General features: G+C 40.9%; 1 long non-coding RNA gene across 1 annotated transcript; it reads right to left on the reverse strand.

Moving 5' to 3' along the window:
- Nucleotides 1-31,809: 31,809 nt before the first annotated feature.
- Nucleotides 31,810-55,002, reverse strand: LOC145526260 (uncharacterized). The gene is made up of 3 exons (XR_014068807.1): nucleotides 54,840-55,002; nucleotides 40,344-40,461; nucleotides 31,810-37,047 (listed from the first exon to the last, which is right to left on the reverse strand). It is a non-coding gene; the product is annotated as an uncharacterized LOC145526260 (long non-coding RNA).
- Between the last annotated feature and the right edge of the window lie 17,087 nt (nucleotides 55,003-72,089).

Below are 72,089 nucleotides of genomic sequence, written 5' to 3' on the forward strand. Positions count from 1 at the left end.
GCATGAAAGTGAAAAGTGAAAGTGAAGTTGCTCAGCCGTGTCCAACTCTTAGCGACCCCATGGACTGCAGCCCACCAGGTTCCTCCATCCATGGGGTTTTCCAGGCAAGAGTACTGGAGTGGGGTGCCACTGCCTTCCCTTATGCCAAGGAGAAGACAGAAGCCCCCTAAATGAGTCAGATTCCCTTGGGATCCTATGTATTTGGTGCTGGGTAAGCTGAGAAGGTGGTTACTAATCCTGTTAGGGAAAACTGAAAGACAAATCAGCACTTGATCTGGATCTTAAAAACTATGGAGAAAAATAGTAGGTACTGGGGAGAACATAAATTCCTAGTAGAGAGTAGAACTGAGCAAAGGTGTGGAGATGAAAGAGCATGGTGGACCTGTGCCTGGGTAGCACCTCAAGTTTAGCAGGGCAGCAGCAGGAAAAAGGATAATGAGAAAGGCTTTATCTGCCAAGCCAGAAAGTTTGAACTTGAACTTGAACAAGAGGAGCCAAAGAGGTTTTCCAGCCTGGAGGCAACATGATCAGCTCTATGTTTTAGAATGATCTTGTAGCCAGTGTGCCAGGAGGGATTTTTAAGGAGGGAGAGACCAGATGTACTTGAAACTTGTTGGGGTGGCCTTTGTAAACTCCAGGAAGCAAAATGTAGAGGACTTGTGCTATCCTGGCCCGCACCTCACAATTATAAGTTAGTTCCAATTTGGAATTCTGTTTTTCTAGAGTTAGGGAGTAACTCATCATGAAGATACCTCCAACTCTTACATTGTATGACTTCAAATAACAGAGCTGGAGGAATCTGAGAGAGAACTTCCGGGTCAACTTTTGCACAGAACTTGGGTGTCCCGAATTGGCAAGTGACACGAGCTGCAGTCCGTGGGGTCACAGAGTCAGAAAGGACTGAACAACTAAACAACAAAGCATCAATTTTTGTCTTGACTCTTGCTTCTTTTACAGGAGAGTGATAAGAAGGCTTCTATTAGTGCTCGACATTGGGTGGGCTAGAACAGAGATCGTTGGCTCATGGAAGATATCCCCTCCAGCCCTACATAAACTCAGAAAGTAAATAGAACAATTTATGTTTCTAAATCACTCTATCTCTAATTTGGGGACTCAGCACATGCTGTACCAGAATCATCTATGTATGGTGTCTATATGTTCTATCCTAGATGTATTAAATCTATGAAAAAAGGGTTCAGGAATTTTTATAAGTGCTGAGCCCTGCTTTGACATTAAGCTCAGGAAAACTTGATCTGTTTGCATGTAATGGTTCATCATGGGTCCAGCAACTCTGGGGCTGGGCAGGATGTAAGTAGAATGGCTGGGTGTGATTGCAAAGACTGAGCTTCAAGACATGCCACTTTCAGGATTCAGTGGGGAGCAGCTTCTGGTTAAGTATGGCCCTAGGGGAGTGGAATCACCCAGGGTCTGCTCTTCCTCAGAGGATTACGTTGGCCTGTACTAGAGCTGAGACAAACTAGGCATTGCTGTGTACACACCAGCAGTGCCAGTGACAGAGGAGTGGGCCAGTGCTCTACAGGGGCACCGTGTGGCAGGGAGAAGCTTTGCCAACAAGGATGGCAGCTAGAGCAGATGGAGTGTTTGCTCAAAAGTGGATGTTCTGTAGACCCTTTTAGATTATGCAAGCTCTCAAAGTCCTCAGGCAACTTGAGGGCAAAGTACTTAAGAGTGAGACACTGAATATATTATCTATCTGGCGACTAAGAAGCTCTAGTACTTGAAATTGAGTTTGGAGAAATGGAAGAGATATGAAGGGATCTGGCCCCTAGAGTTGTAGAGAAATTCAGACTGATTATACCCAGTTGGGAAAACTGAGGCCCAGACAGAAAGTTGACCTGAGCTAAAATAGTGAAAAGTAGCAGAGCTTGCTTTATCCCCAAATTGCCTTATCCCCAGTTCAGTGGAATTATGGAATTATGCTACTCACAGCAAAATCTTCAAAGTCAACAGCAACTTTGTTCGCAGAGTTCAACCTGCTCCTCATCAGACATGGAAAACCAGATACATGGAATTAGATATAGAGACTGGTGTGTGAAAATTATTTAACCTCTCTGAGCCTAATACTCACAACTGTCTCACAGGATTAAGCAAAACACTGGAACACTGTGTGTTAGTCACTCAGTCGTGTCCGACTCTTTGTGACCCCATGGGATGTACCCCACCAGGATCCTCCACCCATGGGATTTTCCAGGCAAGAATACTGGAGTGGGTTGCCATTTCCTTCTCCAGGGGATCTTCCTGACCCAGGGATTGAACTCAGGTCTCCTGCATTGCAGGCAGACTCTTTACCATCTGAACCACCAGGGAAGCCCTAACTTCTGTTGATGAGGAAAGCTGAAATGGGAAGAATCTAGGAAACAGAAACCCCAGGACTTTTGCTGTTGTACACTTGCCAGCCCACCTGGGCGCTTGGCAAATGTCTCAAGATTTGACATAGCTAATTCTGAAAGTCAGATACTATGATAATGAAACGTGGGAGGAAAAACTGTTGACCTATTTCCTGGAGAAAAAAAAAAATTCTGCCAAAACAAAGATGTTTCCAGAGAGTGGGTTGGTTTTGATAAATAATTAACTTGAGTTGGTTTCATTTGTGTCTGGAGGAGTAATTACAACAGCAAGTTCACGCCCCTGGAGTTCTGTTGTCACATTTTCCATGATAAAAATCTCCTTTGAAAAAAATGTGTTCAGAAACTTGGCTGTAAAACAGTGCTCTGGTCTGAAGAATGCCATGAAAACTTTCACAGTTTATGGGCAACATTTTTAATTGGATCAAAAGATGCTCTATCGTTTCCAACTGGCCTCAATTAAACCAAGGTAAATGAATTGTATTTCTTTGGGAGGTATTTCATGGTCACCAAAGTAGAACATTTCCTCCGTTTTCCTATTGAGAATGTTGCTCCTTTCAACAGTTATTGAGTATCTTGTCATCCTGACATATATTTTTCTCTGTGTTAGGTGCTGGGCTGGTTGAAGGTAGATATAGCAGAAGCTTTCATCTGATGTTGAGCTCACAATCTCACTGAAGAGATGATAGTTTATAATACAGTAGAAAGAGTGCCGAGCTAAAGTTGTTGATGCAAACTTAAGCACCTATATTTATAAAACCTAATTTATAAAAACCTATTTATGAACCTAATTTATAAAAAGAAGGCTGAGTGCCGAAGAATTGATGCTTTTGAACAGTGGTGTTTGAGAAGATTAACTCAGATGACCATTATATCTACTACTGTGGGCAAGAATCCCTTAGAAGAAATGGAGTAGCCATCATGGTCAACAAAAGAGTCCAAAATGCAGTACTTGGATGCAATCTCAAAAACGACAGAATGATCTCTGTTCGTTTCCAAGGCAAACCATTCAATATCACGGTAATCCAAGTCTATGCCCTCACCAGTAATGCCAAAGAAGCTGAAGTTGAACGGTTCTATGAAGACCTACAAGACCTTCTAGAACTAACACCCAAAAAAGATGTCCTTTTCATTATAGGGGACTGGAATGCAAAAGTAGGAAGTCAAGAAACACCTGGCGTAACAGGCAAGTTTGGCCTTGGAGTACAGAATGAAGCAGGGCAAAGGCTAATAGAGTTTTGCCACGAGAACACACTGGTAAGCACAAACACCCTATTCCAACAACACAAGAGAAGACTCTACACGTGGACATCACCAGATGGTCAACACCGAAATCAGATTGATTATATTCTTTGCAGCCAAAGATGGAGAAGCTCTATACAGTCAGCAAAAACAAGACCAGGAGCAGACTGTGGCTCGGATCATGAACTGCTTATTGCCAAATTCAGACTTAAATTGAAGAAAGTAGGGAAAACCACTAGTCCATTAAGGTATGACCTAGATCAAATCCCTTATGAGTATACAGTGGAAGTGACAAATAGATTTAAGGGACTAGACCTGATAGACAGAGTGCCTGATGAACTATGGACAGAGGTTCGTGACATTGTACAGGAGACAGGGATCAAGAAAATCCCCATGGAAAAGAAATGCAAAAAAGCAAAATGGCTGTCTGAGGAGGCCTTACAGATAGCTGGGAAGAGAAGAGAAGCGAAAAGCAAAGGAGAAAAGGAAAGATATTCCCATCTGAATGCAGAGTTCCGAAGAATAGCAAGGAGAGATAAGAAAGCCTTCCTCAGCGATCAGTGCAAAGAAATAGAGGAAAACAACAGATTGGGAAAGACTAGAGATCTCTTCAAGAAAATTAGAGATGCCAAAGGAACATTTCATGCAAAGATAGGCTTGATAAAGGACAGAAATGGTATGGACCTAACAGAAGCAGAAGATATTAAGAAGTGGTGGCAAGAATACACAGAAGAACTATACAAAAAAGATCTTCACAACCCAGATAATCACGATGGTGTGATCACTCACCTAGAGCCAGACATCCTGGAATGTGAAGTCAAGTGGGCCTTAGAAAGCATCACTACGAACAAAGCTAGTGGAGGTGATGGAATTCCAGTTGAGCTATTTCAAATCCTCAAAGGTGATGCTGTGAAACTGCTGCACTCGATATGCCAGCAAATTTGGAAAACTCAGCAGTGGCCACAGGACTGGAAAAGGTCAGTTTTCGTTCCAATCCCAAAGAAAGGCAAAGCCAAAGAATGCTCAAACTACCGCACAATTGCACTCATCTCACACGCTAGTAAAGTAATGCTCAAAATTCTCCAAGCCAGGCTTCAGCAATACGTGAACCGTGAACTTCCAGATGTTCAAGCTGGTTTTAGAAAAGGCAGAGGAACCAGAGATCAAATTGCCAATATCCGCTGGGTCATCGAAAAAGCAAGAGAGTTCCAGAAAAACATCTATTTCTGCTTTATTGACTATGCCAAAGCCTTTGACTGTGTGGATCACAATAAACTGTGGAAAATTCTGAAAGAGATGGGAATACCAGACCACCTGACCTGCCTCTTGAGAAACCTGTATGCAGGTCGGGAAGCAACAGTTAGAACTGGACAAGGAACAACAGACTGGTTCCAAATAGGAAAAGGAGTACGTCAAGGCTGTATATTGTCACCCTGCTTATTTAACTTCTATGCAGAGTACATCATGAGAAACGCTGGGCTGGATGAAGCACAAGCTGGAATCAAGATTGCCGGGAGAAATATCAATAACCTCAGATATGTGGATGACACCACCCTTATGGTAGAAAGTGAAGAAGAACTAAAGAGCCTCTTGATGAAGGTGAAAGAGGAGAGTGAAAAAGTTGGCTTAAAGCTCAACGTTCAGAAAACTAAGATCATGGCATCTGGTCCCATCACTTCATGGGAAATAGATGGGGAAACAGTGGAAACAGTGTCAGACTTTATTTTTTTGGGCTCCAGAATCACTGCTGATGGTGACTGCAGACATGAAATTAAAAGACGCTTACTCCTTGGAAGGAAGGTTATGGCCAACCTAGATAGCATATTTAAAAGCAGAGACATTACTTTGCCAACAAAAGTCCATCTAGTCAAGGCTATGGTTTTTCCAGTGGTCATGTATGGATGTGAGAGTTGGACGATGAAGAAAGCTGAGCGCCGCAGAATTGATGCTTTTGAACTGTGGTGTTGGAGAAGACTCTTGAGAGTCCCTTGGACTGCAAGGAGATCCAATCAATCCATCCTAAAAGAGATCAATCCTGGGTGTTCATTGGAAGGACTGATGTTGAAGCTGAAACTCCAATACTTTGGCCACCTCATGCGAAGGGTTGACTCATTGGAAAAGACCCTAATGCTGGGTAGGATTGGGGGTGAGAGGAGAAGGGGATGACAGAGGATGAGATGGTTGGATGGCATCACCAATTCGATGGACATGGGTTTGGGTAGACTCCGGGAGTTGGTGATGGACAGAGAGGCCTGGCATGCTGCAATTCATGGGGTTGCAAAGAGTCAGACACGACTGAGCGACTGAACTGAACTGAGAGTCCCTTGGACTGCAAGGAGATCAAACAAATCAATCCTAAAGGAAATCAACCCTGACTATTCATTAGAAGGACTGATGCTGAAGCTGAAGCTCCAATACTTTGGCCATCTGATGCAAAGGGTGGACTCATTGGAAAAGACCCTGATGCTGGGAAAGACTGAAGGTAGGAGGAGAAGGGGACAACAGAGGATGAGATGGTTGGATGGCATCACTGACTCAATGGACATGAGTTTGAGCAAGCTCCAGCAGATGGTGAAGGACAAGGAAGCATGCCGTGCTACAGTCCATTAGGTCACATAGAGTCAGGCACAACTGAGCAACAACAATAAAGGATCTAAGTCCCTTTTCTGTGAAATGGGATAATTGGATTACATGGTAATTGAATTCTTAGGCCAGCTCTGATGGTAGTGCCTGCTGTATGGAGTAGATTCCTGCGGTCATGTGCATGCTTGGTGAGAAAGGACATCACAAAAGAATAAAAAAATGCTTAAACTGTTCTGTATGAGATAATGAGGGGAAGGGAGGGAAGGGGGAGGGGAAGGGAGAAATATGAGGGAGGAACCAAAAAGATGGTATGGCAAGAAAACTACTGCATTTCCACCAACTTTTTGTTCTTCCTCTGGGATCACTTATTACTATATTTCTTAGCTTCCTCTACAGTAGCAGGGGCCAGGTGACCTAGTTCTGGTCAATGGAATATTGGCTGAAAGAGTGTATGCCATTTCCTGGCTTGACCTCTGAGACATTCTGCAAGGTTCTCTATATGCAATTCTTCATCCTCACTTCCTTGTCTCCCAGTTGGATGAACAAGATCCAGAGGAAAGTTTTGAGATGAAAGTACTAGAGAAAAATTATTTGATTCTTGGATCACACTGCAGCTTCCCTCTAAATACCCATCAGGGCTGTGACATACATAAGAAACACATTTTTTAAAAGCCACTGAGATATTGGGGTTGCTTGTTACAGCATTTAGCCTTGCCTGACTAATACAGATTGTGGGAAGCAGGAAACTATATGGGGAAAGGCCAGGGGATGCTCCTAAAGGTAGGGTTGTAGGAGAGATTTTTGGTAAGGGCATGCCCAAGATCTGATTTGAAGTCCTTAACCTAGATGGGATGGAAACCCTCCTTCCTCTCAGCCCCACCCTTAAATCACAAGTGTTTTGTTAAGAATCAGTTTTCAGTGAAAGTTCATAAAAAGGATGAATGGCATACCTGAGCTGCTACAAAAGAGACCACACCCACAAACACAAGAACCTCAAGACAAATATGACCAAAGTATGTAAGTCCCCTGGGAATTTGCAATAGACTCACACAAAACATGAAACAAGATTTTGACTCATTTTTGTCTAGACGGTAATGGTACAGGGACACTGTAGTTGACCTTAGTGTTTTACCAGGATTTACGGCTCAAAACAAATTAGCAATGTAGCCAGCCTTGAAGCACAGGTCCCTTCAGGTCCTGCTGGACTCTCAGCCTGGCTCTTGTTTTGCCACCTTCCTCTCTGCTTTTTCATAACCACTCAGACAATGAGAATGCCAAACTTGAGAGAATCTTGTCGTCAAGAAATCCAAAGACCCGACATCCTTTAGTGACAGGGTTAGTGTCTGGCTCCAAACTTTGGATAAGTGAACTAAGATGAGATCTCTGTGGAGCAGGACCGCCTATTCCTCATCCTTGGAGGTGGAACTGCTTCCAAAACAAGATTGGGTTCTAGGAAATTTCCTAGGATAGATGTTTGTCTATTTTCTTAAACTATATTTAGATAAGGTTGGATTGGCTGTGATTAGCTCTCCATGAACCAGTGCCAATGGACAGTGGAATGATTTTCATTGGATCAAGTTTCTCCACAACTCTCAAATAATACATATTTTTAGATGTGAATTTCAGATTCAGAGTCTTCTCCTTTTGCTACTATTTTAGAAGTCTTGCCAAGTGAATGTGTTAGCTTTCTGGGCCAATGGCTGAAATCGGAGCCATTGTTGCCCTTTGGGATTGTCTGTCAGGCTCCTGCCGTCTCATGGCTGGGGATTCAAAATGTATCCCCTCATACTGTTCACAGTTTGTGTGCTCTCAAATACAGAATGACTCTGATACAGATTAGAACCTAACACCTTCCTGCCTTTCCAGCCCCTCCCTGGGCAGCCCAGAAACCAAGGACGAGAGCAATGCTCAGAAATCCAGGTTCAGTGTTTTTGATTTCATGGACTTCTAGCATTGCCAATGTGCTGAGAGACCACCTAACGCAAGCTGGTTACTTAGTAGCTGAGCAAAATAATGCCCAGAGGGGTGAACTGTATAAAGAAGATTATACAGTGAGTCTGAGTCATGAACAGAAAGCAAAAAATGATAGTATGTTTTTCAGTGCACTGTAATTTTATTAAAGTACACTGTAAAATGGTACAGGTTGAACTGGAAAATAGCAAAAGAAGAAAAAAAATGAACAGTTTGGAATTAGAGTATGGAAAAGAAATCAATGATAGACATCCCAAAAAGAAGATTCATAAAACTTTTTACCCAAATAAAAAGAATTAAGACACTGGAGCAAAGCTAAACCATTAATGCAAAACGAAGGAAGTATCCCAATCTCATACTCGGAGTATTACGAAAAGGGTTTTTAGATTTAGGACAATTTGGACTGAATTGAAGGAAGATGCTTGGCTGCATGGATGCATAACCCCCCTTAGAAACAACAGTGCAAAGGAACAGGAAGTAAGGAGAGTAAAGCTAAATTTTGTTGATATTCAGATTTGGAGAGATTAGGATTAAGGTATCAGTTGTTATGGGGGTAAAATGGGGACTATCTTCTGTTGAAGAAGCCTTTTCTCACTGTTGATTTTCAAAAGCACTATAAGCATGAGCTTGGATTGCTGCAGCTTTTCCTTTGTCCTTTGGCAGGGCAGATGGTATGAGAGACATGGAAGAATCATTTCTTAGGATTCCTTGTTTCAGCTGACCCAATAGCAGCAAACATGGTCTCAGTCGAGTGTAGAAATCAATGTATGTTGAACCCAAATCAAAAGCATGTGAGGAGCAAAGACAGAAATAAGGACAGCATCTCCTAGTCAGTCACCCAGAGAAGGGTGCAAACCCAAGTCCAATGTTCACCTCCCATTCTTCCATGAGACAGGGGAACTGAATCACCAATATAGTGGTATGATTCTCAGTTATTTCCAACAAGTACCGAGAAAGAAAGCAAAGACAGAATTCTCTAATTGTGGTTACACAAAACTCAAGCTCCTTGCCCACACCCTTTGGGCACTTGTGTGACTGGAGAGAAAAAAAAAAAAATCCAGTGCTTCAGCTCATATTCCAAAGAAAAGATTTACACAGAGCTCAGGGCAATAGTAAATCCACAACTTGGAAAAAGAACAGCTTGAGATACAATGGCTCTGTTCAAAGATGAGTGAAAAGAAATCCCTGCAATAGGAAACCACAATAAGAATTAGCAAAAATAAATACACGAGTAAATGGAACATAACATGAAAAAATACAAATAAGTTTTGAAAAATGTATTCAAGGAAATAGAAAAACATTTCAGTTGCTACTACTTTCTGCTCTCAAGGCAAACATAGACTTTATGGAATGAAAGACATGTTGATAACTATGCAACTAACTAAAATAAAAAGGAAGCTGATAAATGTAAGAAAATGAGTTAGAGTGAAAAAATATACTGGCAACATTAAAATATACTTTCAAAGACCAAAATAAATATTTGAAATTATTAAGTCAATGGTGTGTGGGCACAGCACTGCGGAAAAAAAAATAGGATATAGAACAAATAGGAAAAGATTAAAATATTTACCAATACAATAACATGATAGGGAGAACAGACTGGAGAGCAACACAGGACATTTAAGGAAAGGAAACACTGTAAATAAAATAGAACACCTGAGAGAAGGAAACTCATCAGATTTGAAGGAATGACTGATTTTCTAATTGGAAGTGTTTACTCTGTTCCAGGAAACTTAACAGATAGCAAAAATTCCTCAAATATAGTCTAGTGAAGCAACTAGATTTAGAAGAAAATGAGAAAAAAAAAGTAGCTTTTAAACTTCAAGTCATGTTACCTAAAGGGGAAAAATTAGGTTGAGCTCAGAATGCTGGAAAGCAATTGCACAAGAATTCTATATAGGAATTCTATAACTAGTTAAACGTGTGAGTAAAACCAACAGAAAGTTGTTCTCAAATACAAAAGGTCTTGGGAAATATTTTATCCATGAGAAATGGATTTCTCCTCCTGAGAAATGAACCAAAAATACAACTTAGCCAAGAAATTTTTAGGAATAGTAAAAGAGTTGAAGAATGGGAAAATCTGAGTATGAAAGGGAATTGAGAATTAAATATGATAGACACATAATTATACCTAAAGAACTGTGTAATTATAGTTAAAATGGTTTATAAATGTTATAATTTAAAAATAGAGCAATTAAAAACAAAGTGACAATAACAAGATCTTGAAAATGGCATTATAACAGATGTGGGGGGGTATCCCAGAGTAATTATGTATCATATTTTATTTTATCATGAGGGTAGGGGTAGAACTAACGACTGTCAATAGATTTGGCTTGCAAGAGCATATAGTTTGATCTCATTTATAAATATTGATATAAAAAGCCAAAACAAATGGAATACTAACAAGATCTCTTCAAGAAAATTGGAGATACAAACGGAACATTTCATGCAAAGGTGGGTACAATAAAGAACAGAAATGACAGGACCTAACAGAAGCAGAAGAGTTTAAAAAGAGGTGGCAAGAATACACAGAAGAACTGTATAGAAAAGGTCTTGATGACCCAGATAACCACGATGGTGTTATCACTCACCTAGAGCCAGACATCCTGGAGTGTGAAGTCAAGTGGGCCTTAGGGAGCATTACTACAAACAAAACTAGTTAAGGTTGTAGAATTCCAGCTGAGCTATTTCAAATCCTAAAAGATGATGCTGTTAAAGTATTGAAGTCAATATGCCAGCAAATTTGGAAAACTCAGCAGTGACCACAGGACTGGAAAAGGTCAGTTTTCATTCCAATCCCAAAGAAAGGCAATGCAAAGAATGTTAAACTACCATACTACTGCACTCATTTCACATGCTAGAAAGAGTGCACTCAAAATCCTTCAAATTAGGCTTCAGTAGTACATGAACCAAGAATTTTCATATGTACAAGCTGGGTTTAGAAAAGGCAGAGGAGCCAGAGATCTAATTGCCCATATCTGTTGGATCATAGAAAAAGCAAGGGAATTCCAGAAAAAACACCTAATCCTGCTTCACTGACTCTGTGAAAGCCTTTGACTGTGTGGATCACAACAAACTGGAAAATTCTTAGAGATGGGAATATCAGACCACCTTACCTGTCTCCTGAGAAACCTGTATGCAGATCAGGAAGCAACAGTTAGAACCAGACATGGAAAAACAGACGGGTTCCAAATTGGGAAAGGGGGACTGGATAGTTGGATGGCATCATTGACACAATGGACATGAGTTTGAGCACACTCTGGGAGACAGTGAAGGACAAGAAAGCCTGGTGTGCTGCAGTCCATGGGGTCACAAAGAGTCGGACACGACTTAGGGACTGAATAACAACAAACTCAATTAGTTTAATCTACAAAATATTTATTGAGCTTCCATTGTAATTTTGTTCCAGAGATTTAACAATGATTAGAAGATAAAAGGGCTTCCCAGGTGGCGCTAGTGGTAAATAACCTGCCTGGTAATGCAGGAAAACTAAGAGAAGCAGGTGTATCTCTGGGTCAGGAAGATCCCCTGGAGGAGAGCATGGAAACCCACATCAGTATTCTTGCCTGGAGAATCCCATGGATAGAGGAGCCTGGCGGGCTGTGGTCCATACCGTAGTGGGTCACAAAAAGTCAGATATGAAAGAAGCGACTTAGCACACACGCATGCCTGAAAGCATAAGATAAAATTCCTGTCTCTCTTGGAAGTTACATTCTACACAATGATTAATAACAATTGATCCCAGGAAAGCAAATATGAGTTAGCACTACAGTATCTATTAATACAATTCAGAATCTTGGAAAGGTTTCTAATTCCACATGCAAGAATTTCCAAAGTCATCAACCTGCCCTAAGTATAAGGAAAAAACTGAAAAGACTGAAAAATTAAAATATCCCCTAGAGTTTAAGAGAGGTAGGGACATAGGGCAAGATTGGATAGACAGACCGGCAAATATAATACAAGAAATAATAGCTTACTGGAGCACAGACTCACAAGAGTAAGCCTCAGTGGGAACCAGGGTCAGGAACCAGTGCCAGGGAGGAAGACTTGAGTTGTAACTGATGAATTGCTAGAGCTCAGTGTGGACAACTCTTGAGAGTTAAAAGCTAGGGGAATCAATCACATGGGGCTCCCACAATTTCATGAGTTTTACCTCTAGTAGCTCAACCAGGTTCCCACAGTAAATATCATAGAAAAATCCCTTCGGCTGGGGAATAGGAAAAGGAAACAGAGCATTCGGTCCTGAACAGGGCCTGCCCTCAGAAGAAACTGGTTAATCAGAGCCTAATCTGCTGAGATATTATCTGAGTCTAACTGACCAATGGGAGGGAAGATATCCACTCCAGGACACTCTAGCAATCATATCCCATCTCATGAAGGAGGGGGAAAAATACCAGAAACTCCTGTGAAATCCACAGTTTGGAGACTCACTATTCAGTTGCCAAGTCATGTCCAATTCTTCTCGACCCCTTGGACTGCAGCACATCAGGCCTCCCTCTACCTCACCATCTCCCGGACTTTGCCCAAGTTCATGTCCATTACATCAGTGATGCCATCCAAACTCTCATCCTTTAGACTCACTAAAAGACTAGCCAAAATCATAGGACTGTAGAACATTTTCCCCCTCCCACACCTCACCATCACATTACTAAAGGCCTACTTATATATAGCAGGTATTTTTATCTGGTATATCAAGTCTGCCTCCCAAGAAAAACTTACAAGATATACTAAAAGGCAAAAAAATACAACATAAGTTATCAGAGCAAGCATCAGAAGCATACATGGCAGGGATACTGGAGTTATCAGACTGGGAGTTGAAAACAACTATGGTACATATGCTAAGGGCTCTAATGGTTAAAGTGGATAGCATACAAGAACAGGTGGACAATGTAAGCAGAGAGGTAGAAATCCTAAGAAAGAATCAAGAAAATCTGCTAGAGGTCAAAAACACTAACAAATAAAAAATGCCTTTGTTGCACCAACACCTTGAGTTTTTTCCCAGGAATACCACCTTTGGATGTCTTACCTACAGATCTGTAAGGCAGCAAATTTGTATAGTTTAAGTCACCGATGGTTATGGCAACCATAGAATACTAACACACCTACCATCTCCACAGTGATTGTTGAGTACTGACAACATGAAAGGAAACAGCAATTATTGGTTTCAGATCATATGGTTGTATAGCTGGAAAACTTGAAATAATCAACAAACTATTGGAAAACACCAAGTGTTCAGTCAAGAAGATCATTTAAAGATTAATGTAAAAAAAAGACAATAGCTTTCTTATATTTCAGCAACAAATAGTACATGTAATCAGACAAAGATTCCATTTATTGTAGTAAAAGTCTATGAAATACATAGCAAATTCATCAAGAAGTGTGTTTGAAGAAAATCGATACACAATAATAAACAATATTTAAAAAATGAAAAAATGAAGTTAATTCCTTGTTCTGGTATTAGAAGTCTTAATATTGTAGTCTCTTAAATTTAACAAAATCCAAAATGATTTATACACTGTCTTGGTAATGGAAATGTTAAAATTACTCTAAAATTATTGGGAATAAAATATGCAAGATTAGGAAGAAGAAAATCACACAAAATATTTTTTAAAATTATAAGCTCTATTATTAAAACAATGTAATATTACTTTAGGCTAGAAATATAATTCAGCTGACTATAATTGATCAATTCTAAAGTAGATTTAAATAAATATGGGATTGTATTATATGACAGGATGCTACTGCAGATTTGTGATAAGAAATATAGATGTTTAATAAATAGTGTTAAGAATGGAAATAATAAATAGTGAAAACAATGAAGATCAATTAATACTTTGTTTTATACAAAAATAAATTTCAAATAGCTATTACATTGAAATGTAAAAAGTAGAGGCATGATTACTAAAAAATGGTGATGAATATTTTATATTCTTAAGGCTATGGAGGCCATAACTCATAAACCATAAAGGAAGAGACTAAAACATTTCTATATAAAGAAAAATATACAAAGTAAACATTTTGAAATCAAAATGTGAAACAGTCTCAAGTAAGAAATAATATAATCCAATGACAATTTGGATAAAATTATAGGCAGCCATTGAGGAAATAATAAATACGAACAGCCCATAAACATCAGAAGATATATTCAACTTAGCCTCCAATAGAATAAATGCATGTATACCTGATGACTTGTTTCTGTTGTACCATATCAGATTGGTACAGAAGGAAAAGAGAGATAATATCCAGGGTTGTAAGGTTGTAGGGAAACAAATATTAAATACAAGTTGATAGATGTGAAAGTACAGTCTTCCTGGATGACAGGATGCAGAGAGATTTAAAGTGTATGTCCTAAGACCCTTTTAATATAACTTCAAGAGGATGGAGATAATTGAAAATGGATTTGATCACACAGGCATGTTCATTAAAGTGTTGTGTATAACAGTGAAATAGTAGAAATAGTCATAGAAAATGGAATTGTTGTTTAGTAGCTAAGTTGTGTTCAACTCTTTGCTACCCCATGAACTGCAGCCATGCCAGGCTTCCCTGTCCTCCACGATCTCCCGGAGTTTGCTCAAATTCATGTCCATTGAGTCGGTGATGCCATCCAACCACTCATCCTCTGTCACCCCCTTCTTCTCTTGCCCTAAATCTTTCCCAGCATCCGGGTCTTTTCCAATGAGTCAGCTCTTCGCATCAGGTGGCCAAAGTATTGGAGCTTCAGCTTTAGCCTCCGTCTTCCCAACGGATGTTCAGGGTTGATTTCCTGGAGGACTGGAGGGTTTGATCTCCTTGCTGCCCAAGGGACTCTCACGTGTGTTCCCCAACACCACAGTTTGAAAGCATCAATTTTTCAGCACTCAGCCTTCTGGTCTAACTCTCACATCCCTACATGACTACTGGAAAAACCATAGCTTCGACTGTACGGACCTTTGTCCACAAAGTGATGTCACTGTTTTTTAATATGCTCTCTAGATTTGTCATAGCTTTTCTTCCAAGGAGCAAACTGTCTGTTAATCCCTGCAGTCACTGTCCACAGGGATTTTGGAGCCCAAGAAAAGAAAATCTGTCACTGTTTCCACTTTTTTCCCATCTATCTGTCATGAAGTGATGGGACCAGATTCCATGATCTTAGTTTTTTGAATGTTGAGTTTAAGCCAGCTGTTTCACTCTTCTCTTTCACCTTCGTCAAGAGGCTCTTTAGTTCCTTTTCACTTTCTGCCATTAAAGTGGTATCATCTGCATATTTCAGGTTGTTGATATTTCTCCCAGCAATCTTGATTCCAGCTTGTGGTTCATCCAGCCCAGCATTTTTCATGATGTACTCTGCATATAAGTTAAATAAGCAAAGTGACAATATTCAGCCTTGACATACTCCTTTCCCAATTTTGATCCAGTCTGCTGTTTCATGTCTGGTTCTAACTGTTGCTTCTTGTCCTGCATACAGGCTTCTGAGGAGACAGGTAAACTCACCTGGTATTCCTATTTCTTTAAGAATTTCCCACAGTTTGTTGTGATCCACACAGTCAAAGGCTTTCGCTGAGTCGAAGAAGCAGTAGATGTTTTTCTCAGATTCCCTTGCTTTCTCTATGATCCAATGGATTTTGGTGATTTGATCTCTGGCTCCTTCGCCTTTTCTAAATCCAGCTAGTACATCTGGAAGTTCTCAGTTCACATACTGTTGAAGCCTAGCTTGAAGGATTTTGAGCGTAATCTTGTTAGCATGTGAAATGAGTGCAATTGTGAGGTAGTTTGTATATTCTTGGCTTTGCCATTCTTTGGGATTGGAATGAAAACTGACATTTTCCAGTCCTGTGGCCACTGCTGAGTTTTCCAAATTTGCTGGCATATTGACTGCAGCACTTTAACAGCATCATCTTCTAGGATTTGAAATAGCTCAGCTGGAATTCCATCACCTCCACTAGCTTTGTTCATAGTAATGCTTCCTAAGGTCCACTTAGGAAATTGGAGTGCATAAGCAAAATTTTGTATATCTGTACTATGGAATATAGATGAAAGATCCTGATACAGATTTATATCTATTGAATTCTCAAATTCCATTAACACCTATATTACCCTTAAAACATATAAATGTCCATATGTTATTGTTGAATTAAAAATAGAGATTAGATATTGAGGGGTCTAATAAAATACTTATCAAAAGCTTGATGGTGATTTTGCTGGATAATGATGAATTTTGTTTATTTGTCATATTTTTGTTGTCTTTTTATATTTTTATGTAATGATGGATTTTCCACAATGAAGGTGCACTTCTCTGTGTAGACACACAAAACAAGAACAACAAACTTATACCACGTTTAATAAAGTTGGTGAACATACAAAAATAAAATCTTCAGATGCTTTACTGCAAATAATGATTCTGTTCAAATTATTTTGGAACAAAACATTTCACTTGTAATTCTCTTAACAGGAAAAATGCTTAATTTTCTCCTAACAGATCCTGTTATGCAAAGATTTTAAAGTAGAAACAATTGCTTCAAGTTGAGTTGTATAAGAATTCTTCCTTGGGCTGGTAAGATTGCTATGTAATTTAGAATCATCTGTTCTTTTTTTTTCCTTCTCAAATATTCTCATTGATATTATGGTAGAGAGATCATTGTGGTGGTCCCAGGTAATCACAAAATGGGTTAGTAGATGTAGTGATATAAGGAGGCATAGTGTTGTTGAGATGAAACAAGATGTATTTCTATTAACTTCATTTTATACTTCAGAAAAAATCATGCTCAGAAGTATACATATAGCTCATGCAACTCAATACACAACAAACAAACAACCCAATCACAAAATGGGCAGCAGATCTAAATAGACATTTCTTCAGAGAAGACATACAGATGACCAAAAAGCACATGAAAATATGCTCCACATCACTTATTATTAGAGAAATGCAAATCAAAACTACAATGAGATATCATCTTACTCTGTTCAGAATGGCCATCATCAAGAAGTCTACAAACAGTAAATGCTGGATAGAGTGTGGAGAAAAGGAAACTCTCCTGCACTGTTGGTGGGAATGTTAATTGGTACAGCCACTGTAAAGAACAGTATGGAGGTTCCTTAAAAAAACAGCTAAGAATAGAGCTACCATATGATCCGGCAATCCTATTCATGGGCACATATCCAGAGAAAACATACTTTGAAAAGATACGTACATCCCAATGTTATTGCAGCACTATTGGAAGCAACCTAAATGTCCATTAATAGAGGAATATGGATAAAGAAGAGGTGATATATGTATACAATGAAATACTACTCAGCAATTAAAAAAAGAAAAAGAAGTAATGCCATTTTCAGCAACATGGATGGACCTATCTATGGATTAACATACTGTGTGTGTGTGTGTGTGTGCTTAGTCACTCACTCATGTCCCACTCTGCGACCACATGGACTGTAGTCTGCCAGGCTCCTTTGTCCATCGGGATTCTCCAGGCAAGAATACTGGAGTGGGTTGCCTTGCCCCTCTCCAGGGGATCTTCCCAACCCAGAGATCAAACTCAGGTCTCTGGCATTGCGGGTGGATTCTTTTTACCATCTGAGCCACAAGGGAAGCCCATGAATACTGGAGTGGGTAGCCTATCTCTTCTCCAGGGGAGGATTAACACACTACTACGTGTAAAACAGATAATCAGCAATAATCTACTATATAGCACAGGGAACTCTACTCAAAATTCTGTAGTAAGCTAAATGGGAAAAGAATCTGAAAAAGATAAAACTTTTCTTTTTTTTCAGTGAAACTGAATCACTTTGTTGTACACTTGAAACTAACACAACATTGCAAATCAACTATAATACAAATAAAAATTGTTTAAAAAGTAATGTGACTTGAGCAGAGGCAGACAATGAGTCAATAGCAACCCTGAGACTTGTCTGGCAGCCATGATTTGCAAGCTGCTCTTTGATATGTTTCTCCTAGAGTGTCTCTGATTTGGTTAAGGTGCCTCATGGGTAGGGAGGGGTCCATGTAGATGGAATTCAATCAGAGCAGCTCTGCCTTAGTCTATTTTATATATCAGGCTCCCAGCCAAGTTTGAAAAATCAATCTACTAGGTCACAGTATTTTTCCACAGCAATTTGTTGTATGAATATAAACTAATCCCACTAGTGATCCAGCCCAGAGCACTTTCAGACTGAGACTTATTGCTATCATTTGTCTATGGCCTGATTTCCTCGGAATCTAGCCTAAGGTCTTAGGCTGGTTGGCCAGCGTCAAATGATTAAATCTCCTTTTTTCTCTTAGTCTCTTTGAGTTGTCTGGGGAGATGCTGCTTCTGGGTATGGTATAATTCACAGATCTTTAGGAAGCATGCCCTGTGTATGTACATGAGTTTCATACCTGGGTGAATGATTATACCCAAAGTGGCAGGTGGAGAGTGAAGGCAGGCAACAGACTCTGTCGATGGTTACTATTCAGGTTCATATTTTTGTTGAGGTCATTGATAAAGTCACAGATGTCATGCTACTCAATTTGTGGATAATTAGAGCTGGAAGTAATAGTAAATAGCTTGGTTTAACAAGAATCAGGGACTTTAACAGCACAGGCAATGGAAATGAACTACATAATTATCAACACTGTTCAAAACTGCTGATTTTTAAGGTAGTAAAGAAAAGCTATGACAAGCCTAGACAGCATATTTAAAAGCAAAGACATCACTTTGCTCACAAAGGTCCACATAGTCAAAGCTATGGCTTTTCTAGTAGTCATGTACGGATGTGAAAGTTGGACTACAAAGAAAGCTGAACGCTGAAGAATTGATACTTTCAAATTGTGGTGCTAGAAAAGACTCTTGAGAGTCCCTTGGACTGCAAAGAGATCAAAGCAGTCATTCCTAAAGGAAATCAGGCCTGAATATTCATTGGAAGGACTGATGCTGAAGCTGAAGCTCCAATATTTTGGCCGCCTGATGCGAAGAGCTGACTCACTGGAAAAGACCCTGATGCTGGGAAAGATTGAGGACAGGAAGGGAAGCTTGGTGTGCTGTAGTCCATGGGGTCCCAAAGAGTTGGACACTACTTAGCAACTGAACAACAAGAACAAAGTGGTAAAGTTCCCACTGCTACAAATGTTAAATCAGTGCCTATTTGTCATTTTCAGAGTAATTCTTGGACCTCTACCTCTAGTATTCTCCCCAACTATTGTATTCTAGTCCAGTATGTACAGTGAATTCTTCCTCAACATAAAATAGATGCTCTTCCATATTGTTCCTAACAAAGAACCAATAGGAAATTTGTTGGTAAGATATTGTGACCAAGGGCACTGGATTGATCTAAAGAAAACTTTTAAGGACCTTGCAAGCTAATACCTGGTGGGTAGACTCATAACAAAGCCCCTGGTTTGATAATGAGACCCCAGGCTTGTGGTGCAGTTATGGAGCCAGGTATGAAGAAAAGGAAGTCAGATCTTCTAAGAAGCCAGGGGGAGAGTCAGAGAGAAGTGACAGACCTGTGACAGTCAGGGTGGCTGCAGGTCAGTTTCTCATCTTCCCACTTCTTACAACAAGCATCTTCAGGCTTCTTGAAAATTGCCCAGAAGTAAAGCAGCCACCATTTCCAGTTCACTGATCAGTCAAAATGGAGATATGGGAGGCAGATTTTACACTTTTTGAACTTTGATTATATGTCTGGTATGTTAGATTCCCATCTTAAATAGATGGGAATACCAGACCACCTGACCTGCCTCCTGAGAAATCTGTATGAAGGTCAAGAAGCAATAGTTAGAACTGGACATGGAACAACAGACTGGTTCCAAATTGGAAACAGAGTATGTCAAGGCTATATAGTTAACTTATATGCAGAGTACATCATGAGAAATGCTGGACTGAATGAACCACATTGCTGGGAGAACTATCAATAACCTCATATATACAGATGACACCACACTTATGGTTGAAAGCAAAGAACTAAAGAGCCTCTTGATGAAAGTGAAAGAGGAGAATGAAAAATTTGGCTTAAAACTCAACATTCAGAAAACTAAGATCATGGCATCTGGTCCCATCACTTCATGGCAAATAGTTCGGGAAACAATGGAAACTGTGACAGACTTGAATTTTTTGGGCTCCAAAATCACTGCAGATGGTGACTGCAGCCATAAAATTAAAAGACGCTTGCTTCTTAGAAGAAAAGTTATGACCAACCTAGACAGCATATTAAAAATCAGAGACATTACTTTGCCAACAAAGGTCCATCTAGTCAAAGCTACGGATAAAGAAATGGCAACCCACTCCAGTACTCTTGCCTAGAAAATCCCATGGATGGAGGAGCCTGGTAGGCTACAGTCCATGGGGTCGCACAGAGTCAGACATGGGTGAGCGACTTCGCTTTCACTTTTCACTTTCATGCATTGAAGAAAGAAATGGCAACCCACTCCAGTGTTCTTGCCTGGAGAATCCCAGGAACAGAGGAGCCTGGTGGGCTGCCATCTATGGGATCGCACAGAATCGGATACGACTGAAGTGACTTAGCAGCAGCAGCAGCAGCAGTCAAAGCTATGGTTTTTCCAGTAGTCATGTATGGATGTGAGAGCTGGACTATAAAGAAAGCTGAGCACCGAAGAATTGATACTTTTGAACTGTGGTGTTGGAGAAGACCCTTGAGAGTCCCTCGGACAGCAAGGAGATCCAACCAGTTCATCTTAAAGGAAATCAGTCCTGAATATTCATTGGAAGGACTGATGCTGAGGCTGAAACTCCAACATTTTGGCCACCGATGCGAAGAACTGACTCATTGGAAAAGACCTTGATGCTGGGAAAGATTGAAGGCAGGAGGAGAAGGGGACAACAGAGGATGAGATGGTTGGATGGCATCACCGACTCAATGGACATGAGTTTGAGTAAGCTCTGGGATTTGGTGATGGACAGGGAAGCCTGGCATGCTGCAGTCCATGAGGTTGCAAAGAGTTAGACATGACTGACCGACTGAACTGACTGATATGCTAGATGTATTATTTCATTTAACTTCTGATATTTTTATCCTTATTTGACACAAAAAGAAATTGAGACTCACCAAAATGAAGTAAAAATCCCCAGGACCCACAAACAATTAAGGGGCAGAACTTGAACCCTGATTTGTTTGATTTATTTTTATCTGAAATCAAAGACTATCAGAGGAGCATATAAATACATAAAGTAAATATTAACAGACTTGAAGTGTGAAATAGACAGTAATGCAATAATATTAAGGGATTTTAATACTGCACTTTTGACAATAAATAGATTATCCAGACAGAAAACCAACAAGTAAATATTAAACTATGTTAGATCAGATAAACTTAACAGACTTTGACAGAATAAATCTTTCCAACAGCAGCAGAATATATACTTTTTCTCAAGCATAACTGGAGCATTCTCCAAAATAGATTGTATGTCAGGCCACAAAATATGTCTTAATAAACTTAAGAAGACTAAAATAATATCATATTTTTGACTACCATGGTATGAAACTAGAAATCAGCTATAAGAAGAAAACTGGAAAATTCACAAGCACATGGAGATTAAATAACATGCTACTGAACAACCGGTGGGTCTAAGAAGAAATAAAAAATGTTTTGAAGCACGTGAAAATAGAAATACTACATACCAAAACTTATGGGATGCAGCAAAAAGCAGTTCTAAGAGGGAAATTCATAGTGATAAATGCCTATATTAAGAAACAAGAAAGAGCACAAATAAACAACCAAAATTTATGCCTCAAGGAACTAGAAAAAAGAACAAATTAGGCCCAAAATTATTAGAAGGAAGGAAATGACAGAGATTAGAATGGAAATGAATGAAATAGAGACCAGAAAAACAATAGGGAAAAAAAATCTATAAAACTAAGAGCTGTTTTTTAAAAGACAAAAATTAACAAATCTTTGCAGAGAAAAGAGAGAGAGGATTCAAATAAATAAAATTAGAAATGAAAGAGGAGACATTACAGCTGAAAGTACACTAATATAAATGATCATTAAGAGACTATACGAGCAATTATACACCAAAAAAAAAGGACTACCTAGAAGAAATGGATAACTTTCTAGAAACATACAGCCTATAAGACTGAATCATGAAGCAACAGAAAATCTGAGATCAATACTGGTAAGGATATTGAGTCAGTAATCCAAAACTTCCCAACAAAGAAAAGCCCAGGATCAGACGGCATCATAGGTAAATTCTACCAAACATTTAAAGAAGAATAAATACAAATTCTTCTCAAAATCTTCCAAAAAAAGAGGAGAGGACACTTACAAACTCATTTTATGAGGCCAGCATTATTCTGACATCTAAACCAGACACGGACACTAAAAGAAAAGAAACTTGCAAGCCAATGTCTCTGATGAATATAGATGCAAACATCAATAACACATTAGCAAACCAAGTTCAACAACACTTTAAAATGATCATACACCATGAGCAAGTGAGATTTATTCCAGAGATTCCCTATAAAAATTCCAGTAACATTTTTTCACAGAAATTGAAAAACAATACTAAAATTTATATGGAACTACAAAAGAATTTGAACAGCCAAAGCAATCTTGAAAAAGAAGGGCAAAGTTGGAGACATCACACTTCCTGATTTTGAACTATATTACCAAGAAAATTGCCATAATCAAAACAGTATGGTATTGGCATAAAAACAGACACATAGATAAATGGAACAGAATAGAGAGCTCAGAAATAAATCTATACATGTATGGTTAATTCATGACAAAAGAATTAAGAATGCACAATGGGGAAAGGATAGTCTCTTCAATAGAAGATATTGGGAAAACTAGACAGTCACATGCAAAAAAATAAAGCTGGACTCCAATATTATACTGTACACAAAACCAACTCAAAATAGATTGAAGATGTGAATGTAAGAAGACATGAAAGTATAAAACTCCTAGAAGAAAATGGGATAAATCCTTGATATTGGTATCGGCAAAGTATTTTTGAATTTGACACAGAAGCACAGGTAAACAAAAGCAAAAATGAACAAACTACATCAAACTAAAAGGCTTCTGCAAAACAAAAGAAACCGTCAATGAAATGAAAATGCAATCTACAGATTGGGAGAAAATATTTGCAAATTATATATTAATAAGGGGTTAATACCCAAGATATATAAAGAATTCATACAACTCAATATAAAAATAAAAATTCAAGCCTGCATATTAAAAATAGTCAGAGAAACTGAATACACATTTTTCCAAAGAAGATATAGGCTGACATGTACTTGAAAAGACACTCAACATCATAACCATCAGGGAAATGCAAATCAAATCCACAATAAAATATCATCTCATAGCCTGTTAGAATGGCTGTCATTAAAGAGATAAGGGATAACAAGTGTTGGAGAGGATATAGAGAAAAAGGAACCCTTGTGCACTGCTGGTGGGAATGTAAATTGGTGCAGCTACCATGGACAACAACATGGAGGCTTCCCCTCAAATTAAAATAGATCTACCATATGATCCAGCAATTCCACTTCTAGTATATATCCAAAGGAAGTAAGAACAGGACCTCAAAGAAATATCTATACTCCAGGTTTGTTGCAGCATTATTCATAATAGCGAAGATATGGAAACAACCTAAGTATCTGTCAACAGATAAATGGCCAAAGAAGATGTGGTAAATATATATGATAGGATACTATTCAGTCATGAGAAAGAAGGAAATTCTGCCATTTGTGACAACATGGATGAAACTTGAGGGCATTATGCTTAGTGAAATAAGCCAGACAGTGAAAGACAGATACTGCATGGTAATGCTTATGTGTGAAATCTAAAATCAAAAGCAAAATAAAAAATGTCAAAAACAGAGAATAGAAAAGTGGCTGTCATGGGCTGGGGGCTGAGGTGTGGGAAATAGAGTTTGGTTAAAAAGGTACAAACTTTTATTTATAAGCTGCATAAGATTTTGGGATTTAGTGTAAAACATGGTGGCTATAGTTAATAACACTGTATTGTATTAGAGAATGTTTTTAATTAAAAAAATTGAGTGACGTGCCCAAGATCTCATGCAGGGCTGATAACCTGATGAAGATGATCATGTTCTCCCTCCCCCAAGTGCAATCAGCATTTTTGAAAAGATCTGTGAGAGATCAATAGATAAAGCACCTACTGTGTATCAGGCAGTGTGTCATCAGTGTGTTCAAAAAATTATGTATGTTTCATAATTCTCCATTTATGTGCAGCAAAACAAACATCAGATCTAGCGCCTTTGGAAGAAGCTTGAAAAGAAGTAAAACTATGCATACTCTGGTTGCATGTGCCAGAAACTCGAAGAGTCTAAGAAACAGTAAACAGAGTCTTTAATGCATGGCAGCTTGTAAAGTTGTTTTTTTATGGTCATTGTTCAAAGGTATAGCATGTCATTTCTGCTTCCATTTATAGCAGGGGTCCCCCAACCACGGTCTGTGGGCCAAATGCAACCCTTGACCTGTTTTTGTAAATAAAAATGTTATTGGAATGTAGCCACATCCACTCATTTGCATATTATCTATGTCTGCTTTTGCATCACAATCAGTTTAGTATTTGTGATGGAAAAGTATGGTTTGCAAAGCCTAAAATATTTACTATCTACAAGACTTTATAGAAAATGTTTGCTGACCCTGGTTTATTGTATTTTTCAGCTCACTTCAGCACTTTTTATTGAAATTTCTCACTTTCCCAAAGCCCAGGAATGAATATTAATTCTATTGCTGGTTTTTTAAACTTTTGGCAAGTTGGTTATTTGTAGACGTAAATATTCTGGCATGGTTTCTAGCACATGTGAACCCCTATGTATATACACCACAGTGATGGAATGATTTCTTAAGTTTCACACCCTTTTTATAAGATTTGCCTGTGGCTCTAGGGGAGGGGTGGTATTCCTGCTCCCCCACTACAAATTCTAATGCAGGGGAGAAAACAGGAGAGCTGTGTGGTCCATGGGTCTGTTTTCTTTGCTTTAACTACTGGTAGACTCATTAAGGACTTGTTAGGTTGGGGAGCAGGTGCCCAGACAAGAATGAATCTTTGACTTTATTGTGTAGAAGCCCTGAGGTCTGAAAATATTAGGTTAAAGCAAAAGTCTTAGGCCTATATTCAGTGTTGCAAAAAGTCCCACATGAGTCTCCTTTTTGAATAGTGAAAACCAAAGACTTAGCTTTGTTTTCATTTTTGCCCTGAGTTGCAGGACAGTCTTGGTGAAATAAGGTGCCCTTTCATGGCACTCATGTTGATCCTAATGATTGCATGTGTGTGTGTGCTCAGTTGTGTACAAATCTTTGTGATCTATGGAGTGCAACCCACCAGGCTCCTCTGTCCATGGGATTTTCTCAGCAAGAATACTGAAGTGGGGTGCCATTTCCTTCTCTAGTTGTTGTGTATTTTCAGTCTTTTTTTCTTGGTCTTGATTTTCCATGTATACTTGGATTTCCCAACTTTTTCATTTCATTTTATTTTTATTTCAATGTTTGTATTTTTGCTATACAGTCACTTCAGACACTTAGTGGGTAGAAATGGGGCATCAATATATACAAATATTCAGATAAATAAGGCTAATGGAAAATGCACATTTGCCCCCAGTAAAGTCAAAGAGCCTATAAATATGTGAAGTTTCTGTGCTTTGGAATGCAATTTCTTTGACTGTGTCTGGTAATCCTGGATATCTCATGTGGATCAGAAGTTCTGATTGTCTGCTGCTGCCATTGTAGGACTTTCTGAAGTCCTTGGGGGGAAACATGAAAGTGGTCGTTGGCAATGAAAAGCTTGAGAACCATGGTGTTAAAACACGTCTTCCAGACCCTGACGGTGACCACATTGTGGGTGTATTTTCCTTGGCATCATCCATGAGCAATAATAACTTTGTATATGCATGCAGGTGAATGATACAGATCCTTGGAGGAGTGAGCCAAGGCTCATGGAGAATATTGGTGAGCTGAAAGGTCCTATTTAAGATTTGGGGCAGAAGAACATAGATCTAAAAATTACACATAGAACTGGCTTTGGGAAACAGGTGTGATGTTAACAAAGATGGTCCACAGTGCTCTCTGTTTCCTCATTAGCACTTCGTCCCACTTCATTCTCTGGGTGTCTTGCTGTCATATCTCAGTCTAAATTGACTTCTTGTACCTTTGACTTGTCCCTCCTTCTGTTCCCCTAATGAAAGCTTATCAGTCCTTAGAATTGTGCTTTTTGCTTAGGCTAATCTGATAAATGAATTTAAGTCAGAAAGAAATGGGTCCCAAGGCTTGTAAAACCAAGCCTTTTTACAGGGATCTACTCAGAGGTAACCTTTGGGATGTTTGGTCATTCTGAGAACCAAAATAAACTTGAGTGGAGTAAAAGTAAGAGGACAAAATCAATCATCACAAGACCTGGGTTTTGTGCCAGCTCAGTCATTGATTATGTGGCTTTGAGCAAGTCCTCAGAACTCTTCAGATATTAGGTCTCTAATGTGTAATGTCGGAGAAGGCAATGGCACCCCACTCCAGTACTCTTGCCTGGAAAATCCCATGGATGGAGGAGCCTGGTAGGCTACAGTCCACGGGGTCGCTAAGAGTCAGACATGACTGAGAGATTTCACTTTCACCTTTCCCTTTCATGCACTGGAGAAGCAAACGGCAACCCACTCCAGTATTCTTGCCTGGAGAATCCCAGGGACGGTGGAGCCTGGTGGGCTGCCATCTATGGGGTCGCACAGAGTCGGAAATGACTGAAGCGACTTAGCAGCAGCAGCAATCTGTAATGTATGGTTAGGAATCCTAACGGACTGAGTTGCTGTGAGTAACAGAAGACTTGATTACACATGCAAAAGGACAAGAACTCCCCAAATCTGCATAAATATAAGATGCCAGTATTATTACAAATAGTTACATTTGAAACTCCACACCTATGGAGTTTACACAGTTGACACAGGGCCATTGTGAAAAAGTAAAGGACAGTTCAAAGTGGTGTTTCAAGTATGTCTCTGAAGGGCATCCTATTACTCAGTATTTTGGGAGACTCTGAGCAGGGCTACCACAGGCAGCACAGAGGTGCTTTCCTGCAAGACTTTTAGCCAAGTGTGGGTTACATTATTATACTGTTACATTGGTTCCCAACTATTTAAACAATTCTACCAATGTGGAAAGTGAAGCTAATAATAAAGTGCACCTCTGTGTGACAGATGTCTTTCAAGGCATCGTCTTACACTTAATACTCACAACAATCCTGAAAAGAAGAAATTAAGAATCACAAAATGAGAAGGCAGAGACTTTGATATGCTAATTGGCATCTTCTCTTGGTGTTTTTTCCAGCATGGTCAGAATCACCTGTTGGCTTACAGGCCAGTCCCTCCAAGTGGTGAGTCTCCCTACCCATCTTAGGCTCATCAGTTCGTGAGCACCACATTCACAGGTGACATAAAGCATAGAATGATCACTGAGGCTTATATAGTAGGACCAGGAATCAGAATAACATTAAAGGGTTAAAATAATGAGCCCAAAGTATAATGGATAGCATGACAAGATGGATGCAATGTCTTTTATTTAGCTTTGAAAAATCAACTGTCCAGTTTAAAGATAAAATAATTGGTTCATGAGTGTGTGTTGGGAATGCCCTAAGCATTTTAAATGAATAAAAAGTCAATAGAAACCAAAAGTGTGTTGCGATTGAAACTAAAAAGGCTGTATTTATAGAAGTAGATTGCTCAGATTAAAGGAGGTGATACTACACTGATTTCTGCATTGAGTAAAAGCACACTAGCTGTATTTTATTCAGATCTAAACCACTATTAAGCACTGCTGGTAGGCTGGAGATAATTCAGTATTTGACCAGGTTGGAGATGGAATCAGAAACTATATGAAATGGGGAGCAGACCAAATGGTTACATTTAGAAAGAAGAGAATCAAGAATGTACTTGATACTTTAAGGTATATAAACAGTTGTCACAGGAAGAGGACTTAGGCTCATTGATCAGATGTCAGAACAAAACCTATGAGGGAAAATGTTAGGGATGCAGAATTTGGCTCATATAGGAAATAACTTTCTTTTTCCTATTTTTAAAACGATTTAGCTTACTTCTCAAATTAAATTAAAATAAATGAAATTTTCTCATTGCAGAATTTTTATAACATACAAAAATTAAAGTATTAAGACAATGTAAAAATCAGCCATGACTCTACCATCTAGAGATGATTACTGTTAACACCAGGACTGATTTTGTAAGAAGCAGAACTATGCAAAGCAGATGAGTTTTCCTTGGGGATTATGGTTATTTGAGCAGACAGAGCAAGCAACTCTGAGAGCCTGTTCTAAATGCTGAGATTCCATTCTTTACAATTCTATGTAAAACAAATTCAAGCTAATGCAGAAAGCCTACCTGCATCATTTTCACAAAGACCTTCCACAGGGTGACCCAAGGTCAGAACCGTGTTGAGGGTTCCAGACTCTAGGACATGATCAGTATTAGGGGGGAAGAGAGAAGAGAGGGCTATTTTCTGTCTTTCAAACCACACATGGTGATTGATGTCATCTGTCAACTTGTTTATACTATTTAACACCCAAGCTAAGCATCCTATGGCATTCTGGCTTAAGCAAAAATTGTGTACTTCTCTCTTAACATCAAAAGACTGAGAACTCCTGGTGTTCCACCCTGACTAGAGCTGAGCATGGCTTCATAGGAAAAGTGGATTCTGAAGTCACAGCAGATGAATGGCATGGCCACTCAGGAGGGGCTGGGGAAGCAGCAGGAGAAGATACATCTGATGAACAACTTAAGGATCTGGACAGTGCAGACCAGAGCTAGTGTTTGCATGAGAGCTGAGGCTGAAAACTAGCAGGAACTTAATAAAGCAGTAGCAAAAGACAGGGACTGGAGGAGAATATCAGGGCAGACCAGTTAGATTCCTACAGAATATGTTTTGTTAACACGAGACTGTTTTTTTTCTCCCTTCTCTCCCAATAACAGGATTTTCCATTAGGATCCCAAATTCTAGTACTAATCTATAAATAGTAGATATGAAATGGGGAAATGTGACTTGGAAGAAGGATGGAAGACAGAAGTCTTTGTAAGTTGAACTGGTTTCACATGACATTCTAATAACACAGAAACGTATGTGCTCGCCCCATCTGCTTGGGTGCCAAGCAAGAGTCTGATCTTTGATTAACTGAAGTTAATCCAGGTGCTGGGAGATGGTGGACACTATATCCCACTTCCTTCCTCCAAGACATACCATCATCAGTGTCCAAACAGCCAGACAATCATGCTCATCCCAATTCAGTTTTCAAGCAGTAGTGAAGCTAATTCAAACTCTAAAAGAAAAACAAATGAAAAGACATTGGGAGAAGGGAAAGATCACCAAGGTTCTTTCTAGAGTTTAGAGTTTAAACCTTGACATGGCTTTGTTTTTATTGTTGCTGTTTACTTATAAGCAATTTGGGGCCAGAAGTCCTAATAAGTGCTTCTCATTATACCTTTGATTTCCCCAGGAGTTGGCAGGATCACAGTCAATATTTGGATACCTGCTTAGAAGGGGAGGTGACATTCACCCTGGTTCTCTGCTTCATCATGACCTGTTGGCAAGGAGTGCACCCCAGTGACCTGCCATGGTGTCTGAGAGACAGGTAGGCAGAGAATTAGAGGAGTTAGGTTTGCTGATGCAGAGTAGTTTCAGAATTAAGAAGTCCTGAAATCATAGATTGGGAAGGGCATTGAAGGTCATGCAGTAACCACCTCCAGCCCCTTGCCTGAAAGGATTATAGTAGAAAAGAAAGGGACAGGGAGTCTAGCCAAATTGCAGTAGCTCTACTGAGAGAGATTTAATCCATTTCACTTAAATTTAATTTATGACTGCTTTAGATTGGTAACATTGTTGGTACAGAAAGCCTAAAATACGACTTAGTCTTTGATTCCAAATAATATCAGATTTCTTCATCCTGCAGAGGCTTGGGTTTATTTTTGTTGTTGTTGAACTTTGTTCTAATGGTTAAAACAAAACATAGACAAAAAAAGAGTAACATAGCTTTTTTTTCGTTTTTAAACATCAACTGAAGGTTCAAGACACTTACGATAGATTTTAATAATGAAGAGAAAACTTCAGTACGGTAGACTACTTAGCAACTCACTGGGAGCCACATGCCATTATAAAGAAGCACGTCTGGTTTGGCCGAAATCCTGCCTTTGTCTCCAGAGCTATTTTGCTGTAAATTTAGAACAGAAATACCCTTTCTGGAATAAAAATGTAGCTTTGTTGGCTACAAGTGCATGTTTGCTGCCTCACAATTTTAGAATTAGACGATGGACTTATTTAGTAGACATCGGAGGGTAAAAAGCAAAAGCCCATAATTTAAAACATTCCACTCCACCACAGTCCAAGAAAAACATGGACCGGTGAACAAAACCAGCAGTATTGTAATAAGAAAACAACTAGGTGCATTTTTTCCAAAACCTAAAAACCAGGAATCTAAATGTATGAGTTACTGGCTAAAAATTCCATTTTCATGTCTCAGTTTTGAGCTGGAAAAACAACGTAGACCCGATAAACATCGTTTTAAAAAATGCACAAGTTCTCCTGCAGCCCGAGGTGTGGACAGCAGCCTCACATCCATCTTTATGTACTCAAGGGCACTTTCTGTGGCCTGGAGGGAGCCTGGGCTAAAAGGATTTTACTTTGCAAAGATTCATAGGCTTCCAGTCAGGCCCGTGGTGACTTCTGAGGCTCCCTCCCCACAAGTTATTTGGCAATGCTGTTAAGGTATTTTATTTTCCCCCTAAACACTTTGAATATCTGTTCAAGGTCCGTGGAGTTTTCCAGGGCAAATGATGTGGTAACTGTTAGTAATGCAGGTGGACTTACCCAGGCTGAAAGGCAGGAGGGATTGGCATTTCTTTAAGAAGACAGCTGAGGTGGACATGCAGGCCTCTGTTTTAAGATAATTATAAGATGCCAGTCAACCAATCAGTGGCATGAATGGCATTTGTATTTGAGTGTGTGTGTGTGTGTGTGTGTGTGTGTGTGTGAGAGAGAGAGAGAGAGACAGAGAGAGAGAAAGAGAGAGAGGAGAGAGCGCACAATTTCTGAAGACGGCCGAAACTTACTTGGAAACCACCAATAACGAATACAAAAGTCTACTGGCAAAAAAGCACCTACTTGAGAGTTAAAACTTCAATTCAGTTAAAACTGGTCTTAGAGTTTTAGATGAGGCTGCAGTCAGTGAAGACAGAGGAGGTCTGGTTTTGCTAGAATGTGAGACATGGTAACGTTAAATGCTGAGGATGATAAAACTTTTGTGAGAGAAGAGGAACTTTCCAGAAGGAGCAAAACTTTCCCTCAGCAGTGGTTGGTCACCCACCTGTGGGTACCTCAGGTCTCATTATGCAAGTAACAGGTGTGACACCTGAGTGGACACATCTATCATTTGAGTGTATGTGATGTCAGAATAAATGTGCATGGTCGCTGAAGGTGTACACATATGGAGTTCAAGTCTATAAATTTTAACAGCAGGATCACTTAGCAACCATAATTTTTGTCACCTTCCCCTAAAGGAAATCTCCCGTTTAAAAGTTTTGACAGGAGGAATGTGTAGGGACAATGAAAGTGAGGGGACCTGTTTGGGGACCTATCGATGGACTCTGTGTAAACATAGGCCGTCTCTTCTAATTCTTGCCTTACTGCTCAGGGAACAAGTCGCGGTTATTTTTCTTCCTTTTGAATCTTTTTCTTTTACACTTTTGTTGAAAGCAAAAATGAACAGTCCTAGTCACTTGCCATTTAAACACGAGGGGGTTTATTACCTTTAACCAGTTGTTATGGCAAGAATGCTGTACATGTCAGTGGTGGCTAAGTGCCCAGGTGCCCGGTTGGCTTTTCTGGCCTCCAGAGAATTCCTTTTCTGTCTGCGCTGCCTACATGTCTGGAGTCTGGCCCTCTGGAGCACGGCCAACCGAGAACCACAGGCTGACACGCTGCTGCCCAGAGATGTTTGCCGAGTCACGTGCTTCCTGACTCTGGGGTCCCCTACCGTTTTCTTCATCATTCAGTTATGGCTTCTTCAGGACTGAGTGTTGCATGCAGAGTAAGTCCTGTTCCTCTGCTATCCACAAGCTGGTTTAGGTAGGGCTACACTCACTCCTTTGACTATTGGTGTGCAGGAAAAAGGGAGGAAGATCACCATTGAATGAATTTAGGCAACTGGTACAGTCTTGGGCTACCTGATGATGTCATAAGCATGAGGGAGATGTAGGGATGTTGATGTATTATGTTCCCTCAAGATCTCCACCTTATCTCTTTTATTTGAAGACCAATCATAGCAATTTCTCTGCTTTAAGGACCAACCTACCGGGACATCATGTGGGGAACGTGCCATTCTGGGCATTCAGAAAGGTGTACAGCAATTAATTTGGAATGTGTTTGTGTGTAGTAAGGGCTTGAAAGTATCCTGCTAGACACTGCCTTCATACTCTTTAGAAAAGTTATAAAGAGACTTGGCCACTTCCACAGTTTTATTAAAACTGGTGATGAGAAAAGGGAATGCATTCAGAGAATAAACTGGAAAATAACGTTCTGGTATCTGGAACGTATCTGGCTGACGAAAGTTTGCTCAGAGACCTGCACCATCCTACTTCCAGACCTGCCTCCTTGTGACAAAAGCCATTTCTCCATCTAACTCCTTTGGTGAAACATCCAGCAATCATTCTTCACATCTATATCTCCTAAAGAAAGTGGGGAGCCTTCTCCCACCTGCAAAAGAGTTCTTGTTTACTGCCTGAGGACCTGGCTTTTTGTAGGAACCCTGATGACTGCTAGGCCATACCCACTGCCTGGTTTTTCAAACTTGAAGACCATACCTTTGAGCACTTTCACACTAGAGATGCATACAAACAGTAGCAGAGACAGGAGAGTTCTTTATTTGAAGTGAGTTACTTCTTTCAGAGTCTGATTGAATTGGACTTAGGACCGTGTAAGCACCTGTATTCTAGGGAGCTCATAAACTATTCTGCAAAGATTGTTTATCTGGATGTCTTAATAAACTGAGTTTATTTTTGCATTTTACTCACTTACCTTTACTGTAAGGAATAAAACTGTAGGAAAGCTCAGTAAAAGAATTTTATATGCACATCCCATTCACTCTTTTTTCTTATGAAGAGAGGCTATTAATTATCCCTACATAGATTATGGAACTGAAGCTTGAAGCAATGGAGTGACTTGTTACTCCATGCTAACTTACACAGCTAGCATTCAATATGTATATAAACCTGGGACTGATTTTAATAGACAGGCATGATCTGCTACCTCACACAAAATTGGTTGAAAGAATGGCAAGTGGACTACTTGCTATGACTATGACGTGTGTGTGTGTGTGTGTATGTGTGTGTGTGTCTGTTGCTCAGCCTTGTCTGACTCTGCTACCCCATGAACTGTAGCCCATCAGGCTCCTCTGTCCATGGAATTCTCCAGGCAAGAATACTGGAGTGGGTAGCCCTTCCCTTCTCCAGGAAGCCATGATTATTATTGTGTTAATATACTGCTTCTTAGACTATAAGTTTCATGAGGCAAGGGTTAGAGTTGATTCATCACTGTATCCTCAGTGCCCAGAACAGTACCTAACACAGAATGAGCAGATAAACTATCTACTGAGTTGGTGAGTAAACAAATATTTGGCCTGGTATATCAATACATAAATTATATTTTATAGTGTTGTTCACAATTATGGACTTTCATGTTTCTATAGCACTTTAACTTTGTAAAGGCTTTCCTTTTTCTTAATAAAGTTTGCCTTAGGAGGACAAAGTGAAAGTTAAGGACTCAGATACTGGGGATACATATTGGATTTCTAACCCATGAATAAGAAGATTAATCGTGAAGGAGACAAGCCTCACAAAATTGCTGCTGCAGCCTGTCTTTCTGGACCATATGTTCCAGGTTCTCTGGAACGGATCTGGTTGCTATATCTATTCCATTGTCCCCTTAAGGATATTCTTACTTGTCAACCATGTGTCCTGATTTTTCGTTTAGAAAATATGGTCACCATATGCATGTTATAAAACTTGAGTCCCTAGACTAACTTCACCCTTCTGTGCAAGTATTACCAAATCCCATATTCGGCTAAATTTTCTACATGTACTTCACATGAGTGCTGATTCCAGCTCTTTGCATTGATCATAAATAGATTCATTAATAAGCCTATTTAAATTAAATAACTTAGTTTTCCATAGAAGATGCTTTCAATGACTAGAAAAATGCATTTTTCAAAACATATTGAAAAATTTATCTAATGCAATCAACTTATTCTTTTCATTCAACTTGAGCATTTTCTAATTTTCCTAAAATAAAAGATTCTCATAGGGATCCAACAAAATTTATCAAATATGTTGATTCTCATAGGGATCCAATGAAATTTAATAAAATATGGTTTGACATTATATTGCATTTGTTATTTTACATATTGCTGAAATAAGATGGATCAAGTCAAATGGATATGTTTGAACAACTTCACTATCTGATTCCATGGATATCCTGGATAAATTCTGAGAGAGAGAGTATAGAAACCTCCATGTATAAAGTCCGAGCAGACATTGTTTCTGGTTTAGCCTCTACACCCATTTATTCTGTGACTCTGGGCAAAATCCTTCCACTCTGAGGATTCAATGTGCCCTTTTGTAAATTAAGTAACTTAGTCTAGGTTAATGGCTCTCCTCCTTTGCTCTGATAGCCCTGGAGTCTCTTGGAGACCTAAGAATTTGCCTTGGAAGACCCCTTCCCCTGCCTTTCCTTCATTTGGAGCAGCTCAGCACATATCCGTTAAGTACATATGCCATTCCACTGTGGAAATATGGTTTGGGAAAAAAAAATTTACAACTCAAATAGTTTTATGGTCCTTTGGTGTCTGTTTAGTCTGTACTTCTACCTCACTTTGTTAAAATATCACTGTGAGGGATATGGGGTTTACCTGGGTGGAAAAAGGTCTAGGCATGTATATAAGCAGTGAATAGAATAAGAAATCATTTTGTGTAACTTGCTAGGGTAGAGTAATGAGGGAATCACTGACTGACTTGGACCCTCAAGGGGAGGATCAATGTAGTGAAGGAAAAGTTTCAATCTGGGAAGGGGTCTTTGGTTCAAGCATTGGCAGCAGAGAGATGTTGCGTCATTAGCCACAGCACTGAAGTGGAATTTAAAGTGCATTAAATACAGAGATGTATAAGTACAGAGAGCTGGTCACCATGGGTATGAGCCAAGCTTTGATATGGTTATACGTATGCAGAGATTAAATGGGTCTAATAGGGAAATTTCCAGAAAACTGGAGGAAAATAAGAGCACTCCATCACTGACATGATCAGTCCTTGACTTCCCAAGTTGTAGGCACTGGTATTTTCCATCAGGCCCATGCTCCTGGTGAAATTCTGACCAAGACTTGGCAGAGCATTTGTAGGGTCAGCCCCTCTATTGAGTGGAGCCTAGAATTAGACTTGTTGCATTTAGCCCATTAGTCAGTGGGCCTGGAAGTCCTTCATGGCCCCATGTGCCTTCTGCATTGCTGATTTACTATTATTTCTGATACATGGATCCATTCCAACCGGGTTTCCTGTTGTTATACTGACCCACTTTCTTTGATAGAAATTCCAGCCTAAGTCAAGGCTGGACTCACCATACTGATTTGGGTACCCTTTGAAGTTCCTCTTGGAGCAATTAGGGTTTTTCTTTCATAGCCCATCAGTCTGCACTGCTGAGGTCCCAGAATGTCTTAAGATATGTCTGTCCAACTTATAACCATGAGCACCACATGCTGAAAGGCTTAGAAAGCAGCCAGGTTTTGGCTACAACTTTAAAGCTCTGCTTTCTTAGAATCCTGTGTGTCTAGAGAAGGGCTGTTTCATAGAGCAGAATCAACCACGTGGGGGTGGTGGTGGTGGGGAATCACAAAGAATGCAGGCCAGGTTCAGCCCTGGCAGGTGTCCAGGACCCAGTTTAGTGGTTCCGACAGCTTGTGGATCTGCCCTAACCCCTGAGGGCTGCTGTGGCCACTGTAACTGAGAGTGAATTTAACTTTAGCTTATTTCCTTTTTAGTTCCTGGCCCCACACATGTTGAATCCATGGTGCTGTCTCCCTGTTAGTATGTCTCTCATCTTGCCCCTGTTGTGGCTCTTTTCCAGGAATTTTTGATCTCTCTCCAAGGACTAGAAGGCATTTCCAAGAGCTGCAGTCTAATTCAGAGAGCAATTGGCTTCCAAAAGTTCCCTATGTTTCCCAGAGAAGGGTCAACCACAATTCTAACACCTTGTGGGACAGGGCTCATCTCGTTTCTTTCTCTCCTCTAAGGTCCTATGTCAAAATGAAGTTTCACCAGAGGAGGCCATGACAAGTTACTGGATTTCCCCAGAATGTGCCATAACAAATCTGCCTCTCCAAGGAGAGGTGGTATGACTGCTTCATTATGTGTTCTGACCTTCAGAGGCACATATACTTCTGCCCTGTCACCCACCCAATCATCTTTGCTTTCCTCCCATCCCCGTGGCTCTGACACGAGCTGAGAAGAATGCCTGAGCACACAGTGTCATCTTTGCCCACAAGTTTGTTTTGTTGTCTCCAGTGGAGGGTTCTCCAGGATAGGCTTGAAATCCCCTTCCCTATGCCACCCACCATAGTCTGGCTGAATTCAACGCTCTATGTACACTTATGGTTGATTGAATGTGTGATAACACAAACCTGTGTGCTCACATGGAGATTAGACAGCACCTTCCCAACCATTATTTCATCTGACCTTTCACCATGGCTGTGGAAATCAGGAAAGGTTGACTAGAAGGCTGAACTTAATTGGGATGCTGAGATGGCTGAGTCTTTCTTTCTGTCTTCATGTAATCTGGGACCTTCTCTTCTCTGAGTGGCCTCTCCATTTGGTTTCTGCAAGTGTACCTTCCAACAGGTAGCGTGCTTTTTTGCAGCTCAGGGCTCCTAAAAGTGCAAAAGTAGTCGTCAGGCATTCTTAAAGCCTATGTCAGAATTAGCACATCGTAATAATGTATTCTAGGCGTCCCTGGTGGCTCAGCGGTAAGGAATCCACCTGCCAATGCAGGAGACATGGGTTCAATCCTTGGGTTGGGAAGATCTCCTGGAGGAGGGCATGGTTACCCACTTCAGTATTCTTGCCTGGAGAATCCCACTGACAGATGAGCCTGGTGGGCTACAGTACATGGGGTTGCAAAGAGTTGGACATGACTGAGTGACCAAGCAACAACAAAAATACTACATTCTACCCATAAAAGTAAGTGATAGACCAAGCCAGATCTAATGTGGGAGGAGGCTACATCAGGGCATGAATACTGGGATTACTGGGGGGGGGGGAGGCCTTCTTATCTTTGAAGACTAGTTACTATGATTTTGTAATCATTTTCTTAGATATGATGCTCTCAGTGTTGTGTTTCTGTCATAATTTCCCAGCTAGTGAGAAGAATGACCAGGTAATTAAAGCAGCAACATAAAGCTCTCTCTCCTAGGTAATCCTAGAGTTTAGAGGGAGGTACTAATACTTCACGAAAAGATTCCCTTAAATAAAAGAGGTTCTCTGAAGTCTTTTGGATAATGATAAATGTGACCCTGGACATGTATTGCCTTTTAGCCTTAATGAATAAATAAGCCATGTTGCCTCTTGTAGACAGCATGTTTGAATGCTGAGATAAGACAATGGCAAATGAGGATCTGCCTATGCCTGTTTTTATGAACCTCCAGTTAGTCCCAAAGCAATGACTGTTGGAGGCAAAATTATAAGAGCAAGGGCATTTCAGTGAGACAGGCCTGGGTTTGGCTCCTTGTATTATCACTTACCAGCTATGGGAGTGATAGGCCCTACTTCAGAGCAGGAGCTTAATAAACATTAGATTTTCTTTTAATCAGATAATTTTGTACATTAACATCATCTAGATGTTGTTAATGTTGTTAATCTAGATTCCAAACAACAACATCTAGAGATACTATACAATAAGTCAGGCGATGTTTTAGTTGCCAAGAATACTTGGAGGATGCAGGGGGTGAAGGAGAGGGAAAAGTAGATTACTCATTTATCTATTTGTAGCTTCAGGAAGCCAGATAGATGGTGAAGTCATTCACTGTATTAAGGAATACAGCAGGAAGAGGCAGTTTTCCCCCTCTTGCAGAACTTCTTATTACACCATCTCTGAAGCTTTGGAGCTTTTCCTTTGAGCTCACATTTCTAGTATAGAAGTATAGAAGTCAATCTTCACTGGGTGTGAGGCTCACATTACACATGAACAAAAATAAACCACTGTTTTTGGAAGTCACTGAGATTTTGGGCTGTTACCATGGTCTTACCCAGTGAAAGCTGACTAATACAGAAATTGGTACCAGAAGTGGGGTGTTACCATAACAAAGCAAAATGAAACAAAAACAACCAAATTATGTGGCACTGGCTTCAGAGTCAAGCAGTGGGTAGGGAGGGAACTATTATTGAAGTTGACAACAAAGTGACTCATGTTAGGCAGTGGCTAAACACTTTGGTAAAACTATTTCCTGAGATAACTTGGAAGATAATTTACCTAACAAAGGTGCGGCTCTAGGTGAAGCTCTCAAACAGAATGAGGCTTGTGTGCTTGCTTGTTCTTGGTTGCATGTGACAAGGTATTATAAGAAATACCTTATCAAGAAAGAGATGCGTTCAGAAGTAACTGTCCAGTTTTCAAGCATGAATAAAGGAAAAGAGAGAATTCAGCACTTTAAGGCATTGTAGGATGCAAGTGATTCTCACATACAAGCTATAAAAGTTAAACTGAAAAATATGTTGAACAACAAAAGCTAATTATGTTATGGCCCCAAGCAAAGTCCAAATCAAGGGTGTAGCCTCCATACCCTTTGTTAAAACCTGTAAATGAATTAAGGTAATCCTGAGTAAATAATTTAAATTAGACAAAATGGTTCAAGGGAAGGAAGTGTTTGCTCTCTCATAAAAGCATGATAAGTTTGAAGCCCCTCTAATTAATTCTAGAACAAGAAGCACATCTTGAAAGGAATTCTGGGTGTGGCTATTGGCACATAATGTTGGTAGGTGAAGAGCCAATGAGGGTTTGAGAAATTTTTACTTCCAAAACAGCCACCAGCATGAATTAAGAGATTGTAATTGTTAAAGACATAACTAAATTTAAGGCCCTTAAATTACTGCCACTCAGTTCTCAAAGATAGAATATTCCCTAATGTTCTCTATAGATATATCCAAAGAGGACAATGGCAAAGGGAGAAATTATCAAAGTATGAAGGCAAGAGCCATGGAGAGCAATGACTGCACCCAGGGAGAAGACCTGGTATCTAATTAAAGAACATTTCTTACACTAGGGTATGAGTTTAATAGAATTTGCCCATCTATCTTTCAGAATTGCTATGGACCAGTGACCACTTGTTGCTTCTCCTTTACAAATGGAGAGTTTATTACGTTACTCTGGCCTTGTTCCACCAATGCATGTTGAATTGGAGAAAAGATAACTGTCTCTTGGTTTGATTTGGTTTTGGTTCATGGATCTCTGGATCAAGAGGAGCCACATTTTGACCACCTTTAATGTAGAGACTATTATGAGAATTTGGACTTTCCACTTATTATCATATCCGATTGGACTTTTGGCCTTTTCCTTTGGGGAATGGTATATATTGTGTGCAGAAGGGAGGGAGCAAATGTTTATGATCAAGATACTTATCACGGAATATTGTATCATTGTTCCCAACATTTGCTTCCTCCTTTCCAAGAAGACTATATATCCCTGCCTCTTGTGGTGTGATTTGAAGAGCTTCCCTATGGGATGAGTACAGTTCCCTGCCCCATTTTCCACATGGTCATGCAATTTCTTGGATTAATGAATTATGAGCAAAATTGTCACATGCCATGAGTGAAAAGAAGTTTTAAGAACCACTGTGCTTTTACATTAGCTCTCTTGACCTTTTTTCTTTGCCATGATAACAGCATAGAGAATGCTTTTTCCAGTCTGATCTCCAGGATAGGAAGACCATATGCAGAATGAAGCCAGTCAACACAGGTAACATGAGTAAAGAATAAGTTCAATAAGATATTGTGTTTCTGTTGTAAGGAATCTTGGAAATTTGAGGATTTTTGTATTTGTAGGCTTATTGAAGTCACAGAGCTGACTGATACATCTGGTATCGGGGCCCAGAGCAATCATGTCCCAGGCCTCTGGGTTACATCCTCAGAATTTCACTAAACAGTTTTTATCTGATTATTAATCATAACTTACCTTCACTGTTCAGAAGCTCAAGAAAGTGATGCTCTTTTTCTGAAGGAAACAGTTATAATTTGTAGTAGATTGGATATGTATTGCAGTTCAGTGCATTAATGTACAATAATGTATAGCACTACAAGAGAATACAAAGTAAAATGAGAGTAGTATTAATGGAATAATATAAAAATCTTATTTCACATACATATGAATGCACGTATGTATCTATCTATCTCACATATTAACTATAGAACATATGAGAATTACATGTGTGTGTGCTAAATTGCTAAGTCGTGTCTAACTCTTTGTGACCATATGGACTGCAGCCCTCTAGGCTCCTCTGTCCATGAAATTTCCCAGGCAAGAATACTGGAATGGGTTGCCTTTTCCTTCTCCAGGGGATCCCCAAGGATCAAACCTGCATATTCTGCATTGACAAGTGGATTCTCTACTGCTGAGCCACTAGGCAAGCCCACTGTCTAATATATAATCTTAATCAAATATCTCCAATTGTCTCAAAAATGCCTTTTGTGGCAAAAGCAAAAAAATCTGCTCCAAGATCTAATCTACGATCATGCATTGTATTTAGTTTTCATGCCTCTTTAGTGTCTCAAACTGGAACAGTTATCTTCGTCAGTCTTTATTTTTCTCCTTTTATAATCTGACATTCTTGAAGAGTACAGGTCAGTTTGGTACACCATTCCTCAATTTGGTGTGACTTTTTTCACAATCAGTTTCAAATTATGCATTTTTGTTATGAACATCAGAGAAATAAAATATAGTGTTCTTATAATTACATTATATTGCCATAGGATGTAGATTTGTCCCATTACTATGGATGTTAAGGTCTTCCCTGGTGGCTCAGTCGGTAAAGAGCCTGCCTGCAATGCGGGAGACCCAGGTTCAATCCCTGGGTTGGGAAGATCCCCTGGAGAAGGAAATGGCAACCCACCCCAGAATTCTTGCCTGGAGAATTCCATGGTCAGAGGAGCCTGGTGGGCTGCAATCCATGGGGTCACAAAGAGTCTGACATGACTGAGCGACCACCCTTTCACTTTATGGATGTTAACTTAGTTCACTTGGCTAAGGTGGTATCTGCAGGATGCTTCATATATAGTTACTCTTTTTTGCTTTGAAACTAGGGGATGATTTGTGAACAGATGGTTTGAGACAAAGTAGATACCATGTTTCTTATCAAAATTCTGTTAGTTTTAGCATATATTGATAACTCTTGCTTGAGTAACTTATTACTTTGGTTAACAAACAGTTATTTCTAATTTTATGATTTTTTATTCATTGATCAACGACAAAATTATTGTTGAAATTCTACCTAAGGAAGAACTTTCCATTCTTTTAAATTTTGTATTTAATAAAATTGATTAGTTAACATATTTCCCCTATACATTATTTTTATAAACTTAAAACTGTACCATGCTGAGATTAATTAATTTAAGTATGAATGTATGGATTCTTATTTTATTTCATGGGTGATAATCCATTGTTACTGTTGTTCAGTTGCTAAGTCATGTCCAACTCTTTTCAACCCCATGGACTGCAGCACGTGAGTTCCTCTGTCCTCCACTATCTCCCAGAGTTTGCTCAAATTCATGTCCATTGAGTCAGTGATGTTATCTAACCATTTTCACCCTCTGCTGCCCCCTTCTTCTCTTGCTTTCAGTCTTTCCTGGCATCAGGGTCTTTTCCAAGGAGTAGGCTCTTTGCATCAAGTGGCCAAAGTATTGGAGCTTTAGCTTCAGCATCAGTTCTTTCAATGAGTATTCAGGGTTGATTTCCTTTAGAACTGACTGGTTTGACCTCCTTGCAATCCAAGGGACTCTCAAGAGTCTTCTCCAGAACCACAATTTGAAAGTATCAGTTCTTCAGTGCTCAGCCTTCTTTATGGACCAACTCTCACATCAGTACATGACTATTGGAAAAACCATAGCTTTGACTATATGGACCTTTGTCAGCAAAGTGATGTCTCTGCTTTTTAATATGCTGTCTGGGTTTCTGATAACTTTTCTTCTAAGCAAGCATCTTTTAATTTCATGGCTGGAGTTACCATCTGCAATGTTTTTGGAGTCCAAGGAGATAAAATCTGTCACTGTTTCCTCTTATCCCCCTTCTATTTGCCATGAAGTGATGCGACCAGATGACACGATCTTAATTTTTTGAATGTTGAGTTTCAAGCCAACTTTTCCACTCTCCTCTTTCACTTTCATCAAGAGGCTCTTTAGTCTCTCTTCACTTTCTGCCATCAGAGTGGTATCATCTGCATATCTGAGGTTGTTGATATTTCTCCCAGCAATCTTGATTTCAGCTTGTGATTCATCCAGCCTGGCATTTCTCATGATGTACTCTGCATATAAGTTAAATAAGCAGGGTGACAATATACAGCCTTGTTGTACTCCTTTCCCATTTTTGAACCAGTTAGTTGTTTCATGTCCAGTTCTAACTGTTGCTCTAACTGTTGCTTCTTGACCCACATATAGGTTCTCAGGAGGCAGGGGAGGTGGTCTGTATTCTCATCTCTTTAGGAGTTTTTCCAGTTTGTTGTGATTCATACAAAAGCTTTAGCATAGTCAATGAAGCAGAAGAATAATCTATTATTATCATTTATTCAGATTCTCAAACTATCCTCGATTTGGCCAGTGGGAGTCACTTCAAGTTTGGTTCTTTGTCCCTTTGAAACTCTCCTATCATTCTTTGAGCACTTCATATTGTTTGAGATGAGGCAATATTCCAAGCACATCTTATGCTTTCCCAGTTTCAACCCTGAAACCAGCCATTTTTCTAAGGATTCCCGGTTCCTTCTAGTGGGGAATTGTATTCAGAAACCAAGATCTGGATGCTAGGCTGTCTTTTTGCTACCAAGGAAGATGTCATTTTAACATTTAACATTTTGGTGTTTCTCTTTGCATTTTCCCCTATATATTAGTTTTACAAATTTGAAATTAATCCACGCTGAAATTTTTATTCCTGATTTTTCATAACAGCATAACATGAATATTTTCTGGTTATTCCAAACATCTTTGTAGATGCTTAAACAGTTTTTTTCATGAATAGTTAATGCCAAAAGTTACTTTTGCATTTGGTATCACTGGAAAATTAAATTACTTCCAATCTACTTTTGTAAATCACAGTAAGTGATAGTAATAATGGATACATTTGTTTTTAAGATGCTTTCCCAAGCAATCTCTAATTCTCACAATAGTCCTATGATGCCCTTTTACAGGGTAAGATCATGGCTCAAAGATATCCCATGATGCTAAGCTCGGTGGAGTTGGAATGAAGCCTAGATCCTCTAGTTTGCTCGCATTGTTGGTCACCTGGTTATGTGTATGCACTCATCTTCCAGACTTAAGTCTAAGCTACTAGATGGCAGAGGCTGTGTTTTAATGAGCATTGTGTCCCCACAATTCCGTATACCATGGAGGCTCTATAGAAGTTTAACACTTGCTTCAGGAAAGTCCGAAAAGTCTTTGACCCAAGCAAATTCTTGGGAAGCTATTCCACTGGGAGTTAGCTATTAAAGCACATCTCCCTCCTTTTTGGACACTGGTGACCAGATGTCTTAATTATTGCAGTTCTTTGCTGGGAATGCCATCAGTGAGGGAGGAAGACACGAGCAATCTGTTTGGATAGGGAGGGGTAAATCCAATAAATTTGCCAGCTGCATTTGCTATCCTAGCAGTAAAACACACCATCCCACACTGCCTTCAACTACAACAGGAGACAGAGGACATGGTAATAAACTACCCTGTGGTAGGGATCCTTATCTGCAGCAGATTAAGAAGCCCGGAGACCACATGGGGACAAATGTGTAGTTAATGATATTGTTCCAATTAGGAACTGGTTCAGCCGAGAACTAAAAGCGCAAAATCAAAATCCCTCCATCCTTAGTCACTTCCTTTCAGACTTCCGGACCAAGAGGCTTTTTGATGTTGATTGTCTCCTTGTAGCTTTCGGTTGAGGATGAGCCAAATTGCACCACTTGTGCTAATTATCCCTCTCCTGAGATTGCAAATTCCTGGTTAATAGGGGAATCAGTCCAAACTACTTACTGAGTTTTCAAGGTGGCAGCTCTGTGCTGGGGACCTGGGCCAGTACAGACCTCAGGGGCCAAGAGGCCACTGGCATGAATATTTCCACCTGAAGCCATTTAACCAGGGGAGTGAAGAACCTCAAGGCTTTGAAGAAAGAGTAGGAATAATAGGTGCTCCTGTAAGCAAAGAGAAACCATTTCCTCCTTTGGAACCCCTAGCTCATCCATGGCTTTGCCATCTTCCTGGCTTCTTCCAACTTCTCTTCCATACAGACCCCCAACCTGTATCCATCAAAACCTGTTGCTTGTGCTGTTTAAGTGTTTCTTCTCTCTTACTTCACCTGTCCTCATTGCACTTAGTTCATTCAGCTGTTAGCGTCATTCAGGCGATAAGAAGTAGAACTGATACTTGAACTCAGAATTTAGGTGCCAAGTCTTTTATCTTTTGCAGTCTGGTGTGTGTCTAATTGCAACAAAACTCTAGTAGGATTTAATATTTTATAGAAAATACTGAATTGAAAAGTTTTTCATAAGCCACATTCTGGCTGAGAAGGCTTAAGGAGCAACACTTATTCCCCTAATTATGGTTAGATTTGTTTTGCTATCATTGGTACATTTTCTGAAGGATATCACAGCAGAGTGAGAAAGGATCTGGTGCTGGATCTTCTTTGCTCCTCCAGACTTTCCAGCAGTGTCCATCCAACTCTGAGCCTTAGGAGGCTAACCCTCTGCACTGCTTTGCTCAGACTCTCTTGCTCTCTGGCTGTGGCTGGGTTTGGTCATTGAAAGTACCAGCAGGAGAAAAGAGCATGAGGCTTGGCTCTTTCTCTGCCAGGGAACTGTGGATGGGTATATCTCTTTCTGAAAGCTGCAGCTCGTATCAGGTGACCCACCAACAGTTCTTGCTCCCCGCTCTGGCTCCCCCGACCACTCCTCCTTCACTTGTCTTTTCAGACCTTCCCACACCTCTACAAATAGTCCTTCCATTAAATTCTCCTTTGTTACCTGTTTGAGTAGGCCATCTCTCTCTCTCTCTTTTTTTGCCTGGACCCTAATTGATTTAGGGGTTTGGATTATCCAAATCTAGTCATGAGGACTAGAAACATGTAGACAAGGATTATTTGTGGCATGCTTGACTCTGATCAAGTTCTGAGCCCTTAATATAGAGGTTAAGAACTTCTGCCATGCAAATAATAATCTTGCTTATGATAATAATAGTAGTAAGCTTTGATTCTCCGTTTAGCACATGCCAGGCACTGTTCTAACCATTTAATATGTATTAGCTCTTTTTATCCTCACAACAAGCTTATAAGATAGGTACTATTTTTATCACTATTTTCTAGATGAGGAAACAGAAGTACAGAAAAGTGAAGAATCCTGCTTAAGGCCCTGCACCTTAGTGTGTCAATCAAAATCAGGCAATCAGTTTCCAGAGTCCTTAATTTCTACACTAGACTTCTCCAAATGGCCAGGAAGTCAGTGTCAATGGACACATAATGAGATTGCATTTAATTGCTAAAATTATAGAATCATATGAACATAACTTTTGAAGGAAATATCCATCATGTTGGAAAACTATTTTTAACATTGGGATTTCTAACATGAATGCTAACACCCAGTAGTGCCATTTTTAGAAACTTGTCATTTACTTAGGCAGATGGAAATGGATATTGTTCTTAAGTTTAAATGTTCGATATTATCCAGGCAGCACAAGGCTGTGAAAAGGACTCAGAAGATGTGGGTCCCCCCATTCATTAGCTGGATGACCCTGAGCCAGTCACTTATGCTCTTGGAAGCTGGCTTCCCTTTCTCGGGTTGAAGAAGTCTCGAGCCCAAACCCTCCTCTGATGGACATGTTCCCTACGTTGTTGTCCATAATGTGACCACCATCAACCCTAACATCAACAATTGATATCTGCTTCCTGTTTTGGCTTATAATGCCCAGATGTGTGTTATTTATAATATTTCAAACAAGGAGACATTCCCCTTTGGCTTAAATATTTATGGGAATTAGAGACTTGTTTCCGTCTCAGGGACTCAGTCTCAGAGACTGGCCTGACCACTTGCAGTGCAGTTAAAGCCCCTGTAGGGAGTCCAAGTGGAGATGGTATTATAGTCATTACAGTTGAGGAGGAGGATGAAGAAAGTTTAGGAGGTGGGAAGTGACAGTTTGAAAGATACGAAGGATGCTTTAGGATGAAGTCTCCAGGAGACGCCCTTGAAACAAGCACCTGTTACCTGTGACAGGCTTCATGATGGCTTGGCTCACTGCTCTTTGAACTTTCTCCTCTTTAACCCTTCCATACCTTTGTTCATGCCATGAAGTCTGTCTAAAAGGACCTCACCTGTCTAGTGAAACCCTTAAGGACAGGTGAAACCTTTGAGACCTCATGAATTCAACCAGAGGTAATGTTTCTCCCTCCTGCCAGAATTCTGTTTGCAGTTTGGACTGCACTCATGGCACTCCTGTTAGGCTGTGTGCCATCATTATTTGTATAGCTACTGAGTCTCCCTGACTAGGTGTGAACTCTTTGTGTATTATTTACGTCTGTATGTCTGAGTGCATGGAACTGGCTGTATAATCTTTGCCAGGTAGATGGCGGGGGGTGGGTGGTGGTGGTGTCTACAAAGCCCATATCTAATGCTAACTGTGTTTACCCCACACACATAACACATACACATGCTCAAACACACCATCGGCACATTCATACACACAAGTCTGGCATTTAAAATACCTGGGATGGTATGCCCATCAGTGGGCCTTTGTAATCCAGAGCTTAATCTTAGTTCTCAGCCCTAAGAGATACTGGGAGATGTCTTGGCAAACAGTAGAGAATAGGGTACACTTTTACTCATAACACTGTGTGTGACACTTTCATCTTCAATCCATATTAGCTTTCAGGCCCACTGGTAATGCCATCCACTGTCAAAGGTAGCAGCCAATCCCAAATGATCCTGTCTCCTTGAATCATAATAATTACTGGATTTGCATAACACTCTTGCTTGCCAGCTACCATTAAGGGTGCCTGCCCCCTTGGTTGGACTGACCATGTCCAGAGTAGAAATGGTCAGACACTTTTAAAAATGGTGATTCTTCCTGCTCTGTAGAAATAGAAAAATTAACATAAGCAAAAGAAACTTTGGAATTGTTGGGAGCATAGAATTGGGGATTGTTTTTCGCCTCATCAGCAGAAATGAGCCTCGAGTTATCTTTTCTGGCTCCACTCTGGGGAACAGGAGCCAGCACCTGACAACCTTATAACTGTGAGAGAAAAAAAGGGTGGAGTGTTTGTGTGAGTCTTGGTGGTACACTCAGCCTACACCTGGCAACTCATCTGTGCTTGATAAGCACAGAATTTTTGGTTAAAAGCAATCAATCTCCTCGTTTAAGTAATTTTACCTTTTCTGTTTTGGAAAAAATTCATAAAGAGGAAAACAGTTTGCACATCTTGGAGGGAAAGATTAATTTGGAGACTAAGGCTGGGCCCTAGCCCTGATATCCTTATGAGGGGAGACCCTTCTCTGGACCCAGGACGGACAGGCGCAGTGGAGGGAGTCACATGTCAGGTCGCTGGAGATCAGGGCTGGACTTTGTGGGCTAACTGCAGAGTCTAGGGAGGTTCTGGAATCCAGCAGGAAGCCCAGGGTAGGGGTGGGGCACTGGCAAAACTGGAGTGGCTTGAGCAAGCTGAGCTGACTCTGTAACTGGGCCCTTATTGGTGCAATGATAGGATAGACTCAGGTTCCCCATCAGACCATCAGCTCCAGGAGGGTGGGACTATCTAATTCAACTTGTATTTCTATCTCAGAACCTAGCACAGATAGGGACTGCAGCCCATCCACCATGACGACTAGTGTGCTAAATGAATCTGCCTTCGAATCAGGTCCGTACCTCAACCTTGGCTCAGTCCTCAACATGTCCCAGTGCCCTCCCCGCCTCAGCTTGAGCCTAGTATCCTCCCTCTGCTGATCCACAGGAGCTGGAACCCATGGGGACCCAACTCGACCTTGTCCAGCCTGGTGTTGGAGCGTGGAAGGGCACAGTACAGGGACTTGCAGATTGAGGGCTGAGAGTCACTGTGGGGCCTCTCTGAGAGCAACTCACAGAGGGCTGCAGCCCCTCCTCTTGACACCTCTTCATCTGCACCAGGAGGTTTTTTTTCCCTGGAGCCCTCAAATGCTTGAAGAGGGACGAGTGTGGTGCAGGACTGCGCTTGCCAAGCCAGCTCCTCGGGTCCTGTAAAAGGTGCTGCAGAGGGCCTCTCCCTTCCCTCTGGCCCTCAGGTGCAAGATCAGAGGATCTGACAGTCATTTGTTTATCAGGCAGCTTTCTGCCTTTAAAGGGGGAGCTGGGTGGCACGTACATGGATCTCTGAAAGGCAGGAATCTGCAAGCCACGGACAGCTCTGGCCAAGCTGTTCCTCTGGCCCCTTCCTCTCGTGAGCTGTGACTGGGGGCTGCCTTCCCACCGCCATCAAGGCCGCTGACTTGAAATGGGAACGCTCCACCCTGAAGACTCAGCTGGCCAAAGGTGGTTCTTCCTGAGTTTTATAAACAGCTTCCGCCTTCCCATTTAAGTCTTTGTGATCAAGAAAGAGAATTCTGGCCATTTGTGACTTCAAATTCAAATAATAATACTAATAATAGTGATTATGCTAACATTTATTGAGAGCTCACGCTCTGTGCCAAGCATGGAGTTAATGATTGTTAACTCATTCCTTTCAACTCGGGAGGAACACATTATTAAGCTTGTTTTCAGATGAGGAAAAGAGGCTCAGATCACAGCTTGCCCTCAGTCACCCAGCTACTCATGAGCAGAGCCAGAACTGAAAGCCCAGGAGTCAGGGCCCACACAGTTAAGCTGCTCTCTTCTGCCCCTTGCATGAAGCTTTTTGACCTGGGGACTTTGTCTTTCCTTGTTTCTAGAGATGTCAGTTTGTGCAGTGCACTGATGTCTCTGTGTGTGGCTGGTCCTACCTACAAATCAGGTCTCAGCATAACTGTGACCTCTTAGATTCATGGGCTGACACCTGTTTATTCTGTCAGAGTTCTGGAGGCCACACTCTGTGCAGAGACGCTAGGGGAGGAATCTGCTCCACGCCTCTCTCCTCACTTCTGGCAGCTGGGGCCATCCTGGCTTATGGACCCAGCTCTCCATTCTCTGAATCCATCTTCACATGACTGTCACCTCTGGGTGTCTGTGTCTCCTCCGCTGACTCAAATATCCTTCTGCCATTATCTTATAAAGACACTTCATTGAATTCAAGGTTTACCTGGATCGTGCAGGGTGATCTTTTCATGTCAAGATCCTTAACTTAGTACATCTGCAAAGACCCTTTTCCCAAATAAGGTTGCATTCACAGGTTCTGGGCATTAGGGCATGGAAATAGCATTCAACCTATATATCATCTAAAGCAGAGTAGATCCCACTGGGCCCTCCATCTCATTACCCCATTTCTTGCCCATATAGTATTTTTCACTGTCTTAGAGTCTTCTTTTCCTTTATGTGTTTCCAACCAGAGTGCTCTCTCTCAACCAGGGTGCTTCTAGCATCTGGAGAAGGGCATATCTTCACCATGCAGAAACAAGTCTTTCATTACAGCACACTTGCCATTGCCCATTCCTGGCCCAACCTGAATGCCAGAGTGAGGATGAGGTGGGGAGGGAGAGTCTTTATGACAGCCAACCATCCCCCCTCTGCCCTTCCCCCCTATATCCCGCAGACATGAGATGTCCACCTGGCCAGCAATATCAACCCAAGGTCAGAACCACCAATCCATGTATTTATCATCTGTCTCCTTTCACAGGAACGAGAGCCTCTATGGTAGGAACCTTGTCTGTCTTGCTTACTGGTGTGTCTCCTGGGTCAAACAACGCCTGGCCCAGAGCACACCCTTGATACATATTCTCTGAATGCATGTGGAAGATGGGGATGCTCTTTCTGGTGCTACAGAAAAGTCAGGCAATAGGTTGAATCATAGTGAAAACTAACCAGGGAGGTTCACAGCCTCAGCCTACCTGTCCTCACTCCCCAGTCCCTTGCCCTATCCCTCCTTTCCTTGACAAGTCTGTGTGGGAACTCGGGGCTAGCCTTCCCACTTGCTCTGTTTTCTGCCATGTTGTTCTTTTCCTGTCCAATTGAAGTCCTGCTCCTGCAGTCACCTTGGGTCTAGGGTCATCCTCGCAAGCCTCCTCCCAAGTCACTGCTACAGAATTAAAGGGTGAGCATCAGGCCAGTGTTTTGTGATACTTCCATCTAGCTGAGATGCTGTTTCTCTATCCCTGCTGGCCACCAAAGCAGGTAAGTCATTCTACCTCTGTGATCCTCAGAAACCTCATCTATAAATCAGGGATGATGCTTGGTGGATGTCTCAGCAACTGGGGCCTTTGGCAGATAGTAGTTATGCCATCAAAGCTTATTTTCTTCCCCTTGCCTTTGATAAGGAAAAGAGAGACTGTCTTCCATCTCTATCTGGACCTCAAAGACATCCCCAGTTCATTTGGAGGGAGTGGTGGCAGGGTGGGATGGAAGCATGTAAGCCAGGCCTGTAGGCACAGATACATGTATGAAAAGAGGTTAGACTGGCGCAGAAAGGAGAAAGGAACTATCACCCAGTGGCTAGACTGAAGAGTTTGAGAGTCAGGAATCCCAAATGTGACCTTGGGCGAGGTTTCTGTAAAACAGAGAAAATAAATAACTTGCCCAAGGTCATACAGCTGGACATGACAGAGCTGGGAATTGACACAGCACAAGTTTATGCTTTTCCTATCACACCATTCTGCTCCCTGACAGAGTCTCTCAGGAACAATTGCTGCTATAGGCCCCAAGGCTGGAAAAACAGCCAAGAATGGTTTTGCTCTGCCCAGTGTATGACTTATTTGAAGGAATGCTTTTTTTTTTTTTTTTGATACGTTAGGAAGCAGAGGCACAGATGATAGAAATCAGTATGCACTCCCCAGGCTGTATATGAATTGGCTATGATAATCAGCTGGGAACACAGGACTGCGCCCCGCCCCCCACCACACACACACACGGCCCACCATGATCACTGTCGTACAGACACCATCTCAGCTTGGGCCAGCTTGGGAAGTCAGCATGGGACTGGACAACCACAGAAAAATCAACGCAGCTGAGCACAAGTTGTGGGCAGGTAATCGAGAGGTGATTGTGCAGGGATCATCGCCTCCATTTAGGTGTCAATTGTGTAATTTCCAGCTGTTCCTCAGCTCAACAGCTGGAGTTCAATATGCTCAGGGCTTATCTGGAGGCCCCCAGCCAGGGAACTCAATATTAAGCTTGCTTCCAGGATCTAGGAAAAGTAGCTACTATTGCAGCAAACCACAGAGGAGAGGCCTCTTCTTTCCATCCACTTAAGCAATGGCAGCTCTTTGGGAGCAATATTGGTGCTGCTTATAAATGGCTGGCCTGAAACAAAATGGAGCTAGAGAGCAGACGATATCCTGACACAAAGATACAAAGTGTGTTAATCCCTTTACAGGGATAATTTCATTTTGTCCTGGCCTGTGGTGCAGTGGTAGTATTATTTTTTTCCATATTACACAAAGAAGACACACAGTTTGTCCTATGTCAAGCAAGGGGTAATTTGCAGAACTGGTCACTGAAGCCAGATCTGTTGATTTTGGATCCTAAGCTAGGTATCTCCCTTAATCAGAGCCCGTCTCCAGGTAGGGCTCCATTGTCATTTGGAAATGTCACTACCATGAGATCAGATTCTGCCACTTAGAGATCAGAGATACCAGAGGGCTGATGGGAGTGCTCAGCTAGGCCTCAAGCAAAAGCCAAATGTGAGCAGAAGGGAAATCTCACTTAGAACACAAGGATAATGTCTTCTCTTATGGTGTCGAAAAGCATCATCATTGGAGTCAGTTGGAGGTGGAAGACAGTGGCTTTTAGTCTTCATCTCATATTTGCTTCTTCTTTTCATTCTCTGTCTCCTTCTGTGAAACCACAATGCACCCTTCCCTTATTCTCTCTTCTTCCCACCACTTAATTATCTTGCCTGGTGACAGAAAATACTGAAGCCACAGCATGTGTCCCTGAGCCCAGGCCAGGCCTTACTAATTAATCACAACAGTCTTTCCCAGAAAGCCCAGGAATTGCCCTAGAATTCTTCTTAAACAGAACTCGAGGAATTTATTTCTAATAGTTGTTGGCCCATGAGCTGAAACCTACTTGAATGCCTGGGTTATTCATTCACTTGCTCATTGATATTTATAAATCTTTGTGAAGAATGTACTATGTAATTGTACTGGGGATTCAGAAACAAACAGAAGTCTTTGGTCTTGGAACATATATTCAAGTGGTGTAGCCCAATTGCTTCGAGTTACAGATGGTAAAAAATCACACAAGGAGAGCAAAGGGACTTGACCTTGGATTCCTGTTGAGGCACATGTTGCAGGGCTTGGGATGATGGAGAGTATTGTGGGTGACGGAAGGGATGAATCTGGCCTTCCAGCATGTCATTCCTGACCACAAGGCCTCCTGAGTTCATGGCTCTGGGAAGGTAAGTCTGGTGACCACAACCAGGAATAAGGGCATCTGGGCTGGGGTATCTGGGTTCCATTGAGGACTCTGCCATTGATTTGATGAGCCCTTGGAGCTCTCTGGGCCTTGCCTCACTTTAGTTCATTGAACTGTCACTGAGCTTCCACTCTGGGCCTACCACTGGGCTACAGACACCATCTCAGCTTGGGCCAGCTTGGGAAGTCAGCATGGGACTGGACAACCACAGAAAGACACAAAGACAAAAGGCTGTGCACAGTGAGAAGATGTGTTCGATTAGGAAACAGATACTTTTCAGTCTCATGTTTCTCTTCTGTAAAAGAGGATTGGACTATCTATCCCTGAGGCTACTTTCATCTCTGATATTTTATACCATGTAGGGCAGTCATCTCAGGAACATGAATCCTGAGTCTGGCCAGGGAACCAGGTCATTTTATTCTGTATCTTGGCCTTTCATTGATGCTGCTGACTGGGAAGGCTTGGTGGTCAGGATGGCTTGCCTGAGGGTGAATCTCATTCTCACACACCATCCCGCATGACATCGCTCAGTGTCTCAAGCACTGAGATGTCTGCTCACTTTTTCTCCTACAGACCATCCAACTGATTAAATGAGAGAGAACAGAAATCGTGTATGTGCCTTCCTTGTCCTTTCCCTGATTCCAGGCCCCCTGTAGGTGAGCTACTAAGTGAACCATTCCTCCCACAATCAAGAAGGAGTAGATTTCATTGGTAGAATAGGGTGGCAGATATAGAATCAGAGTTTAAGTAATCCTTCAATGAAATAAAAAGCTACTTGCTGTGCCTACGACCAAGTTATAAAGGAAGAAAATTAAGGAAAACACGGTGCATACATGTGTGTATTTAGAAGGTGTGTTTAAAATACAACGCAGAACAGCCATAAAGGCATGAGACTATTAATAAGAAAGTTCAGACCAGAATAGAAAAACAGTAAGAACAGAGAATGGAGAGCCTATATTAGACTGTATTTCCCCAGAGGGTGGAAAAATGATATTGAAGGTTTTCTGCTGACAAAGTTCAATAGATTGGATTTGCAAGGTTCTCTTGGAGCTAGGTTATACCTCCTAAGCCATCATGCTTGCAATTTGATGAGCAATGTGCCTGCTAAAATAGTTTGGAAACTCAAACTATGAAGAGGCCCATCTAGACCTATGGGCTAGTTGGTGATTTTGTGCTAAAATATATCTTTATATATGTGTGATATATGTGATGAATTTATATGTGATAGGGCATATAAAAATATATATATATGTTTGTGTTCATGTATATATATGTGTGTATATATATTATATATACATATATATAATGTGTATAAACAATATAACTAGAATCATGATCACATTATTATAGAATCTATATCTTTATCAGCCCTGTCCCACATAATAACCCAGAACAATTTCTGGCACTTAGTTGGGCCTCATTACTCACTAAATTTTTCTTAAATAAATGGAGTTGGAAACAATGCTTCTTTTCTATAGTGCAATGATTCCTCCTGTCCTCAGGGGGCAGCCTACTTAAAGGTTGTACCAATGATGTGTTTATGCTCTTCTGTCTCTATTACAGATGTTTTTATTTCACTTGTGACTCCCTTATCTAAAACCCCTTTAATACAGAATTCCAGAATCCACCTCTATTTTTGTGTTGATCTATTATAGACAATAGCTGACCATCACAAAAAATAAAAAAATGATTTCAACTTGTGACTTCAGGGGGCAAAAGTTGTTTTCTGTATAACAAGATTCATCATGGAATAATATGCTTGTTACATCCTTAGAGGCTACCACCAGGTAGGAACTAGACATGTTTCCTATATGAAAAGTGGTACTCTTATTGTTAAAAGTATTGAGATAAGACACTGAGCTTAATACTTTACTTGTTTTATCTCATTTAACTGTCATATCACTATGAAATAATTGTTATTATTTACCTTATGCAAATATTGAAATTGTGGCTCCAAGAGGATTGAGTAACTCACTCTAAGTTGCCCAGACAGTGAGAAGCAGAGCCAAAATTCATACCCAAGGAGGGCTGTCTCCGAAGTCAGCGCACTTACTTGTATGGGACACTTATCAGGGAAGTGGTAGAAATCATGGAGAAATCATAATAGTCACAGAATCTGGTGAGGAGATCACCGTAGTGATCACCTCCCAGGGTGGCCTTGCAGAGTGGAAGAGATCATGTGAGCCAAGCACCCAGATGCTGGCCAACGAGAAAGACTCAAGAACAATGGCCTCCTTCCCTCTCCCTGTGAAGCAGAAAATGTGACTAATACAATGTGTGAAATGTTTAGATTTTCCTTTTGAGTGAGGTGCTGATATTCCTCCCAGTTTTGATGGGGATTCATCTTCAGTGGCTATAGAAATACTCGTAGAAATGCTCCCATTAGACTTATGCCTCTGTTCATCTCACATGTTGATCCTCACGGCAGAGGTTACTATGATAGACCAACAAACAATAAAGCTGATAATAGTCAAGTGCCAAACCTCCAAACTTTGTAATACTATACGCTTTCTGCCTGAAAGATGTCATTTCTTTCAACAGCTTTAAGTTTCTTCAAGGCAGAAAACCATTGAAGCTGCAGTGTAGCTGAACATCTGTCTTATCATGTGGGCAGATATTGGGATTAAATTAACTAGAAATGAATAGAATGATGTATGACAGGGTGCAGATGTCCCAGGCACAGTGTGATAATTTCATTGCAAAACTATGTAATGAATTCCATACATTATGGAAGTACAAATGTACCACTTTAGGTAATTGTGATGAAAAGGTATAATGTGCGATGCATAAACAGAGTGTGTGCCCAGGGGCGTTTCTCCTCTGCTATTTCTCTCTAGTCATTTCAAAATGACTTTATTTGGTTTAATGTAAGCCTATTATTATTATTAGAGCCTTATTTTTTTGGTTGGCCCCTTCAGCATTTCTTGTCTGTTTGGTGTAAGAAATATTTGGAATAGAGGAATAGAATTTGGGCAGGTCAGAGCTTTGGCCTCTTGGAGACTGATGGCTGGAGACAGCATTTAAAGAAATATTCTGTTGTGAGAACTTCAAAGCAGAAACTGACTCTCTTTTCTCCCCTCCCTCCCACTCTCTCTCACTCTATTTTTCCCTCTCTCTTTCCTTTCTTCCTGATGGCTGGGGAGAGTGTTTCAGCATCTCCTGCTACTCTGTGCAAGGGAATTCAGGATGATATAATGGGAAAATATGTGGATTTAAAGCCAGAAGACCAATTTTCTTCTCTTGACTCTGCTCTGGAATGCTGTGTGTCCTTGGGCAAGTCACTCCACCTCTCTGAGATTCCATTGTCTCATTTGTAAAATGCAGCTAATATACTATATCATGGTATTGTCAGGTACAAAGAGGGGAGCTTGAACATAAACTCTGAAAGGAGAGGGAGGCATCTATCTTGCTTACTGCTTTATCCCTATTGCTTAGCTAAATGATCAAACCACATGGGCCACTCATAATTTTTTAAAAATAAGTATATCAGTGATTAATGTGAAGGTACCTAGCACAATGCCTGGCACAAAGAAGACCTTTAATTAATATTTCTTGAATTGCAGTTGATTTGAAGGAGTTCCCTGAACAGCTCATCACACAAAGTCAAAGGTCAAGCACCTGGTTACAGCTGAAGCCAGAGATGGCCCAGGATCTCCCAGGATTGCACAGGGCAGTAGAGGCAGGGCCAGAACCCCCTTTGAGATCAGCAGCCTCTTGTGTCCTGGCTGCACCAGTGGAAGCAGGGACTGGGACAGTGGGGGCCATGGTCAGGACTCGCAGGAAGTCTGCACTCCTGAGACAAGCAATCTTCGCTAGCATGTTTTTGATCAAGGAACAAGAGGAAGGTTTCATTCCACAGCAAATGGCTGGCCCACAGTCCTGCTTCCCAAGTGAGGGGGAGATCCCCATGGTCACAGCTGGGGCCAGTCCCAGCCCTGTTTTCTCTCCATCTCGCTGCTCTGTTCACACAGTCCCTCTCTTTCCCTTTAAGCCTCCTCTCCACCAATTATTTGCCTGGGGTGACATCAGTGGAAAATGTGAGGAGATGGCAGCAGAGCCGAAACCCTAGCCTTCCCTGGGAGGCCAGAAAAGCCTGTTTTTAATGCTCCGATTGGTCCCTGATTTCCCCAGCTCGTTTGTGCCATGTAATGCTTTCGGCACAGTGAAGTAGGATGCCTGGGGTGACTGGAGGCCACCGGGGGCCTGGGTCTGTCTGCCCACTGGACAGATGCTCTGCTGTCTGGCCTCCTCTCCTAGCTGGGAACACCCTGAAACCAGCCCAAAAAGTGCTCCCATGGTGGAAAATCCAGGTGGTAGAGCTTCTTGCATCCCCCAAGCAAATGTTGCTCCATTAGAAGCTGTGGGTTTGGGGTTTGTCACCATATATCTTCTCTCCCCTGCTCCATTCCTCCCACCCCTCTCCTCTCCCCACAAGCTTCAGGGCTGTCTGCAGGGTCTGGATTTTCTGCCAAATTTGGATGCCTTGAAAGGAACATTGTTCGAAATAGAGACTTGAGGAAGGTGCTAATCTTCTGCTGCTTATCAAATTTGAGCAAAAAATGTTGACATCCCACTTTCCCTAGTGCTAGCTCAGCTCTTTTGTGTTCAACGGCGAGAGGGACCAGCTGTGTATCTAGTTAGGGATTAAAAACTCGACTCTGATTCCCAGCGCTTCTCACCTGGCCCTGCCAGACCCAGAGGCGAGCAGGGGTGGTGGGTGGTTTGGGAGTCTCTTCCTCCCTGAGAGCCCAGCCCCATCACAATCTAGGAGAGGCCACCCATGGATCACTTCTGCCACTGCTCTGCTTAAACTCTCAAGGGGAAAAAAAAAATGCTACTGAGAAGTCACTGCTCTAAACGTGGAGAGAGCGCTTCATTTTCTCACGATGAAAGACATATTTGGGATCATCTGGTTTTCCAAGCAGATGCCCAGTTTATCTCACTTTAAATCAACTCTTTCTGACTGGACCCTTTTCTGGATGAATTAATTGAGCGTGGCTAAAACCAAAATGCTCTCTCGATTAAGGAGCTAGGCAAAGGGGCGCTGTGTCAAGGATGTCAGCTTGCGAGGAGGGTGGCGAGTTGTTTACTTCTATTCTCATAACAGAAGGAACAGGCAGGCTCAGCCCACTGGAAATAATTTTGAATAATCTCACTCTATTACTAGAAGCGAAATTGAGTCTGTTCAAGCTACCCCAGTGATCCGACATTTCAGCGAAACAGGGAAACTAATATCCAATTCATGCAGCATAAAATAAGTGACATAAGGAAAAGCAGGATGAAATCTGGAAGTTTTTAGTTTTCAATTTGTATGGCTTGTCTTCTATTACTGGATCAACTCACTAATGCTCACACAGAAGAGGGGGCTTCATTAAGCTGCTGGTCATTAGTGGTGGTGGGCGTGTGTGTGTGTGTGTGTGTGTGTGTGTGTGTGTGTGTGAGTGAGCTATTGATGCCTGACATGGATATTGGATATATATTACCCTGCATCAATCAAAGCTACAAAGAGAATTTGTCTAAGCCATGGAAGTGGAGCCCTGACTTATCAATTGGATCTCTCCTGGCTGAAGGGGCAGATGGCCTGGAATTTAGATTTGACCCTTTAGAAGATGCTCTCAGTGTGAGGGGATCGACTCATTAGCTTCGCTCACCCACCAGCCATGACCCGGTCTGCACTCCCATGTACATGCTTTCTGCTAAGGGAACTGTCATCCATGAGTTCAGAGAAAAACCTTAACATTTCTCTTAACTCCTTCCTCCATCATGGCCCTCACAATTTACCCAGAGCTAAGTAATAGTTTCTGGCTTCAAATCATTGATGACTTCCATTCTCTCTTCTCCCTACCTGGTTAAGAGCCTGAGCCCCCCCCCCCCTTTTTTTTTAGTAATCCTAATTGTTCTTTATCTTGCCCCATCTCCCTGCCTTCAGCTATACTCTTTCTGATTGCTAAGTCATCCTAAGCACAGATCTAATACATCACTCCTTGCTCAAAAGTATTCAATGGCTCCCTATTGCCTAGTAATTCCATCCAAGCCTCCAGGCTTATCATTCAAAACTCTCTGCAATCTGGCTCCCATCCCTGTCTTCCTTCCTGACTGAACCTCAGGCATTCCTCTTCATTCATTCTGAGTTGCAGCCAAGTGAAAAGAACTCTGATGTTTCTCGCACGTGCAGCAGTGTTCTGCCGGTGTGTTTGCTCACACTGTTTCCTCTGCATGTAACCCCCGCCCTGCAGAGGCAGATCTAGGCCACACGCTGCCTCCTCCAGAAGGACTTCCTTGATCCTGTGGTTGAAAGGCATACCTTCCTCCTTAGAGGCATATTTATTGTCCTGCCTCCTTCCCCTATGGCCTATTCTAGCCCAGAGCAGTACATCGGATCATAATTAAGTGCAATAATTAATTAATTGGGGCTTCCCTGGTGGTTCAGATGGTAAAGAATCTGCCTGCAATGTAGGAGACCAAGGTTCAGTCCCTGAGTCAGGAAGATCCCCTGCAGAAGGGAATGGCTACCCATTACAGTATTCTTGCTTGGAGAATTCCACTTACAGAGGAGCCTGATGGGCTACAGTCCATGGGGTCGCAAAGAGGTGGACATGACTGAGCATGCACACACACACACAATTAAGTGCATGGGCAATGTCAAATGTCTAAATGAGAATCCTAGCTGTGGGGTCTTGTGTATGCCACTCATATGCTCTGTGCCTCAGTTTCTCTTCTGCAAAACTGGGCTAATAAGAGTATTTACTTCTCACAGAATACTAGGGAATTAAGGGGGAAAATAAATGTAATGTTCTTGGCAAGATGCTCTTTAATGGCAAGAGTTCAACAAATATTCTTTCTTCCTAGTTACCTTTCTCCTCTGCAGTAATACAAGCTTTATAAGGTTTGCTTAAACTCATTTTTCAACTCAGCAATGATGAGTTGAACGATGAACACCTACTAGAGTCATATTTTTTAAGACATAGTGTTGGCCTTCAAGGAACTCATGATCAAGGGCAGAGGAGATAATGGCAGCACACTGGTTTTAGGGCTCTGATAGAAGTAAGAACAGGTGAGGCAGTGTGGTGAGATGGTTTAGCTCTCAGTGCTGGAGCCAGACTCTTTGGGTTCGAATCCCAGTGTGGTCACTTCCTGGCTGTGTGACCTCAGGATGTGTAATCTATGTTAGTCTATCTGTGCTTTGGCCTCCGTATTTGTAAAATGAGGATAGTAAATGGTACTTACCACAGAGGGTGGTTGTATGGATTCCATGGCTTAAGAACCAAATCATACCTGGAATGGAGCCTGGCATGTTGTAAGAGCTCAGTAAAGGCTAGTTATGATCTCAGAGCTCTTTGAGTTCTAATTGATGGTTTGACTTTGGGCAATTTCTTTCTCCATCTGAGTGCTGAGCTTTTATGAGGATGAAGACATCATGGTTCACAGGAGCCATCAGGGAGGGTGGGGCAGAAGGCTTTAGGTGGTGCACTTTGAAGCAGGGTTGGACATCCCCTCTGCCTTTTAGAACCACACACACCCCAGCCTGTGTCTTGGACACAGAGACTCCCTTCCTCCTGCTGACTGTGGTTAGAGCATGTCATTGCCCAGAGTCTTTCACTTAATCACTTGAAGTTTCCTAGTGCCAAGAAGCCCACTTCTGCCCTCCTGGGCTTCTGTCCAAAAAATTTCCACTCAAAGACTCCTACCCCCACCCTGCATTATGCACAGATATTGAGATCTTAGAAGGCAGGGAAGGGGTGTAACTTTATCAGGCAGGTTTAGCTGGCCTTAACTCTGATATTGCTTTTGTGGCTTTGCTAATTGGTTCTTCTGAAAAATAGAAACTCCTTCACAGTCCACAGATTCATTTTCCCAAAACCTCATCTCCCTATGCTCAGTGGGTAGGTACCTGTATTTCACCCATTTCCCTCATAACCCCAGCAGAGACCCACGTGACTCACTGGCACTCCTTGGTGGGCATTTGGGTTCTGCAGCTCCTGTCTTGGATACTGAGCTCCTGTTTGGGTCTCTCTTGCTCTCATGAAGCAGGGCCAATCCATCATTACTGCTGCATGTAGTCTGTGCTGCCCAGATCCTGCCCCCGCTGAGATGGAAAGGATTTCCTCCCACTAGTGTCCCTATTCATTTTTTAGGCTTCCCAGTGGAGGACTAAGACCCTTCTCACACATACTTTTTTGAATCAAAGATCTTGGGGCTGAGTGATAGATTAGAAGACCATTGGAAGGATTCTACCCAAAGCAATCTATAAATTTAATGCAATCCCTATCAAATTACCCATGACATTTTTCACAGAAGTAGAACAAATGATCCTAAAGTTTACATGGAACCATAAAAGACCCAGAATTGCCAAAGAAATCCTGAGAGAAAAGAACAAAGCAGGAGGCATAATCTTCCTAGACTTCAGACAATACTACAAAGCTACAGTAATCAAAACAGTGTGGAAATGGCACAAAAACAGATATATAGATCAATGGAACAGAATAGAGAGCCCAGAAATAAACCCACATATCTATGGTCAATTAATCTTTGATAAAGGAGACAAGAATATAAAATGGGAAAAAGTCAGTCTCTTCAGCAAATGGTGTCGAGAAAGTTGGACAGTTGCATGTAAATCAATGAAATTAGAACACCACCCTCACACCATGCACAAAAATAAATTAAAAATGGCTTAAAGACTTATATATAGGACATGACATCATAAAACTCTTAGAAGAGAACATAGACAAAATGTTCTCCTACATAAATTGTACCAATGTTTTCTTAGGTCAGTCTCCCAAGGCAATAGAAATAAAAGCAAAACCAAACAAATGTGAATTAATCAAACTTAAAAGCTTCCACACATAAAAGGAAACCTTAAGCAAAATGAAAATTCAACCTATGGATTTGGAGAAAATACGTGCAAATGATGTGACCAACAAAGGCTTAATTTCCAAGATAGCTCATGCAACTTAGTAACAAAAAACCAAACAACCCAATAAAATGAGAGGAAGACCTAAACTGACATTCTCCAAAGAAGATATACAGACAGCCAATAGACACATGATGCTCAACATAGTTAATTATTAGAGAAATACAAAGTAAAGCTACCATGAGATAGCACCTCAACCAGTCAGAATGGCCATCATTAAAAGCTCTACAAATAACAAACACTGGAGAGGGTGTGAAGAAAAGGGAATCCTCCTCTACTGTTGGTGGGAATATAAATTGTCTCAGCCACTTTGAAGAACAATATGGAGGTTCCTAAAAAAACTAAAAGTAAAGTTTCCATATGATCTAGCAACTCCACTCCTGGGCATATATCTGGACAAAACTACAATTTGAAAAGATGCATGCACCTCTATGTTCAGCAGCACTACTTACAATGGCCAAGACATGGAAACAACGTGTCCATCAACAGATGAATGGATAAAGAAGATGTGAGATACATATGTGTGTGTGTGTGTGTGTGTGTGTGTATAAAATGGAATATTACTCAGCCATAAAATATAATGAAAAATGCCATTTGCAGCTACATGGAAGGGCCTAGAGATTATCATACAAAGTAAAGTAAGTCAGAAACAGACAAATACCATATGATATCACTTATATGTAGAATCTAAAATATGACACAAATGAACTTTAAACATAAAGTTTACTTTGTGTCTATGTCTATGAGTCTGTCTATGAAACATAAACAGACTCACAGACACAGAGAACAGATTTGTGGTTGCCAGGATGCCAGGGAGGGGAGGCATGGATTGGGAGCTTGGGACTAGCTGCTACCAAGTGTTACATATAGAGTGGAGAAACAACAATGTACTATTGTATAGCACAGGGAACTATATTCAATATCCTATAACCATTATAGAAAAGAAAAAAAAAAGCTCATTTATTAATACTGTGAAAGAATTAGATCATCAGAGCTTATTCCTAAATTTTGGGAGCAAAGCTGAATATCAATAAGTAAATAGACAATTCAAAACAAAAAGACCCTTGAGGGAATACCGACTAGTGTCACAGTTCAATGTCCACAGGCCCCTGAATTCTTTCTACATCATGCCTGTCTGCCTGGGTAGCCCTTAGAGACACTGAGTGAATTTGGACTTCTGCTCACTGCCTGGGATCCCATAACTGATGGAAGCCCCCCAGTTCAGAGAAACCCCAGCCAGCCTGTCAACAGAGCAAACACCTACCTAACTGAGCATGACTACCCTTCTTGTGTGATGTCTGAGTGCCTAGAAAGGACAACTGAGGTTCAAACCCCTCCTCTGAACTCTTCGAAGCATGGGGCTTTGGCCAAATCACTGAATCATTCCAAGTTTTACTAAATACAAAATAGAAATAATAATCTGTCTTATAGGACTTATAAATAATAATTCATTGTCTTGCAAGATTTCTTGCAAGATTGTTGGGGGAGTCAGAGGTGATGCATGTCAAATGAGTGGCCTGGTGTCTAGCTGGCCGTGTCAGTGCTAATATCAGCTGTCATTTACTTCATTGCTTACTGAGTGCCAGACACTAATACATCCTCCACATGTTTGAGTAGGGGTGGTTTTCATAGGCTACACATTCTGCAAGTCAAATAAATATGTGCATTTTTAAAAATAATCTTTATTATTTTATTAATTACTCATTTGTTTATAAAACTTTATTTCAAGCTCCCATTGTGCATGATGGCAGACACTCAATGCTAGTCCTGGCTGGGGCTCAGTCACCTCAGTGTTTTCTAAGTTGCACTGGGCTTAAGCTCAGTAAATTCAGAATGTTTCCCTTTCTCGCCTTCCCCTTGGTGTGGTGTTTGCATTCCGGTGCTGAGTATTATCCTGGCATGCATGTAGACGGGGGAAAGGCTGAGGCTTCTGGCTGCAAGTCATTCTTTTTCCAGTGATGGCAGCTGCCAAGATGCATCTCCTAGTCTTTGGTCTCTGGTATCCTTGCCCCAGGCATGTAGGCACTGCTGTGTCCCACCTTGTCCCTGGCTGCGTGATCTCTGCTGTTTCCTGCGTGGCATCTTTCTCTCATAATTCTAACACTATTCTATGAGGTACATGAAATCCTGGCTCTTTTCCAGAGCCATGCTGATGCAACTGGAGAGTTATCAGTGCGCACAGACTCTGCCTGAGTATCCTGATGACTCTTTCTCTTTTGCAACTGCTACTCGGGGGGCAGGAGGGTGGTGTAGCATGGAAGAGCACCTTCTGAGAGCGCCATTGCTTCCTGTCACATTCTCTCTCCCCACCTCCCTGCCTTGGAAGATTTTGTGGAGACTTTTATGGAGACGATTTTATGCTGGTGAGACAGGAAAAACTGGTTCCACTTGGTCACAGATTTTCCTAAATATTTTCTGTTATAGTTCTGGACTGAGGGTTTTGAACTTAGAACCCAAGAATGTGATGTCTTTTTTCTCTGGTTCTACCAAGACAGTTTGCTCAGAGTGGCAGAGGTGTCTGTTTAACTGACTCAATTTGGGGTGGGCGTTTGAGATGGAAGCAAGGAATGCAGGATGGCTGAGTAAGGGGACTCCCACTCTCCTACACACAAATAATTTTGTTTAATTTTTCACACAAACCTATCTTCTAGCCATTATTATTATTAACCTCATTTTACAGTCAATGAGCTAAGGCTCAAAGAAAGAACTTGGGTGTCAGACCCAATTCATTTAGCTACCAGATATTTATAGAACATCCACTATGCATTTGGCACTCTTCTCGGCTTTTGGGGAATACAGCGATAACCTCTACAGACAAAGCTCCTGCTCCCATGGAGCTTATCTCCAAGTGGAGTGGGAGGGGGAAAGAATATGGAAAAAGATCAACAGGTAAACTGTATAGGTTATCCTGTGATGATGAGTTCTAGGAAGAAACAGTAATCAGGATGGGGTCTTGGGAATTTGAGGGAGGATATATTGAACAGTTAGAACTGGACATGGAACAACAGACTGGTTCCAAATAAAGGAGTACGTCAAGGCTGTATATTGTCACCCTGCTTATTTAACTTCTATGCAGAGTACATCATGAGAAACGCTGGGCTGGAAGAAACACAAACTGGAATCAAGATTGCCGGGAGAAATATCAATAACCTCAGATATGCAGATGACACCAGCCTTATGGCAGAAAATGAAGAAGAACTAAAGAGCCTCTTGATGAAGGTGAAAGAGGAGAGTGAAAAAGTTGGCTTAAAGCTCAACGTTCAGAAAACTAAGATCATGGCATCTGGTCCCATCACTTCATGGGAAATAGATGGGGAAATAGTGGAAACAGTGTCAGACTTTATTTTGGGGGGCTCCAAAATCACTGCAGATGGTGATTGCAGCCATGAAATTAAAAGACGCTTACTCCTTGGAAGGAAGGTTATGGCCAACCTAGATAGCACATTTAAAAGCAGAGACATTACTTTGCCAACAAAAGTCCATCTAGTCAAGGCTATGGTTTTTCCAGTGGTCATGTATGGATGTGAGAGTTGGACGATGAAGAAAGCTGAGCGCCACAGAATTGATGCTTTTGAACTGTGGTGTTGGAGAAGACTCTTGAGAGTCCCTTGGAATGCAAGGAGATCCAATCAATCCATCCTAAAGGAGATCAATCCTGGGTGTTCATTGAAAGGACTGATGTTGAAGCTGAAACTCCAATACTTTGGCCACCTCATGTGAAGAGTTGACTCATTGGAAAAGACCCTAATGCTGGGTAGGACTGGGGGCAGGAGGAGAAGGGGATGACAGAGAATGAGATGGTTGGATGGCATCACCGACTCAATGGACATGGGTTTGGATAGACTCCGGGAGTTGGTGATGGACAGGGAGGCCTGGCGTGCTGCAATTCATGGGGTTGCAAAGAGTTGGACACGACTGAGCGACTGAACTGAACTGATATTGAACAGCATGACTTACCAAGACAGTAAGACAGGTGAAGAACCCTATATTGGAGAGAAGTGAAACCCAAAGAAAGGGACAAGAGGGAACCAAAAGTCTTGAGGTAGGAATCTACTTGGCTGAATAGCCAAGGAAAGGAAGGGCTAGGATTCAAACACAGTTAGTCTGACCACAGAGTCTATATGCCTTACTACCATCTAGTGGGGGTCAAAGTATTGACTGATAGTCATTATTGCTCTCATTTCATTGCATATATATGTCTATCATTGCATTGTATTGTTGATATCAAGCCCCTCTTCTACTTAGGAGTCCTAGCTTTCTCTGTAACTGTGAAATGGTTATGTGCCCCAGGTGTAGAAGTACCACCTGGCTGTCAAATCATTTCTAGTGATATGAGGAACAGGGCTCAGGAGGAAGCATTTTTTGTGGCCTGGTGGTGTAAGAGTGGAGCATCACTCATGGCTGTATGGCAGTGGTGATGGACCTTGTCCAGGGTGGCTGTGCCATTGGTATAAGATGCAAGGTCAGGGCAAGGTGAAGCAGGACTTGTGTTGTGCATGACCTTGGGCTGTGGCCCTGAGCCAGGTTCCTGAGACTTCATGGCCATTCACTGAATTAGCTATTATTCCTCTGTTTTCTCCTTCAAAAGTAACATAGGTTTATTTTTAGTTTAATAATAAAAAAAAGACTAGATGACAGAAACATTTTCTTTTTCATCTTGCAACCTATCCCTCCAAATTTTGAGATTGCAATTTTTATAAGGTTTGTATGATGATAAATAAGAAATAGAGATGTTATTAAAATTGAAGTGAATTTCCTTTTGGGATGTGGAAAATAATGAAAAAGCTATTTCATCTGCTTTCTTTCCTATTTCAGAATATAAAGTGGAAGATGAGGCTGCTTGCTGTTTTGACACTGTCAGGCATGTCTCAAATGCCCTCCATGTTCTCATGTTACTCCAACAAGGTCTCCCAGCCACTGGAAGAAAGGGTGAAAGGGTTCCTGTTCCTCTCTCCTGTGTTGTCTTCCCGAAGCAGTCAAAAGACCAACTTGTCCATGTAACGTCTCATTTCACCTGCAAAACAACCTTTTTCTCCCCTCTAAAAATATATTTACTAAAATGAACTGGTTTAAGTAGGAAAAGGTCCATCTAGGTTAAAGCTATGGTTTTTCCAGTAGTCATGTATAGATGTATAATAGTGATGTATAGATGTTTTTCCAGTAGTCATGTATAGATGGACCATAAATAAAGCTGAGTGCTGAAGAATTGATGCTTTTGAACTGTAGTGTTGGAGAAGACTCTCAAAAGTCCCTTGGACTGCAAGGAGATCAAACCAGTCAATTGTAATATTGAATATTACAATTCAATATTAGTCCTGAATATTTATTGGAAGGACTGATGCTGAAGCTGAAGCTCCAGTGTTTTGGCCACCTGACGTGAAGAACTGACTCACTGGAAAAGACCCTGATGCTGATAAAGACTGAAGGCAGGAGGAGAAGGGGATGACAGATGATGAGATGGTTGGATGGCATCACCGACTTGATGGACATGAGTTTGAGCAAGCTCCAGGAGTTGGTGATGGACAGAGAAGCCTGGCATGCTGCAGTCCATGGGGTCACAAAGAATTGGACACAACTAAGAGAGTACCAGAAAAACATCTATTTCTGCTTTATTGACTATGCCAAAGCCTTTGACTGTGTGGATCACAATAAACTGTGGAAAATTCTGAAAGAGATGGGAATACCAGACCACCTGACCTGCCTCTTGAGAAACCTGTATGCAGGTCAGGAAGCAACAGTTTGAACTGGACATGGAACAACAGACTGGTTCCAAATAGGAAAAGGAGTACATCAAGTCTGTATATTGTCACCCTGCTTATTTAACTTCTATGCAGAGTACATCATGAGAAACGCTGGGCTGGATGAAGCACAAGCTGGAATCAAGATTGTCGGGAGAAATATCAATAACCTCAGATATGCAGATGACACCACCCTTATGGCAGAAAGTGAAGAAGAACTAAAGAGCCTCTTGATGAAAGTGAAAGAGAAGAGTGAAAAAGTTGGCTTAAAGCTCAACATTCAGAAAACTAAGATCATGGCATCCGGTCCCATCACTTCATGGGAAACAGTGGAAACAATGGCTGACTTTATTTTTCTGGGCTCCAAAATCACTGCAGATGGTGATTGCAGCCATGAAATTAAAAGATGCTTACTCCTTGGAAGGAAAGTTATGACCAACCTACACAGCATATTAAAAAGCAGAGACATTACTTTGCCAACAAAGGTCCATCTAGTCAAGGCTATGGTTTTTCCAGTGCTCATGTGTGGATGTGAGCGTTGGACTATAAAGAAAGCTGAGCACGGAAGAATTGATGTTTTTGCACTGTGGTGTTGGAGAAGACTCTTGAGAGTCCCTTGGACTACAAGGAGATCCAACCAGTCCATCCTAAAGGAGATCAATCCTCGGTGTTCATTGGAAGGACTGATGTTGAAGCTGAAACTCCAATACTTTGGCCATCTGATGTGAAGAGCTGACTCATTGGGAAAGACCCTGATGCTGGGAAAGATTGAGGGCAGGAGGAGAAGGGGACGACAGAGGATGAGATGGCTGGATGGCATCAGCGACTCGATGGACATGGGTTTGGGTGGACTCAGGGAGTTGGTGATGGACAGGGAGGCCTGGCGTGCTGCAGTTCATGGGGTTGCAAAGAGTTGGACACGACTGAGCGACTGAACTGAACTGAACTGAGGGAAAGTACTTAACTAAACTGAAGTAGGAAAAACATTAACACACCTTCTTGGGATACCTCATCCCCAGAAGATTATAATACTTTAGGTAAAGTCCTAAGCCAAATCACAAGCCTTTATTTGCGCTAAGTTTCCCCCTTAAAATTTTTCTTTTGTTTTTAAATCAAGTTAGTTATGGACAAAATTTGGAGAATTCAACAACTCTATAATATCAGTTACATCAAAGGAAGCATTCTGTCCCCATGTGGTCACCCCAGAGGCAAACACTTCACCCTAAAAGCAGACAGTTTTGTCATTTACCTCGTACCTCTCAGCAACATATTCCTATCACTGTTCTTTAAGGGTTCAGCATGAGCATCATCTAAGCACTTCCCACAGAAAGGAGAACGTAGCAATCTTTGCTCCCCCAATCCACTTCACACTCTTTCCATGTGCCACATCCTTCTGATTACAACACAGTAGTACTATAATTTTGAGAGATATAATTTCAGTGTGTTATATTCTTATCTCTATGCAATGATCTTTACAGGTGATTTATTTAAGAAACTGATTATTTTTCCTTTCCCTCACCTTTGGTTTTTCCTAGAGCTAGTATTTGTCATATTTTTCATTTGCTCAAGATTGTATGTACAAATCAGTAAATAAATTCCAAATTCTTTGCCAAATGTTTAACTCTTCTTTTGAGAATTCCACGTATATCAAGTTTTCCAGCATTTTCTTTCCAAGAGCCTCCTGACCTTCTTCAATCACCTTTGCCTTGTTCACAGAGATCTTCCTGGGACTTGCCTTCTTATCACCTTAGGGGCTGCCTTCACCTCCATCCTAGTCTGCTCTCCCTTTTACTGTATCCTATGTCATCATCTTATTCGATTATTCCCTCATTTTGTTGGAATACATCCTCTAGTGGCTTCCTGAGAAATCTGAATGGAAGATAATTTTTTTGACAGTGTACTGGTCTAAAAATGTTTTATTTTACCTTTGTACTTTATTTAATTTTTTAATCTGTTTATAGTTTGTCTGGGAATGGAATTTGAGGTCGGAAATTATTTTCCCTTGGAATTTTGAGGGCATTGCTTCATTGTCTTCCAGCTTCCAGTTTGATATTTGCCTGTTAGTCATTCTGATTCCCAAGGGTGGGAATTTTTTTTGTGGTCCCTATTTTTGGAAATTTCACAATAATATGCCCTGTTTTAGGTCCTTTTTTTTTTAGTCAATTGTTCTGTTGTACTCTATTAGTCAAGAAACCCACACTCTTTAGTCCTGGGAAACTTTTTTGAATTACATTTTTGCTGACTGCATTCATCTCATTTCCTCAAATTTCCTAGAAATTCTATTTTGGTTATTAGATCTCTTAAACTTATGTTTTAATTTACTTTATATTTTGTTCTCTCATTTTTCCTCTGCTTTCCTGGAAATCTTACTTTTAAAATTTTCTGTTGTGTTTTTCATTTCTGTTATCTTATTTTTAATTTCCAAGATCTCTCTTTTATTCCTTGAATAGTCTCAGTTTCCTTTTTTTTTTTTTAATCCTCCTACCTCCATTATTGTTTTGGAAATTTTTCATTCTATGTTTAGTCTTTCAGTTATCATCATTAATTTTTTTTTAACATGCTTGCCTGATGTCACCAGAATGTAAACAAAATAATAGCAAAAAGGTAATCTTAGAGTGCTTTAGGGCCAATCATACTTCTCTCACTTCACACGTCTTTAGTGGTAATTCTCTCTTAGTTTTAGTGTATCCAGAGATGTTTTGTCCTCAGTCTTGTGACTGAGAAATGATATGTAGCAGGACATAGAATTTTAGGTTGATAATTATTTTACCTCGGCACTTTGAAGATGTTATTCTACTGTATTCTGTTTTCTCGTGTTCCTATAGAGAAACACTCTGTCAGTTAATCTATTCCTTTTCTTGCTGCTTTTGAAAAATGTTTTTGAGTTCCACAGTTCATTATAGTGTATCTCTGTGGATATCTAGCTATCCTGTCTATCTGATCTGCTCCTTATGCCTTTTATTAATTATAGAATATTCTCAGCCATTAGCTATTCAGGTGTTACCTCTCCATTAGTCTCAATATTGTCTCCTTTTAGAACTCGTAATGGATGCATGTTGGATAGTTTCATTCTGATCTTTACATCTTTCAACTTTCCTTTATATTTTTTCCATTTATTTTTCTGTTTGTATTGCATTCTGTGTTATTTTCTCAGCTATACCTTCAAGTTCCACTAATTCTTCCTTTCTGCATAATAAGTTATTTAACTCATTCATTGGAGTTTTTTGTTTGTTTCAATGACTTTATTTTTAAATTTTTAATTTCTACTATTATTACTGGTTCTTTAAAAAATCAACCTGTTTTCCTTAATGTCTTACTTTTTTATCTACAGCCTATTTCTTCTTTTATGCTTCTAATGATGTAGACAGTTATTCTGTAATCACTTTCCAATATTTATATCATCTAATTTGTTTGAAAACAACCTTGTTGTTTATTTCATCTGCTGACTTGACTCGTGCTAGATTTCCCCCTCATTGTCTTAGGGTATGGTTTTACTGTGAGTTACACAAATAAGGAAAATAATGACTCATACAATAGAAGTCTTTTCTCTTTCATATAAAAGTACTGGTGTGATATAAATTCACATGGTGCCATATCACAGTCATCCTCATGGTCCAAGATGGAGCAATAGCCATCATAGCCATGCTCCAAATAGCAGAATGGGTAAAAAGAAGGAAAAACAGGGACATGGCAGCTGTCTTTTGAAGAAATTTACTGGAGACTCTCATAGAATACTTTTACTTATAACCTATTGACCAGAATTTAGTCATATGGCTACTTCCAGTTGCCAGGGATCTAAGCAAGGAAGGATGGAGATTCTTGGGATAAGCAATAGAGAGTCTCCTCCACATCCAGATATTTCATATTGAATTATGTACCCACCCTTAGTGAGGTTTTATTTGTATAATTACCTGGATTGAAGGCCCAATCTTCCAGAAAGTTTTTGAGTCCTACTTCTAATACCAGGTGCCCCAAAGTGTTCCTTCTTTGTGATCTAACTTTTTTGTTAGTGTCTTTAGTTGGAAGGGCAGCATTACCAAGCAACATTTGAACTTTAACACGTGCGAGGGGGCTTCCCTGGTGGCTCAGTGGTAAAGAATCTGTGCCACGACTATTGAGCCTGTACTCTAAAACCTGGGAGCCACTGAAGCACGAGTGCTTTAGAGCCTGGGGTCTGCAACAAGAGAAGCCTCCATAATGAGAAACCTGCAGAGAGTAGCTCTCGTTGGGTGTGATTAGACAAAAGCTGGCACGACAAGGAAGACCCAGCACAGTCATAAATAAATAAAATTATTTAAAAAAAATATGAGGCTTCCCAGGTGGTAGGTACAGTGGTAAAGGGTCTGCCTGCCAACGCAGGAGATACAGGAAGGAGATGTGGATTCGATCCCTGGGTTGGGAAGATTCCTAGAGGAGGAAATGGCAACCCACTCCAATATTCTTGATATTCTTGCCTGGACAATTCCATGAGCAGAAAAGTCTGATGGCTTTGGTCTGTGGGGTCTCAAAGAGCCAGGACTGAGTGACT

The sequence above is a fragment of the Giraffa tippelskirchi genome, chromosome 11 (genome assembly GCF_054371585.1).
Source record: "Giraffa tippelskirchi isolate mGirTip1 chromosome 11, T2T-mGirTip1v1.2.pri, whole genome shotgun sequence".
Classification (NCBI taxonomy): Eukaryota; Metazoa; Chordata; class Mammalia; order Artiodactyla; family Giraffidae; genus Giraffa; species Giraffa tippelskirchi.